Source organism: Heloderma suspectum, chromosome 3, assembly GCF_057233095.1.
Source record: "Heloderma suspectum isolate Gila_16-S chromosome 3, 16-S_ref, whole genome shotgun sequence".
NCBI classification, from domain to species: Eukaryota; Metazoa; Chordata; class Lepidosauria; order Squamata; family Helodermatidae; genus Heloderma; species Heloderma suspectum.
This window is the reverse complement of record NC_139460.1, coordinates 57,673,921-57,745,033: the sequence shown is the minus strand read 5'-3', so window position 1 is coordinate 57,745,033 and position 71,113 is coordinate 57,673,921. Positions and strand designations below refer to the sequence as shown.

Here is a 71,113-nt window from a genome sequence, read left to right as displayed (position 1 = left end):
GGACGGGGCGCGCGGACCTCCTTGCCAGTGAACCTTACATCACCAGGTGGAAATATATATATTTTTTTAAAAAGAAGGAACAGTAAAACAAGTAGTCCGCCAATTATACCTTTCTGTTATAAAGGCATGTCTAGAACGGCTCATAGGGATGTGATGTTAGAAAACGAAAGACAGGGGTGGCCATTGGAAACATAGAATCATAGAATAGTAGGGTTGGAAGGGGCCTGCAAGGCCATCGAGTCCAACCCCCTGCTCAATGCAGGAATCCAAGTCAGAGCATCCCTGACAGATGGCTGTCCAGCCTCGTCTTGAAGGCCTCCAGTGTGGGAGAGCCCACCACCTCCCCAGGTAATTGGTTCCATTGTCGTATTGCTCTGACACTCAGGAAGTTTTTCCTGATGTTCAGCCGGAATCTGGCTGCCTGTAACTTGAGCCCATTATTCCGTGTCCTGCACTCTGGGATGATCGAGAAGAGATCCTGGCCTTCCTCTCTGTGACAACCTTTCAAGTACTTGAAGAGCGCTATCATATCTCCCCTCAGTCTTCTCTTCTCAAGGCTAAACATGCCCAGTTCTTTCAGTCTCTCTTCATAGGGCTTTGTTTCCAGTCCCCTGATCATCTTTGTTGCCCTCCTCTGAACCCTCTCCAGTTTGTCTGCATCCTTCTTAAAGTGTGGTGCCTAGAACTGGACACAGTACTCCAGATGAGGCCTAACCAGTGCTGAGTAGAGGGGAACTAGTACTTCCCGGGAAACGACCATCTGAACATTTAAAGTAAAGCAAAAAGAGTGATATGAACCATCTCGTTGCATTTCAATTCCTGTGGTCCATTCCAATTCCTTTCAGGAGCCATGCCTTGCTTTATTGATAGGCAGGAGGCATAGCTCAGTGGCAGAACACCTGCTTTGCATGCATAAGGTCCCAGGTTCAATCTCCAGGTAGGGCGAGGAAATACTCCTGCCTGAAGCCCTGGAGAGATGCCGCCAGTCAGTGTTGACAACACTGGCCTAGATGGGCCACTGGCCTGACTCGGTCTAAGGCAGCTGCCTATGTTCCTAGTGGGCTTCCTTTGCTGTCGCTCAATAGGAAGGAGCTGCAGCTCAGTGGTAGAGCACAGGATTTGCACGCAGAAGGTCCTAGGTTCAATCCTTGGTTTCTCCAGGTAGAGCTAGGAAGGAACCCTGCCTGAAACCCTGGAGAGCTGCAGTGTTGACACAGTAATAAGGCAGCTTGCTATATTCCTGTTGTTGTTCAGTCGTTAAGTCGTGTTTGTGACCCCATGGACCATAGCACGCCAGGCCTTCCTGTCCTGCGCTCTCTCCCGGAGTGTGCTCAAGTCCATATTCATTGCATCGGTGATGCTATCTAGCCATCTCACCCTCTGCCGTCTCCTTCTCCTTTTGCCTTCAGTCTTTCCCAGCATCAGGGTCTTTTCCAGGGAGTTTTCTTTTTGCATTAGGTGGCCAAAATATTGGAGCTTCAGCTTCATTATCTGTCCTTCCAATGAGCACTCAGGGTTGATTTTCTTTAGGATGGACTGATTTGACCTCTTTGCAGTCCAGGGGACTCGTAAGAGTCTTCTCCAGCACCACAGTTTGAAAGCATCAATTCTTCGGTGCTCAGCCTTCCTTATAGTCCAGCTCTCACAGCCATACATTACTACTGGGAAAGCATCGGTGATGCTATTGCATTATTTCTACTGAAACGTCCGACAGCTGCCATTGTTTCTGATGGACACCCTTGTTCAAGTGTCTGTCCTTTTGAGGTTACAGTCCTACACTCACTTACCTGGGAATAAGCCCAGGTAAGCTTGCTTTCAAGTAGACATGCATAGGTTGCACTGTTAATTTATTTGAAACCTTGCTTTGAAAAGGAGAAGAAAAGAAAGAAAAATGTAAAGATCAATCCAGTGTACAAATACTGGATCAAATTGGTTCTAGTCTACAAAAGCTTCCACCACCAAAAAAAGAAAAAAAAAGTTTGCTCTAAGGTGCCAAAGGACCCTATGTGTGTATTTGTATCTTTATATACAGATAGCTTCTTCTCATAGTGAGAATCTTATGTTTCTTCAGTATTCAGCTAACAGTCTCAGCATTTGTTATTTGTTAGCCAAGAATTGTTTCCACAGAAAAGTACAGGAATATTCACAATATTACTAAAGTTACAACTCTGCACATATTGTTTTTAATTGTTTATTTTTATTAGCTGCCTCATAACAAATTCTGTAGGTGACATATTTGGGAATAAAGCCCAGTAGTGTGGAATTTACTCCTTAGCAAGGGTAGTATTTTGTAGCCAAAAGGATCTTCTGAAAGTTGGCATCCTATTATTTCCTTTTGTCATGCTACTTTTACAGGAAAAAGTGAAGGTCTTAAGTTGTAATAAAACACTCCTATTTCCCACATTTTTCTAAGAGTTGCCTATATGTGTATTGTAGAGATGTTTAATTTTTAAAGGGGTGAAAAATCATTGGGGGAAAATTGTTTTTGAATTTTTACTTTATTTTACCATAATACATAATTATAAAAACAAATCAGAGATGACACAACCATGAAGAAACCATTTCTTTTTCTTTTTTAATCCTTCTTCAATAATCTCATTTCAGCTTCCCTAGTTATTTTTAAAGCTTTAATAACACGTGTTTACTTCTTTTCTGCAAAGTAGCTCAGATTGTGGCAGGATAAATAAAGCCACATACTAAATGTAAACCCTTTGAAATATTTTTAGGGTGCAATCCTAAGTAAATAGGTGGCCTCCTCCGATCTAGGAGGCGACTGCCTATCCAAAGCAAGACAGGAGAGGCACGGGGGAATCGTTCCCTCTGTTCCCTCTCCTGCCTTGCTCTTTTTTGCTAGACAGCCATTTTTGACTGTCTAGCAGTGGGGCGGCTGGCCAGGAGAGGAAGCTGCCGTATATCACATAGGATGTGTCGTACATGCAGCTCTGCCCTGGAACGCCCCTCCAATCCCACCCCTTTTCAGTCACTCCGTGTTCGTCTCCCGAGTGTGGAGGACACTGACAGGGCTTCTCCGCACTGCCTCCGAGGCAGCGTGGACGAGGGGGAAGGCGGGCTCTGAGTTTGGTTCCTGGAATAGACCATATCCTATGGCCCGCTAGCGGGCCACAGGGTTGCTCTCTTAGTGTCTGTGGCTGCAAGTCTGCTTTGAATCAAATACTGAACTGCTACACTCTGTTTCATCTCCCTTTTCCTTTTTTTTAAAAAAAATACTTTTTATTCTATTTTTTATCTTTATAAATGAAATAAACAGTACCAGCAACCTGGTCATTATCTACAGTTTCCAACAATACAGTATTCTTAGGAGGACACAGCAATAACGAAAAAGAAAGAACAGAAGAAGGAAAAGGAAGAAGAAAGCAAGAAAGGAAAAGAAAAAATATTAAAACGTTACTAAAAGGATTCAATTTAAACTCCATTACATACAAACTTCAAATATCATTCTACTTAAAAGTTATACCTATATCATTGCAAATATTACAATTCAGAACAGCATAGATAATCAACCTTACATTTCAGTATCATATTATCAGTCTTCTAGCAAGCATTTCCAATAACCATATATTGCCCTTCAGTTAACATATAATAGTAAAGCTTAACAATTTAGCCAGCCAAAAATATTACTAATCAAAGTCTCATAATAATGATAGTAATAATAATAGAAAAAAGGAAGGAAATTAAAAAAGATAAGAAATAATAACAAATCACTAATATATTTTATACTATCTATATTTTAGATAGTATTTCTAAATATATGAATGTGTACATATCTATACACACACAAACAGGAATTTTATTATACAGTATATCATATATAATATAAAAAAGAGGAAGTAAGAAAAAGAGAAAAAAATGGGGGGGGGGGAATATATGTAAATAGTCCTCTGCATTGGCATACCGTCCGGACCTTGTAGCCCAAACAAATCTGAAGAACAATAATAGTTGAAAGGTTCCCAGCTCATGAGGCTGGGGAAGATGTCTCCCATGCTTTACTTTGAACACCAGCTAGCCAAGCCTCTGCCATATCATGATTTAAAAACTTTTTCATCTGGCCTTCAAAAAGAATGCAAAATATAGCAGGGTATTTGATATGATATTGCAGATTCATTTGTTTTGCCTGATTTCTCGCCCTTGGTAAATTGCCTTTTTTTGTCAGCGATTTCTTTAGTGTAAAATAACTTTGTCTTGTGTTGGCCCCCCCAAAAGTTCTCCCACTTCTCTTGCCAAGTGCAAAATATGATTTTTTGTAGAGACTCTTGCAAATTGAACTATAACAGTATAGGCAGTCCCTTTGGTGCTACGAACTGGACTTGGAATATGGTATGAATGCTCAGTATCCAGTAAATAATCAGATGGCAGAGCGAGTAGCTCATGCAGAAATTTATCCAGGAATTTAGACAGATCTATATCATCAGGTAGAGCTTTGATACCAAGGATACGCAGGTTTGCTCTACGAGTATATGCCTCCAGTTGGGAAATTATTATGAGAGGCATGCATAGCCATCTCTTGCACAGACACCTGGTTTTGGAGAGCATTAACCTTCAATTCCAACTTTTGCAAAGAGCTATTAATTAAATCCACAGCCCCTTGAAGGTTAGTAATAGAATCTTGGATTGTATCCAGCCTCTTAGCCTGTTCTGCTAATTGAAAAGAAAGTTTTTATCAAAGCCAGCAACTCCTCTACATCTCTGGCATCTCTAGAAACCTTTGCCAAGGGAGGGGTTGGGGGAATTGGTGGTGGTCCCGCAACTTTTTTCTTTCCCCTTGATACTACCATCCTCTTCTTCCGTAAAGAAAGCAAGTAAGTATAATTACAAACAAACAGTCACTTCAACAGATTTTGCAGGTCCTCAGATATTGTTGGTATTTTCAATTCATAAATACTAAACTAAAATTGGAGCTTGTCAGCCCTGAAGTCTCCTAATTACATAGGAGTTTCAAAACAGCTTTGAGTAGATGACGCTCTGGAAAACTGACCTTAGAGTCCAGCCCTTCTGCTGCTCCGCAAAAGGAGTTGTTCTTCCAAGATCTTATCCAGAGGATACTTTAGCTTCCCCTTTTAATTCCAGGGGAAGATGAAAAGGTTTTTCAACCTTTTAAAAGCTGTTTGAGGAGGCAACCTGCGGAGCCTCCGCAGGACACTTGCCAGGGCAACATGGCTCCGACCAGAAGTCTTTCATCTCCCTTTTCCTGATGCATGTAATAAAATAGACTAGCAAAACTATCCTGAACGGCTATACTCTACTGCATCTTCGTCTCCAAACAGGAGACAGTACAATTACTGCAGTAGTATGACCGCAACATACTGCAGACTCAGTCATGCAACATATAAAAAATCAAGCTAATTTCCACAATTTATACAGGTTGCAGAATTCAGTTATTCTTGTCACAGGATTGAATGACTTTGGCACAGCACCTGGATTATTTTTTGTTTAGCACAGAGGACATCTCTGATTAAGGGCCAACCTACCCATTATACTAGGATAGCTATAAGTGATTTCCCAGCTTTTTTTTAACACATTGCAGCTGCTAATTTGAGTAACGAATACAATGTGAACACTTAGGTATTTAACCTTCATACCCCCCCCCCCTTTATGATCAAATCATCACTCCAAGCTGTTATTTGCTAAGTGGTTTGGGTTTTTTAAATACATTTTTCAAACTACACCTGCATAATGCCTATAGTTTTTTGCTCTCTCATACAGCAATTTCAATTGGAAAAATGGTGCAGGTAGAAGGGCTATATGGGTAAAGTCCAACATAAATCCTACTTAGAGTAGACCCATTGAAATGAATGGGTCTACTCTAAGTAGGACTTACATTGGACTTTACCCTATGCCTCCAGCCTCTGTGATGCTTTCTCAATTAAATTAGTAGCCTCTATAGCGACATTATATATCTGGAAATAACCATGTATATAAATCACATGAGGTAACTTTTGTTGGCCCTCAGAAACACTGGGTAGGGCTGTGGATCAGTAGCAGAGCACATGTTTTCCAAGAAGAAGGTCCCAGGTTCAATCCACACCATTTCCAGGTAGGGCTGGAAAAAGTCCTGCCTGAAACCCTGGAGAGGTGCTGCCCATCATTGTTGACAGCACCGGGCTAGATGGACCAGTGGTCTAACTCAGTATAAGGCAGCTTCCTATGTTCTTCTTTCTTGTCATCCTTATCCCTCCATCACATTTTCAGAGATAATTTATAGTCTTTGCTGCCACTGGGTCAACATTTGAAGTACATAAGTTCCTCTAGTCAGAAAGACATGATGGCCCCAGTCCAGCTAAAGTAAATTCTGATTGACAGTGCAAACTTATGCATCTCTACTCAGAAGTAGTCATGACTCTACTATTGAGTGTAATGGGACAACTCCCATGTATCTTTGTACAGGACTAGTTGCACCCTAAATCCCCTTAAAAGCAAGGAGACATAAATCCATCGCAACTAACTTGTTCTACTGGAATTTAGTTACAACTAACTTTAGGTGAAGTAGAGCCCATATTTTAGTTCCCTGCCAACCAATTTTATTAATGATAAAGTAGCCCTCAGGTTTCAGAACACGCGTGCGCGCACGTGTGTGTGTGTAGGACAAAAATGGGCAGAAGGTAGCTCTCGATGTATAGTAGATTTCTAAGGGCATAATCCTATGCAGGTTTAGACAGGGAAAAGTCCTACAACTCCCAGCATTCCCCAGCCAGGCTGAGCCAGCATGGGAGTTGTAGAACTTTTTTCCTGTCTAAACCTGCATAGCATTGTGCTTAAATGATTTGTAATAGATCAACAACCCCTTCATGGATCATTGCCTTGTTGTGGCGAAGGGGCTTGCGTAACTCAGTGAAGCCATAAGCTATGCCGTGCAGGGCCACCCAAGACGGACAGGTCATGGCAGAGAGTTCTGACAAAATGTGGTCCACTGGAGAAGGAAATGGCAACCCACTCCAGTATTCTTGCCAAGAAAACCCCATGGAACGTATCACAAGGCTAAAAGAGATGACGCCGGAAGATGAGCCCCTCAGGTCGGAAGGTGTCCAATATGCTACTGGGGAAGAGCAGAGGGTATTTCCAAGTAGTGCCAGAAAGAGTGAAGCGGCTGGGCCAAACCTGAAAGGACACTCAGCTGTGGATGTGTCTGGCGGTGAAAAGAAAATCCGATGCTGTAAAGAACAATATTGTTTAGGAACCTGGAATGTCAGATCAATGAATCAAGGTAAGCTGGAGGTGGTCAAACATGAGATGGCAAGATTGAACATCGACATCTTGGGAATCAGCGAACTAAAATGGACAGGCATGGGCGAATTTAATTCAGGTGACCATCATATCTACTATTGTGGCCAAGAATCCCTGAGAAGAAATGGAGTAGCACTCATAGTCAACAAAAGGGTGGGAAAAGCAGTACTGGGGTACAATCTTAAAAATGATAGAATGATCTCAGTACGAATCCAAGGCAAACCATTCAACATCACAGTAATTCAAGTCTATGCCCCAACCATTGAGGCCGAAGAAGCTGAGGTTGATCGGTTCTATGAAGACCTACAACACCTTCTAGAACTAACACCAAAAAAAGATGTCCTCTTCATCATAGGGGATTGGAATGCTAAAGTAGGAAGTCAAGAAATCACTGGGATAACAGGCAGGCATGGCCTTGGTGTACAAAATGAAGCAGGACAAAAGCTAATAGAGTTTTGCCAAGACAACATGCTGATCATAGCAAACACTCTTTTCCAACAGCACAAGAGGCGACTCTACACATGGACGTCACCAGATGGTCAATATCGAAATCAGATTGATTATGTCCTTTGCAGCCAAAGATGGAGAAGCTCCATACAGTCAGTAAAAACAAGACCCAGAGCTGACTGTGGCTCAGATCATGAGCTGCTTGCAAAATTTCGGCTTAAATTGAAGAACGTCGGGAAAACCATTAAACTGTTCAGGTATGACCTAAATCATATCCCTGATGAATATACAGTGGAGGTGAGGAATAGATTTCAGGGATTAGACCTGATAGACAGAGTGCCTGAGGAACTATGGACGGAGGTCCGTAACGTTCAGGAGGCAGCAACGAAATCCGTCCCAAAGAAAAAGAAATGCAAGAAAGCCAAGTGGCTGTCTGATGAGGCTTTACAAGTAGCTGAGGAAAGAAGGGAAGCGAAAAGCAAGGGAGAAAGGGGAAGATATACCCAACTGAATGCAGAGTTCCAGAGAATAGCAAGGAGAGACAAGAAGGCCTTCTTAAATGAACAATGCAAAGAAATTGAGGAAAACAACAGAATGGGAAAGACTAGAGATCTCTTCAAGAAAATCAGAGATCTCAAAGGAACGTTTTGTGCAAAGACGGGCATGATAAAGGACAAAGAAGGCAGGGACCTAACAGAAGCAGATGAGATTAAGAAGAGGTGGCAAGAATACACAGAAGAACTATACAGGAAAGATCTGAATGTCCCTGATAGCCATGATAGTGCGCTCACTGAACTTGAGCCGGACATCCTAGAGAGTGAAGTCAAGTGGGCCTTAGCAAGCAGTAGTAACAACAAAGCTAGCGGAGATGACAGTATTCCAGCCGAGCTATTTAAAATCCTAAAAGATGATGCTGTTAAAGTGCTGCATTCAATATGCCAACAAATCTGGAACACTCAACAGTGGCCAGTAGACTGGAAAAGGTCAGTTTACATTCCAATTCCAAAGAAGAGCAACGCCAAAGAGTGTTCAAACTACCGCACAATTGCGCTCATTTCACATGCCAGCAAGGTGATGCTCAAAATCCTACAAGCTAGGCTTCAGCAGTATGCGAACCGAGAACTACCGGAAGTACAAGCTGGGTTTCGAAGAGGCAGATGAACTAGAGATCAAATTGCCAACATTCGCTGCATCATGGAGAAAGCAAGAGAATTCCAGAAAAACGTCTATTTCTGCTTCATTGACTATGCTAAAGCCTTTGATTGTCTGGATCACAACAAACTGTGGCAAATTCTTAAAGTGATGGGAGTACCAGACAACCTTACCTGTCTCCTGAGAAACCTGTACGAGGGTCAAGAAGCAACAGTAAGAACCAGACATGGAACAACCGATTGGTTCAAAATTGGGAAAGGAGTACGACAAGGCTGCATATTGTCACCCTGCTTATTTAACTTATATGCAGAGTACATCATGAGAAATGCCGGGTTGGATGAATCACAGGTCGGAATTAAGATTGCTGGGAGAATTATCAACAACCTCCGATATGCAGACGATACCACCCTAATGGCAGAAAGCGAAGAGGATCTCAAGAGCCTCTTGTTGAGGGTGAAAGAGGAGAGTGCAAAAGCTGGTTTGAAACTCAACATTAAAAAAACGAAGATCATGTCATCTGGCCCTATCACTTCCTGGCATATAGAAGGGGAAGAAATGGAAGCAGTGACAGATTTTACTTTCTTGGGCTCCAAGATCACCGCAGACGGTGACTGTAGCCATGAAATTAAAAGACGCTTGCTCCTTGGGAGGAAAGCTATGGCAAACCTAGACAGCATAGTAAGAAGCAGAGACATCACCTTGCCGACAAAGTTCCGTATAATCAAAGCTATGGTTTTCCCAGTAGTAATGTATGGCTGTGAGAGCTGGACTATAAGGAAGGCTGAGCGCCGAAGAATTGATGCTTTCGAACTGTGGTGCTGGAGAAGACTCTTACGAGTCCCCTGGACTGCAAGGAGGTCAAATCAGTCCATCCTAAAGGAAATCAACCCTGAGTGCTCATTGGAAGGACAGATACTGAAGCTGAAGCTCCAATATTTTGGCCACCTAATGCGAAGAGAAAACTCCCTGGAAAAGACCCTGATGCTGGGAAAGACTGAAGGCAAAAGGAGAAGGGGACGGCAGGGGATGAGATGGCTAGATAGCATCACGGATGCAATGAATATGAACTTGAGCACGCTCCGGGAGAGAGCGCAGGACAGGAATGCCTGGCGTGCTATGGTCCATGGGGTCACGAAGAGTCGGACACGACTGAACGACTGAACAACAACAACAACAACAACAATAGATCAACAAGGACTTTAGACCCTCTTTTTTTTTTTTTTACAACAGCAGCATCAAAATGATGGATGCCTATTTATTTATTTTATTAAATTTCTTAATCACCCATCTGGCCGGTCACCCGGCCACTCTGTGCGATATACAACAGTACAATTTATTTGGATATTTGGTTTGTTCTTATTGAAGTTTAATATAATCCTTTTTTCTCCCTTCTTTTGCTATCCTCCCCTTTTCCCTCCCTCAAAATACTGTAATGTTGGAAACTGAAGATTCTGATTATGTGGTTGGTATTGTTTATTTCGGAGTTAAAATCGCTGGAAGAAACATTAACAATCTCAGATATGCAGATGATACCACTTTGATGGCTGAAAGCGAGGAGGAGCTGAGGAACCTCATGACGAAGGTGAAAGAACAAAGTGCAAAAGCTGGGTTGCAGTTAAACCTCAGAAAAACCAAGATTATGGCAACCAGCTTGATTGATAACTGGCAAATAGAGGGAGAAAACGTGGAGGCAGTGACAGACTTTGTCTTTCTAGGCGCAAAGATTACTGCAGATGCTGACTGCAGCCAGGAAATCAGAAGACGTTTACTTCTTGGGAGGAGAGCAATGACAAATCTTGATAAAATAGTTAAGAGCAGAGACATCACACTGACAACAAAGGTTCGCATAGTGAAAGCAATGGTATTCCCCGTAGTAACCTATGGCTGCGAGAGCTGGACCATAAGGAAGGCTGAGCGAAGGAAAATAGATGCTTTTGAACTGTGGTGCTGGAGGAAAATTCTGAGAGTGCCTTGGACTGCAAGAAGATCAAACCAGGCCATCCTCCAGGAAATAAAGCCAGACTGCTCACTTGAGGGAATGATATTAAAGGCAAAACTGAAGTACTTTGGCCACATAATGAGAAGACAGGATACCCTGGAGAAGATGCTGATGGTAGGGAAAGTGGAAGGCAAAAGGAAGAGGGGCCGACCAAGGGCAAGATGGATGGATGATATTCTGGAGGTGATGGACTCAACCTTGGGGGAGCTGGGGGTGGCGACAGCCGACAGGAAGCTCTGGCGTGGGCTGGTCCATGAAGTCATGAAGAGTCGGAAGCGACTGACTGAATAAACAACAACAAAATTGTTAAATAAATAACTAACCCAATGCAAATGCCTGCCTGAACAACCAAGTTTTCAATGTGTGGCGGAAGCTCATTAAAGAGGGGGCATGGCTGAGTTCCCTAGGAAGGGAGTTCCACAGAGTGGGGGCCACAACAGAGAAGGCCCTCTCACTCATCCTCACCAGCCTAGCTGTCCTGGCTGATGGGACAGAGCGAAGGCCATCTGAGGCTGATCTTGTTGAGCGGCCTGTCTGGTGTTGCTGGAGGCACTCCTTGAGATAGGCTGAGCCGGAACTGTATAGGGTTTTTAAGTCAAAACCAACACCTTGAATTTGGCCTGGAAAACAACTGGTAGCCAGTGCAACTCCTTCAGCACCGGAATTATGTGATCACGCCGGTGGCTGCCTTTAAGCCTCCATCCTAAATTATACTGCTGAAATTGACAGTGCTTAGGGTAAAAAGGAGTGGAGTTTTGTGTGAAAGAGCTGTGAGCTCCACTCAGTTCTGGTACTCAAAACAAATTCCTGTGCTCAGAATTCTTCAGTTGTTCTGCACCTGTCTCTGGTTAATGGATCTCAGGGGTTCTGGTAAAAAGCAAAGTAGATCCTGCAAGTCTGAAGTCTGCCCAGCCCTGGTGTAGAAGTGAATGTTCTCTGTCTTTAATCTGTTTCCTCTTGGGATTAGAAAATCATAACCACCAAGTGATCCATTTCTTAAATGAAGCCCTATGGCACTGACACACATAATGACTGAAGTATTGCCCATTCACTGTAATTTGGGAGTGCTGGATTTGAAGAAAAAAAATAGTGTCAGGGTTAGAGCTTTGCACATGAAATTGTACTGCAAACCTCTCAATTAGATGCCTCCTGTGGTATTTGCCTGGCCTTTGTAAGGAAGCTATTGCTTCATTAAACTCATGGAAGCACTCAGAAAATTCATAGCTTTTATATATAATCCCTATTGTATTCTAGGATGCCTGGAGAATTCTCCAATGGCTTTACCTCATGCTCATAACCTTTGAGATATTACCTTTTTCATCATTAGATGTATTACATGGTTTCATAGTCACCTCCAGAAAATCTCTCACATTCCTAATTCAGTAACCTGATCACAGAAGGTCATTTTTCAACTAAGTGATAGACATGGTGCTTTGGAAGGAAGCCCAGTCTCTGCAGACTGAAGGGTACGTGTGCTTTGCCAAAACATCTAAGGGGTTTGTTTTCACTGAGGCATGAATGATTGCCATGTTCACTGTACAGATAAGGGAAGATGCTTCTTTCAGAGCTGGATCCTGTGGCAGTGCTGTAACACTGGGAGTTAAGACTGGATTCACATGGCCAATTTTCACCCACTCCAATGGGATCACCTTGAAACAGAGTTGTATGGGGGAGGCAGTGGAGCTCTGCAGTTACCATGCTACTGTACCTTGTGTATTCCACCACCTTTTCAAAAACTCACACACTGGGGCTGTTCACACAACATGCTAAACCACACTCAGCAGTTGAGTGTGGGTTGCTGAGCCATGGATTAGTGTGTTGTCTGAACCCAGGACATTTTCTGCAGGATGGCTTGTTAACCACCCTGAACGACCCAACAACAAACCATGGGTTCTCGAGGTGGCTTGTTTGAGAAAATAAGCCACACTGCATGGTTAACAAGCCACCCTGCAGAAAATGTCCTGGGTTCAGACAACACACTAACTCACAGTTCAACCAACAACCCATAGTTCAACAACAACTCACACTCAACTGCTGAATGTGGTTTAGCGTGTTGTGTGAACCCAGTCATAGTGGGAGAGATTAACTGACTCCGAATGAATCAATTAAGGTTTGTTTCACATATTACAGATAACAAAGCTGGAGAAACCCATTAATTTTTATTACACTTTGGGAATCTACCTCTTAAGTCCTTATGTAAACTAGGCCAATGGTGATTTTAATCTAAAAGCCAATGAGCTTCATGGCAAATAAAGTAGCATCACTGGCTACATTGTTGTTACTGTGATGGACTAAGATCTGAAAGGGTTGTTTTATAAGTCCTACACTGTTGCTGAGTGTGCATATAGTCAAACCAATGAGAGGAAGAGCTCTGATGTAGAATGAAGCTGGTTCCAAATAAGAATGCACTCAATTAAACCTCCTTTAAAAAGGTACCTCAGAAGGAATAAGAGGTTCTGTCAAGAGAAAACTGGAATGGGAAGTGTGTGTGCGTGTGTGTGTGTGTAGCGGGGGGTATGAGTGTGCAAGTGCGGACAATGTCGGGCATGCAGTAGGATGTCAGCTGTTGTTCAGATGAAATCTCACCCACCAGGCACCAAAAAGAATCCCCTGTGTCTAACGGCATGTTATTTAAGTTCTACTGAGTCAGCCTGTTTATGTCTCTCCAAGTTCCACACAACTTCCTCCTTCTGTACCAGCTGTCAGTACATCAGTGGAATAAATTATTACATTATGATTTTCTTAATGTCATAGTCTCGATGACGTATTCTTAACGTGGGTCCCCACATTTACATTTGTACTGATTTCTATACATACTCATCAAATGTAACACAAGAAAGGTCTGCTGGAGGTAGGGATTGAGTAAGATAGCAAATGTCATATATACAACAGGCTGAATTACACTGCGATAAGAAAAGCTGAAGAACAATTTAGCTTAAGGCACCCATATCTTTTAACTGAAACCTGTTCTAATGTGCAGCCAACACAGTAATAACTATAAAAAACATGGCACTGTTACAATGACCCTCTGTAACTAAATATGTGGGCAGCAAACTTGAGCACAGCTACCTGTGTTCAAGAACTTGCAAGTAATTAAAATGTCATCCCAACCAGTTTTTGGCCACAGTCTCACCATTGAAAAGGATGGGATTTAAGTTCATCCTGACTAACTTGTTCTGTTGAATTTCAGTGGGATTTAGTCCCAAACTACATATTACACGTGAATACGTCTAATAGATCCTTACAGCTGGTTCTAGAACATTAAAAATCCACTTGGAAGACAAATTTAAGCAGGGAAATGGTCTGCAGGGAGATGATTAAATGCTTTCTGCTTCTGAGAGCTTCTTTACATGAGTGATTTATTGCATGCTCGTGATTAGCCACTTACAGAAGTTTGTGGGTCCTTTAGACGACGTTGTCAACTTCCAGGATGCCTCGCATGCTTTTCCTCGTTTATCCCACTTTGAAAAGGCACAGGGAGAATCCAATATATTGGCAATGCCGCCTAGTGGCTATATAATAAAACATATAGAAAATGCACCTCCCCTATCTCCCACCTGCCTCCGCGGTGCCACCTTCTCAAGATTCATTCATGCCACGCCGCATCCTGCGTGGGGCAATGGCACGTGTGCCAACCCATCCTTTGTGCCATGCGGTGAGCTCCCTTCTCCTGGTGGTGGGGAGGACCCACACTGTCCCTCCCAATCCCTCCCCCCTGCGAAAGCATGTATCTGCCCTGTATGAAGGAGCCGATGTTAACCCCACAAAGAATCTGGAAGCAGAAGCCCTGGTAATGATGAGGGATTTTAGCCTGGTGTGAAGAAGATCTGTGTGTCTCCGCTGGCTTTGCACTTGAATGGTTTTGCCTCTAAAAGAGCTGATAGGCTACCATTACTTTTATTAGGATGGCCACTTAGTCATTGCCCAAAAAGAGGACATGCGTAACCGAAAAAGGGGACAAAAGAGGACATAGATTTGCTTAGAAAAGAGGTGAGTAAGGAGGTACATGAGAGAGGCGTACAAAATTATGCATGGTGTAGAGAAAATGGATAGGGAGACATTTTTCTCCCTCTTTCGTAATACTAGAACCCAGGGTCATTCCATGAAGCTGATTAGTGGGAAATTCAGGACAGATAAAAAGAAGTACTTCACGCAGCACACAGTCAAACTATGGAATTCACTATCACAGGATGCAGTGATGGCCACCAATTCGGATGGCTTTAAAAGGGGATTGGACAAATTCCTGGAGGAGAAGTCTGTCAGTGGCTACTAGTCCTGATGGCTATATGCTACCTCTAGGATCAGAGGCAGTACGCCTGTGTACACCAGTTGCTGGGGAACATGGGTGGGAGGGTGCTGTTGTACTCATGCCCTGCTTGTGAGTTGCAGTTGATAGCTGGTTGGCCACTGTGTGAACTGAATGCTGGACTAGATGGACCCTTGGTCTGATCCAGCATGGCTCGTATGTTCTTATAACTTTTGCATATGTTAATTTATATATATAGGTGTCAGTTTAGAAATAATTACTGTAATTTAAATAGAAATAGAATATATCTGATCATAGTGGGGAAGTGGCCTCTGTGCCTGCGCATTCAGCCGTTGCCCAGGTACTAACTGTAGATGGGCAACTTCAGGGCCCCGCTGCCCCCCCCCCTTCTTATGGTTCTGTATCTTTACACCAAACTTGGACCAGCCAGCCCTTCAAATAAAGACTGTCTTCAGTCTTCTTTATTTACCTCTGCAAAGTAGGACACATGGCCACCCTAAATGTATATGGGATGCATAGTTTAGGCTTAAGCCGTGACTAGCTATATCTACATTGGCACCATTAGCTTTAGTGAAATAGTTTTACAAGTTCTCTCAGCATTACAACACGCATCTATATAAATGGATGGGGCCTTGAGGCAAGGGATAGGTTTACTATGTTGTTGCACTTACACACACACATCCTCAATGCACTGTGTCATGAAATACAACAAATGCTCACATGCCACTTCGGTCGCTAGAATGTATGGAACCAACACAGCGCATGTCAACTCCGTTTATCGGCTGTGCTGATCCACTCTGGCACTTTGCTTTTAGTGCCACGGAGGTCGATCAGAGGACAGCTGAAATGCCTGGAGCAGGAGCCAGGATCCGTTAATCCACAGCCAATCCATAACTATGCAGTTCGAAAATCAGAGCTTCTGCACGACCTGCTTTGCAGGACCCAAAGTGTGGCTTTAGAAGAAATGTTGGCTGGGATGCAACAGGGCTTGGCGAGACATACAGTCCACAAACAAAGCTAGCCCAACGCTGGAGCATTGCTTTCCCTTCCCAAGTCATCCCATTTTTCAGGAAGATACTTTTATAGCCCACACACAAAATGCTGCCAGATGCAGGAAGGGAAGCTGTGCGCCACTGAAACATAGGAAGCTGCCATAGACTGAGTCATTCCATTGGTCCATGTATCTTAGGAGCGTCTACAGCGGGGTGCAGAACTTCTTTCAGCCTGAAATTCCATTTCAGAGCAGCCCTCAGGGACCGCATTCCAGTGGTGGCTGTGGCCAAAGGCCAAAGGGGTGGGGTCAAAGAACCCAGCATTTTTTAGCTTAACGTTCTTAATACTAGGAACTGAGCCCTAGGAGAGGCATTTCAACCTTTTAGAATGGGGAACAAAACTGCAAAAAAGTCAGGAAACCTCCACATGATTGGGGGAAAGGAATGTGGCCATCTGGGGAACCCTGGAAGGCTGGATTTGGGCCCCCGGCCTGAGGTTCTGCTTGGTCTACACTAGCCTTCCACAACTAGATGTCCTTCAGATGTGTTGGACTGCAAGTCCCATCATTCTCAGTCATAATTGCACCATACTGGCCAAGCCTGATGGGAGTTGTAGTCCACTCCATTTGGAGGATGCCAGTTTGGGAAAAACTGGTTGACACTGGCTGGCAGTGGCTCTTCAGGATTTTAGACAGATGTCTTTTCTAGTCCTATTTGGAGATGCCAGGGAGTGAAACGGGCATTTGCAGGTGCTCTGCCACTAGACCATGGCCCTTTCCCAATATTCCATGCTGCTACCCTCTGCCAAGCTGCCAGTTAGGGATGTACGAAAGGGACTTACCTTGTCCCGCAGCTTGCTTCGCGGTGGGGGGGAGGCACTTCACTTCTCCCCCCGAAGTTCAGGCGAGGGGGCGGAGGTGCCCCGCCTCGCCCAGCCGAAATTCAGGCTGGGGAGAAGCGCCCGTCTCCCCGGCCGCGAAAGAAAAAGTGGGGAAAAAAAACCGTGATAGGCTACGCAACGATTAACGTAACCTATCACGGCTAGATTTCCAAAGTCAGCCGTGATAGGCTACGTTAATCGTCACGTAGCCTATCACGGGTGACTTTGGGAAAAAAAAAAGCGCGTACGCAAATGGCGGTGGCACACGGGCGCCGCCATTTGTGTTCCTTATTTTGGCACGTCTAGTCTACGTAAAGATTTACGTAGACTACGGCGAAAATAAGGGAACGCTATTTGCGTTGCCCTTATTTTTGCCGTAGTCTACGTAAATCTTTACGTAGACTAGACGTGCCAAAATAAGGAACACAAATGGTGGCGCCCATGGGCCGCCACCATTTGCGTATGCGTTTTTTTTCCCCCAAAGTCACCCGTGATAGGCTACGTGACGATTTACGTAGCCTATCACGGCTGACTTTGGAAATCTAGCCGTGATAGGCTACGTAAATCGTCACGTAGCCTATCACGTGTGTGTGTGTGTGTGTTTACTTTTTTATTTTGTAATGGTGGCGGTGGCAGCCGGTCGGGAGACCGGCCGCCGCCCCCGCCCCCGACGAACCGCTGCCGAACCGCCACCGGGACCCGCCACCGAGAGGGACATTCGGCCACGGTAAGTCCCATCCTGGGGGGGGGGCGGCGGAGAATTTCCCCAACACGTTCGGGGGGGCGAATGCCTCGGCGCTCAGCCTCCCGAAGATTCGTGGAGAAATTCTCTGCCATCCCTACAGTGGCAGTATCATTCTGCCCTCATACATACAATTATACATACAATATCATACTGCCCTTATACAAATCTATGGTACCTATCCACTTAGAATATTGTGCACAGTTCCACTCACCACACCTTAAAAATTATATTGGAGAGTTGAAGAAAGTGCAGAAAAGGGCAACTACCATGATCAAGGGTCTGGAGCTCCCCTGTGAGGAAAGGTTACAGCAGCTGTTTGGATTTAGTGGAAATATTATAACAGGCTTCCACTTCTGTTGAAAGAAGAAGTGGGGAGAGCAATCCTATGCCCACCAGACAGTGTCTGGGTGGGTGGGGGCAGGCATAGGATAGTTTGGTTTCCTGGCTCCGGGCTTGGAGACAGGAAACTGTGCTCTTGCTCCCTCCCCATCCCCGTCATAGCCAGTACAGAGAGAACTGTGCTGGCTACCTCTCTGTTTGGAAAACCGAGTGCGGAGATGGGGAAAAGGCAGCTTTCCCCGGGGCGGGGCAGATATTGGGGCAGCTGTGTTACATCATACCCTATGGCTGTCCCAGCCTTCCCTCCCCCTCTGAGACACCACTGCTGCTCTGAGTTTGGAGGCTGCTGACTATCTGGATAGGGTTGCACATTAAGGGTTTAATCTTGAATACTGTGTTTTTTGCCTGATTTGGAATGTATTTTTACACTGTAGAAATAAGTTCTACAGCCATACTTTTGGTTGAATTGTGTAGAATGTAATTCTAAATTGTGTCAGTTATGTACCATTCAACCAGTATAATTGATTGTAGAGCTTCTAAGCAACCCTCTTGACTCCCTGCAAATAAACCCTTTGGGATCCATGCAAGGGGAAGAGCAATCAGTACTTAGTCATCAGGGGAAAATATACCTCAGCTGAAGACCAAGATGGTATTTTAATTCCATGGTCCTTCTCTTGGGAGTTTCTATCATGAAAGCATTGTAAATGTTTGGTTGTAGCGACAAATGATTTCCAGCCCATGGATTGGATCAGATCAAGGGTTTTTTGACCAGTCTCCTATTTCTAACAGTGGCCAGACAGGTGCTTCTGGGAAGTGCACAGCAGAGCATGAAAGAAACTGCTTTATATCATTGTTTGTGCTGCCAAAATGCTTTGTGACTTTTTACAAGGAACCTGTGGACACCATAGTTTTGTGAGGGCATAACAAAGGGGTGCAGAATCCCAGGTCTCAGGGCCACATCTGGCCCCCTGGGGATCCCACCCATATGGCCCCACCACTGTTCCCCAGACCATTGATGGTTTAGTGTTTTCCTGGCGTTATTGCAGTTTTTCCCCATTCTAAGAAGTTGAAATGCCTTTCCTAAGGCTCTCTTCCTGGCAGCAAGAGCTTGAAGCTAAAATATACTGGAATTTTAAAAAATATTTTGGTCCCAGCCCTTTTATCTGATCACCCCCCCCCCCCAGTGGACCCCTGAGAGCTTACACTGTAAAGTATTTTCTTGCAGAGATTCCCATCTCCATAACATAGCTTCAGTTTCCAGAGGTCTTGGGGAGGGAAACCCTGACAGTTAAAACTGAATTAATTTTGTAGCATAGTGCTTGAATTATGTGTGGGGAAGTAGAGGGGCATTTAATGAAATTCTCTTGACTCCCCTAAAGCATGTCCCACCCCTGGTAGCTTTCTAAAAACAGTTGCTAACAATGAGCCATCACAAAATATAGGGGGACTGGCCTCCCTCTTAGGGTGGCTATGTGCCCTACTTTACAGCGGACAGTCATCTGTTTGATGGGCTGTCAGAGGACAGTCCTTTATTTATTCATTCATTTATTTATTACATTTCTATACCGCCCAATAGCCGAAGCTCTGTGGATGGTTCACAACAATTAAAACCATAAAATACAGTATAAAATACATTATAAAAAATAAAAGTATACAACTACAATATAAAATGAAGTAGAAACCAGAATAGAACATAGCAGCAATGCAGAGATTTAAAGTACAATAACAGATTTAAAACAGAAGTAAAATACTGAAATGCCTGGGAAAACAAAAAGGGTCTTCATTTGGCGCTGGAAAGGTAAACTTAGCAATCATGATATTTGGAAACCATTCAGCAACAGTTTTATTTGTATTCTAATGTCAGAGAAGATATGGATATGGTCCATATTTGGCCTAAATACATACAGATTTTTTTTTATAAAGAAAACCTTTAAAAAGAATAAACCCAGATCACCTACTCAACTGACTTAGCTATGTTTACCTATATCTGCTATTTTTTTTTAAACTATATTGTATATTAGCAAATTTAGCTGCTGTTTATACTCTGGGTTCTGCCTATATATTACATATGAAACATTTTCCTAGCAAGAGTATATTTAAAACTATAGAGCCACCTTCTGGTGCCAAGTGGCTACCACACAATTGTATTTATTGTTTATTTACAATATTTCTAGACCACCTTTCAAATATACACAAGGCAGTTTATACAAATAAAATAAAATAAAAGTATAAAATAAAACCTATTTAAATAGCATAAGACAATAATTTAAAAGTACATGAAAGCAACATTAAAAAATCTCCAACTAATGCCTCTGATGAAGTGGACTTTAGCTCATGAAAACTTATGCCATAATAAATTTGTTAGACTTTAAAGCACCATGAGACTCTTTGTTATTTTTGCTACAATATACTAACACGCCTGCCTCTCTGGAAACTGGTAGAAAGAATCATTATGATATTTTCCATAGCATGGGGCTTGGGGAAAGTCACTGTTGTCTGATGAGACAAGCTAAGAGACATATAGAGATCTGGAAACAATTTGGCAATAATTTTGTTTGTATTCTGATGTCAGAATTTTTCAGGCATACTGTCATTATATTGCTAAGCCTTTGGGTGACCCCTCCCCCCACTATATACTGAATCCAGATAAAGCAGAGTTGATGGGTAAAACATGCATAGCCCTGGTTTACATTTTACTTTCTGTGGCTCAACAACTGCCATCCCAAGGTTCATTTCATGCTGCTCGTGTATTTTCTTCCCACATAGAGTTAAATCCATGAGGAGGGTCTACTTGTGAGGAGAAAGACCCAGTTGTAGCCTATGAAGAAGCAGCAGCAGACCCAACTCCAGCTGGTGAATCAGGGACAGCAAGTATATAAGCTCTCAGTCTTTCCCCACACCTTTGCTGGAATAACACCTCTCATTGAGCTCCAAACATCCTTGAGAATACAGAAGTTGGCCATCTAGTAAAAATACTGCGATAAAGATAGGGAAAAATATACTCTTGAGAGTAACTATGAAAATAATATGCATCGCCATGCCTTCTAAGACAGGAAGCTTTTATGTTTGCATGACAGATGTACACTGTTAATTCCCTATTGATGACACAACTCAGGTTGAGTACATGTAACTCACAATATGTTTGGTTTCACAATGTCAGTTGGCTTCAGAGGGTAAATTGCCCTGGGTAAGTGTACTTAGGAGTACGGCGTTCCTAGCCTTAACTCAAGGCTAAACGCTGTACATTGGAATATGGGTCACCGCCAGTGAACTCCTGTTGTAAAAGCCATGCAATCAAAGAGCTAAGAACACTTCAGGCCTGCTGCAGATTTTCTAGTTCACCGCAGGATGTGTGCATTCTACTAGATTCTTGCATAGAGGTGTATTTAATTGGAGGTGGAGGTGGCTTGAAAGATGGTGGTCTGTTTATACTAAAATGAAAAAGGAAATAAAACACACATAATAAAATAGCGGAAAAGGTAGACAAAAGTAAGAAGCGAGTAATCGTTCTGCAGACATCATTCTTCACATAGAGAGGTCCACCATGCCAGTGACTTATCTCACAGGAAGGACCATGTACAGCACCCTGAGCAACTTGGTGGAAGGGCAGGAATAAAAGTCAATACTGTTACTGCATCTCCATTAATAATTGGTATCATGTACTTTTTCATATATTATTCATGATTTATACCAATTATTCTCCATTAATACAAAATGCTTTTTCCATTAAGCATGCATTCGAATGATCACTTATTTATTTATTTATTACATTTATATCTCACTTTTTTCCTCCTTAAGGAACCCAAGGTGGTGTACATAATCCTCCTCCTCCACTCCATTTTATCCTCACAACAACAACCCTGTGAGGCTGAGAGTCTGTGACTGGCCCAAAGTCACCCAGTGAGCTTCCATGGCCAAGTGGGGACTAGAACCTGGATCTCCCAGCTCCCATTCCAACACTCTAGCCACTACACCACATTGGTTGATGAGGACAACCAGCGGCCACTTTCTTGCCAGCAGTTATGTACACGTGACTCCACTGACTTCGATAAGTCTACAGTGTGCAGTAAATGTGCACCACTGCTGCCAATTACTTTAGCTTGTTACTTGGTTAAGGGCACAATCCTATGTATGTTTAGACAGAAAGAAGTCCTGCAACTCCTCGCATTCCCCGCCAGCCACGTTTCTGTCTAAACGTGCATAGGATTGCACCCTAACTGTATTATAGTTATGGATATAGAATTCTGTTTTAAAATACATGTTTCTGTCCAGTTTTCATGGTTTTGTATATATTACAGAACGTAGTTTTTTCCACAGATTTTGGTCTTTCATTGTTATTGGGGGGGGGGAATTGGGGGGTTTTTTTTTGCAAGGACTTTGGCAACAGAAAGATAAGAGCCTGGAATGTGAAGACTGGCAATTTGGGAAGATTAGAAAGCTTTTGTGTGCATAATGTGGGGGATACCATCCTGAGCTCTGGTGAACTCATCCAATTTTTCTCCATGTTTGTGAGAGGACACTGGCCCCAGTACAAAAACATGTATATATATATTCTCTCCCTCCCTCTCCACACACATTGATTGATTGACAGGCCACCTATTAGGGTTATGCCTTCCACAGTGGCTCACAACACATTAAAACACAAAATTCATAGCATATTACAAACCATAAAATTACAATGTAAAACATAGGGGCACAAGCCTATAGGTTGCACCCTCGTGAGATGGAAACTTCTGAACTTGGTGGGAGGAGTGATGGAGGGGATTTTCACCTCTCTGTGCTTCTGTTGTTTCGTTGTTCCTCTAGACAGGCCTCTGAGCCCATCTAAAGGGGGCGTGCTGGTGGGGGCATAGGATTTTTTGTAATCTGGACTCTCTCCTCCCTGTCCACCAGAATGCCCCCTTACAGAACAATCCAAGGCTGCTTTTGCAACTTTGGAAAGTACCCAGAGGGGGTTTTTCTGCAGCAGGGAAAGGGATTGGACACTGGAGTCCCCCTTCTGAGTTTGTAGAAGCGCCTATGGACTCTGACAAGTCCTGGGACTCTGAGAGCTCCCTGGGATGCTCTCCGGAGACCATAGGATTGCTCTCTGACACATCTAAAGATCTAATAGCAGCAGCAGCTAGCCTTATCAGCAGAATAAAACAGTCTGAGGATCACTCAAAAGTGGAATGGAATTAAGTAGTCTTTCAGATTATGTTAAAAACCAATGTATTGAACTATTTGGTACTGAGCTACATAAAATAATCAGTGGAGGCTGGTGGCTCTGGTTTTGGTGTGGCTGTGAATCTACTCTGGGCTTCAGTCAGAACCCACCAGAACTCTAAAGCAGCAATCCATGGTGCCTAACCTTATCCCCATAATAAATTCAGCGCTCCTTTAGAGTTCTGGCTTGTTCTGACTGAAACTCAAGAGTCAGGGCCAGCCCAAGACATTTTGCTGCCTGAAGCAAAGTGCAAGATGGTGCCCCCTCCCATTCCATGTACGAAAGCCGACTGGACGGGCAGATGAATTTCTGTTCAACACTAACAATGGGACAATGTTCTCCACTGAACTTGAAGGCGGCAGGCTAACTTAGGGGGCACCGAGTAGGCTGCATGGCACACAGTTCTCTCCTTGAACACCTTGCTGCCTTCTAGCATCTGCCGCCTGAAGGGACTGCCTCACCCTGCCTAATGGTAGGACTGGCCCTGCTTAGAGTGGATGCACAACCCCACCAGAATTAGAGCCACCAGCCTCCACTGAAAGTAATGTAAAATTGATGACACTGACCCCAAACCTGCTACAGTCATGAACAATCACTGGGGTGCCCCAATGTGAATGGGCTTTCCTATGCACTGCAAGAGACAGATCCAGCCAATTCAATGAGACTTGGGTGCATCTTCCTTGCTAGATCGGAATGACTGTGCATTCTCAAGTTTCTGCCTGTATTTTCAATTAACCTGACAGTCTACTTTATATGAAATGTGAAAACATCATTATATTTGACAAGAGTTGGAACTGCTTAAATGATACCTCATATTTAAGTATGTATGTGTACATACAATACTCTAGATGTCAACAGGATGCCAGCAGGGAAAGTAATTTTGTTGTCATATGCCATGTTCAATAGGATGCGGGTTTCGGAGGATGTCTGAGAAAATTAGCCTGGGGTTTATCCAGCATGACTCATTTTGTCTTCCAGTTTTTCATTGGAATGTGATCCCCTGCACTACACAAATTGCTACAAATACACTTAAGCCCCACTCAGGGCCAGCCCTACCATTAGGCAAAATGAGGCGATAGCCTCAGGCAACAGGTGTTTGAGGGCAACAGGGGCAATCTCCCGGCAGTTCCTACTGGACTCCCTAACTGTTCCCCTTCACTGGAAGACAGAACTGTGTATGCTACACATCCTGTCGTGGGCCCCCTAAACAAACCTCCTGCCTCAGATGTGGTGGAGGGCACTATCCCATCACCAGTGTTGGATCAAGATTCAACTGCCAGCCCAGCCAGCTTATGTATATACATGGAATGTTGCAAAGCAACATCTTGTATGGATGTTGCAAAGCAAGAGCCAGGACGTAGCACCAGAAATACCAGGTGAATCCCTCTATAGAAGCCAGCATCACAAGTTGGGCAATAGTACTATTTCAAATGCAATTGCACAGATCCAGTAGCATACAGTCAGGGCCAGAAATATTGGAACAAGGTCAGGATAACTGTTTTGGCAGTTGGCCTCTGTACACCACCACATTGAAGTTGAAAGGAAACACACCCAGACGGGAGCGAAGTCAGGACTTTCAGCTGTAATTCAAGGGGTTTGACAGAAGTGGGGCACTAACCATTCAGGAAGTACAGCCAGTGGCATACACACATATCCATCGTTGGTGGCTCATAAGTAATGGAACAAACCAACATAATTTCAAACTTAAGGATCACCTTTAATACCTGGATGAAAATCCTTTGCAGTCAATGACTGCCTGAAGTCTGGAACCCATGGACATGACCCAATGCTGAGTTTCCTCCCTCGAGATGCTTTGCCAGGCCTTTACTGCAGCTGCCTTCAGCTGCTGCTTGTTTGTGGGTCTTTCTGACTTCAGTCTTGTCTTCAGTAAGTGAAAAGCATGCTCTATTGGGTTGAGATCAGGTGACTGACTTGGCCATTGAAGAACATCCCACTTCTTTGCCTTGAGAAACTCTTGGGTAGCTTTTGCTGTATGTTTTGGGTCATTATCCATCTGCAATATGAAGCGGCGTCCTATCAGTTTGGCAGCATTCCGCTGAATCTGAGAAGAAAGTATAGCCCTATACACTTCAGAATTCATCTTGCTGCTTTTATCAGCAGTCAGGTCATCAATAAACACCAATGACCCGGTTCCATTGGCAGCCATACATGCCCATGCCTTAACACTGCTTCCACCATGTTTGACAAATGATGTGGTATGCTTTGGATCATGAGCTGTTCCTTTCCTTCTCCATACTTTTCTCTTCCCATCATTCTGATGGGAATGATAAGCACAAGTTAATCTTGGTTTCATCAGTCCAAAGAATCTTATTCCAGAACTGGGCAGGCTTTTTTAGGTGTTTGCTGGCAAAGGCGAATCTGGCCTGTCTGTTCTTGAGCGTTACCAGTGGTTTGCACCTTGTTGTGAAGCCTCTGTATTTACTTTCATAAAGCCATCTCTTGACTGTAGGTGTTGACAATGACATGCCTACCTCCACAAGAGCATTCTTGACCTGGCTAGATGTTGTGAAAGGGTTCCTCTTCACCATGAGCAGAATTCTGCCGTCATCCACTTTAGTTGTCTTCCATGGTCCTCCAGGCCTTTTGCTGTTGCTGAGCTTGCCAGTTAATTCCTTCTTTTTCAGGATGTTCCAAACTGTTGTGTTGGCCACTCCCAATGTTTTTGCTATCTCTCTGATGGATTTATTTTGTTTCCTCAGCCTAACGATGGCCTCCTTCACTTGCATGGACACCTCTTTGGACCTCATGTTGGGAGTTCCAGTGAACATCTACCAAAAGCAAATGTAACACCCCCAGGCCTTTTATCTGCTTGATTGGTCATGGGGCACCCAGGAAACAGGCCACACCTGGCCATGCAGCTGCTTGTCAGCCATTCCTTCCATTACTTATGAGCCACCAACGATGGGTGTGTGTGTATGCCACTGGCTGTACTTCCTGAATGGTTCGTGCCCCACTTTTGTCAAACCCCTTGAATTACAGCTGAAAGTCCTGACTTCACTCCTGTCTGGGTGTGTTTCCTTTCAACTTCAATGTGGTGGTGTACAGACGCCAACTGCCAAAACAGTTATCCTTGTTCCAATATTTCTGGCCCTGACTGTATCTAGTAGCAACTCCCATACATAACATCCTAAAGTCAGCCTAATGTGGTACAATTCTAGGCAGTAGCGCTTCAGACTGGTGCAAATGAGAAGTCATATTTTCAATGCTCCCCCAAGCACTGTGCTAGGGATGTTCAAGACATTATTCCAGCAGAGACTGGTGGCTCCGATGTCAGTGGGGCAGTGAATCCACTCCAGGTTTCAGTTGGAACCAGTCAGAACTCTAAAGGTGCTATCCAAGGTCCTTCACACCTTGGATAGCTCCTTTAGAGTTCTGACTGGTTCTGACTGAAACCTGGAGCGGAATCGCTGCACCATTGACATTGGAGCCACCAACCTCCACTGGTTGGAAACAAATCCCATTGCTTTCAGTGGGTCTTACTTCACAGTAAGACCCACTTAAGTATACTTAGGGCAGTATCCAGTGCTGCCACTGTGCTAGTGGGAACAGTTACTAGCACTGTGAGAAGCTAGCACTGGCTAATGCAACCAGAAACTAGCCGAAACTACTGCTCTGCTGGCTTGTCCCATTTGGAAGTGGTGCTTTCGGCTTGTTTCCCAGGTTGCACTGTAGCCGTGTTCAGGCATTCACCTGAGTGTGTCAGGGCTTAAAGTGGGTAGAGAGTTGGGGTGGAGCATGCTATGTCTTTAGGCATGCTGGCGCCACCCGCTCAGTTCAGACCTTGCTGTGTTGAATTAGCAAGGTCTGAAAGGGAGTTCTACTCGTGTTGGTTTGAATGAGAGTAGAACTCCCTTTCAGACTTTGCTGATTCAACATGGTAAGGTTGGACTGATGGGGTGGGGCCAGTGCACCTGGAGATGTATGGGTGGGGCCAACATGCACGGTCCTGACCCTCCACCCACTTTAAGCCCTCAAGGGTTCAGGCGAACACCTAAACAGGACTTATGAAGCACTCGCTTCCCATTGTTCTAGTTTCCTTATGTAGCGGCCGCCATTTGCATCTCTGCCTTTTGCCGTGATAGGCTATGTACTTACGTAGCCTATCACGGACTAATGCAAGGTCGCAAATGGTGGCCGCTACGACAGCCGCCATTTGCAGTCTCAGCAGCCTGGCAACGGCTGGAAGTCTGGCTGCGGCTGGCCCTGGCCAGCGGCTCTGCGGCTTTGCCGTGGAGTGGACCTGGCTGGGGAGGATTCTGGGGGGAGGGATGGATCACCTCCCCCCCGCAGTGGACCCATGCAGTGGACTGGTAAGTGGGATTTGTACATCCCTACCCACCAGCATAACATGACTGGCACAGTTGGACTGCCAGCATTGGATACCGCTGTTAGTGTTAGAATGTAAAATGCTCTGCGGGGCATGTACTTACATTTCCTTTTGATATTGACACCATTTTCTGACTCCCAAAATGATTAAGAATGTGCAGAAGAGAAGCAGGGTTGCTACAATCCCAGGCCAAGGGAAGGGCTTATGTTTTGGATTAGTTGCTGTACCTGAGGAAAACACAGAGATTTCCAGTTATCATAATTCATAAAACAATACACCAACTTCAAACTGTTCTCCTTTCCACATTTCTGGACCAAGGGGAGATTCAGACAATACTTTTTGTCTACATGTGAACTCTCCATGGTAGTCATACACAAGGAGAAACAAACTGACCCTGTTCAGATGCACATTGGGGCAGGGTGGTTAGCCTAACCACGGTGCAGGGTGGTTAGCACTAACCACTGCAAGAGCGCCTGCCACAGGTGCAACTAACCATCGCCCACAGCCTGGTTAGCCAAACCACTCTCTAACCACCCTCCCTCCTGCAGTCCTCCAACTGCTCCATCACGCATCCCAGCAGCCTCAGCGGCTCACACAGCTATTACAGGAGTGGTGCTGCTGACGGCTGTTGGTGGCCATTTTCTTCTTTCTTTCTGATTCCATTACAGAAACAAGCAAAAAATAAATAAAAATGGTGGAAAATTGTGCCAAAATCACCATATCGCTAAAATGCGCATTTATGCATATGTGCATTTGTGCAAAATCACCGTATATCGCCAACATGCGCATTATCCCCGTATATTGCTGAAATGTGCATTTGTTCATACGACACGCTAAGCCACCATGATTAGCTCAAAAATCCTAACCATCATGGCTTAGTGTGATGTCTGAACAGGCTTATTGTGGGAAGGAGCTGATCAGAGTAGACAGCAGTTCTTGTTCACAGTAGCTGGAAAAAGAGTAGCTATGCTTATGGAAATAGGTACCTACCAACCAGATCTGTGTCTGGTTGATTCACACAGTATATTTCTCAAAATGGATCTATGCCTGAGGAAAGATCGGGGCTGTTTGTACAGTTATTGTGTGACCTAGTCCTAGGTTGCACATCAATCCAAATGTCAATCCATGTAGCATTTGAAAGTTCAGGCCCTCTTGGAGGACTGCAGAGATTGCAATTGGACAGAGATGTATAGAGCCTGATAGGCAAAACCAGCATCTTATAGTGCACTAAGCAGGCAATGGAAAGCAAACCTGACCCAGCAACTAACCCCATTCAGGATATGGGCAGCCACATCCTGCATAGCTTCAGCCTTTGAGGTCCGATTGCACGTAGAGCACATATCTAAGTCAGCAGAAGCAACTGAGAGTAGCTCTTCAAGCTCTTCTTTCCCTGTTGTTTTACCTGATGCCTCCTCTTTTGCTTAGCTGTGCTGTGTTGCTCACCTGTGCCTTTGGTGCTATCCTCTTTCATTTCCCTGTATTTCCTAATTTCTGCCCACACAGGAATTCTCAGATTGGTCCCAGAGGAATATATAATGCAATGGAAAGGGTGAACAAAGGCAAACATATGGTGCAATCCTATGCATGTTTAGACAGAAAAAAAAGCCTAAAACTCCCAGCATGCCCCAGCCAGCATGGCTGCCTGGAGCATGCTGGGACTTGTAGGACTTTTTTCTGTCTAAATATGCATAGGACTGCACCCTTAAATAGTTTCCCATGACTACCCAGTGGTTATAAAATATATCGTGGAATAAACAGAGACATATGCAAAATAGTGATGATTACCGGCTTGTAAAACAAAAGAGGCAAAGATATGAAGATTTTTCTCTGGAGCACATATCACGGAGCACATATCATGGCATAGAGGTCACTTGAGGATGTTTAATTTAAGTCAAAATAATGTTTCTGATACTGAAGAAAATTATGTTTTATCTACTACTGAAGAAAAAAGTACCTCCCCCACCCCAATATACAAAATATTATATCATTAGAACAATGGGCCAGTAGAATCACTTGTCCCCTTATCCAGAAAGGACAATTTGTGCACAGATCTCTCTCTCTCTCTGTCTCTGTCTCTGTCTCTCTCTCTCTCTCTCACACACACACACATGAGTACTGCAGATAGAAAAACCCGTAAGCAGCATCCACCATTCCTGCATCAGGCACGTAGTACTAAATACGTTAGCATGAGGGTGTTCAAATTATTCATGGTGTGGAGAAAGTGGGTAGGGAGATATTTTTCTCCCTCTCTCATAATACTAGAACCTGGGAAGCTGATTGGTGGGAGATTCAGGACAGATAAAAGGAAGTACTTCTTCACACAGCACACAGTTAAACTATGGAATTCACTCCCAGTGATGCAGGATGCAGTGATGGCCACCACTTCGGATGGCTTTAAAGAGGGGTTAGACAAATTCCTGGAGGAAAAGGCTATCAACGGCTACTAGTCCTGATGGCTATGTGTTACCTCCAGTATCAGAGGCAGTATGCCTATGTACACCAGTTGCTGGGGAACATGGGCGGGAGGGTGCTGTTGCCCTCATGTCCTGCTTGTGGGTTTCCTGTGGGCTGCTGGTTGGCCACTATGTGAACAGAATGCTGGACTAGATGGAGCCTTGGTCTGATCCAGCATGGCTCTTCATATGTTCTTAAATGAACGTAAGAAGAGCTATGCTCTTCCCCACATGCATCCAATGTGTGAGGAGCAGGCAGGAGGACAGCTTGTTGGCCCAGCCCCGATATTGTGCACTCCACTGGCACCACCCTCTGATGTCCAGTGTGACATTTGAAAGGGTAGTCCATGCAGCTACAGTTGTATGCCTGTAATCTCAGATTGTGCATAGAGTCAAGAGCCCAGCATGAACAGCTATACACACATAGCCACCAATTTCAAAGACTGAGCTGACATTGAATGTAGGGTCACAGGACCCATCATATTGGGGGTGGGGTCACCATACAGGCTGCTCCCCACCCCTCCACACACTGGGTATATGCATAGAGAGGGTCATTCGATTTGACAGTGTTGATCATGGGGGTTTTGCAGGGGGAACCTGATTAAATGCCCCCTCCCTCAACCTTACCTCCTGCCCTCACCAAAGAGATCAGTGTGGTCAAACCTAGCAGTGCCAGCCATATTTTCAGAAAGTGTATGGAAAGACTTCTAGATCAGGGCTAAAATGAAATGGTTACATGAAAGAGAAACAATGAGAAAGAGAAAGAGATTTGAAAGAGAAACAATGACTTACCAGGTCCAGTATTATTAAACCACCCCTTTCTAGTAGGTGAATTATCACGGCTAGTCACTGTGGTTAGTTCAGCCATTCTTTTGGTGGATAGGTTTCCTTAAAAACACACACACAATACATTATACGGACTTGATTTTAGTATTCTGATTTTTTCATAGCATCATGATATTTGTGACATTTGCACCATGTATATCCACTTTGAAAAGTGCTGAAGGTGGCTAACAATCAAAACAAAACAAAATTAAAATCGATCACACAAAAACAGCCACATTACACTGGATCATATTCTAGGTTCAAAAACATTTGATTTAAGGCACAGTCACTGGGGCACCCATAAAAATGGAAATTACAAGTTAAATAGTCTAGAAAAGCCCTGAGTGATCCTCCATTGGCTTTCCTTACCTGTTAGCTATTCAGAATAGCTTTGGCTTCCTATGGGTATTCTGTGCCCTGGCTTCATTTGCCAGAATCAATGGGAACTGAACATGGGGCCTTGTGTTAGCGAACCTCTTAGCTGTAGCCCCTATCATGAACAGACTGCTGCTAAGATTGGAAGAAAATGATTCCTTTCATTTTAGAGGAGAGAAAATTAATGTCATAAAGAACAGAAAAGAATAAAATAGTATAAGATTTTTTTTTAATAATCATCATCAACATATAGATAATAGTCCTTCCTACTTTATAAGTGAAAGATCATATTTATTTATTTTTTTAAAAAAGCAGGCATGACTTGATGGTGGTATAGTTCATGGTACATCTACCATTTTCCAAATGCTCATTCCATTTCCAAAATAATTCTAATTCAAGACGTGCTGAACCCTTACGATGTGGTGGTGTTGAACCTTCATAGAGGGGGGTGAGATGGACAGAGGTTTGGGGGGTTGCTGTAGTCGAATCCTTCAGTTCTGTGTAAAGACAAACAATTTGCCATTAGTTCACATGAGAGTACTGTTATAGAAAATGTTGTTTCATCTTCTTTGAACAGAACTGTAAAATCATAGACATAGGCTTTACTTAAACTTGACCGATAATACGAATAAAATTAACTCCACTCAGTCACGTGGTCAGCAAAAACATGAGAAGTACTTTAAAGATGCAGTATGGAAAAATATTTTTGGTAAAGACTGAGCTAGTTCACAACTGCATATTCATCAGCTGATGACTGCAACATCATAGGATTATTGCATATGTAAATGGACCATCATGGGTATAACACCATAGAGAAGACTTTCATATTACCTAGACCAACTCAAATGCAATAGCTTTCAATGGAGGCAGGGCACCCTTTCAGCTGTCAGCCATCAAATGTACATCATCAAATGTGCAGTAAACAAGTGCGGAGAAACCAAATGATGAACGTGCATGTGGCAACTGGGTTTCAGGATTGAGTCGCTTCTGCTAAACTCCTGGCTAGATCTACTGCTTTATAGTGGTACTGAAGTGCACTGATAACTGTTGGGGCACATTACATATTCGATATATGGCTTTTGTAGTGATATTTTCTGCTTTTTATTCCACCTTATCCAATATACCGCAACAAATGTCATTGTGTGTCCTACGAGGTATAAATGCGCAAGAGGGATATAGCGTTACCATGATGGGATTGTAATGATATAACACAAAGTGTAGATCTGGCTTCTGTCAGTAGAAGTCCCATTCTGATAGCTCACTACTGTGTAACAGGTGGATAACTTCGTGTGTCAGCTGGATCTGGAAAATGCTTTTAGGATGCTTTGCTGCTGAATTTTCCACAGTTCCACTCCCACTGTCCCTTTCCTTCTTGCCAGTTCATTCCTTCTGCACCTTCACAAACATTTCAAGTCACTTTGCAATGCAAGTTCATCCATTCCTGAAGACTTGCTTGCTAGGGAATGGCTCAGAGGTAGACTGCGTGCAGCTTTTGAACTTGCAACTCTTTAGGTCAGGGGTGCCCTGAATTCTCCCCACCAATTTCTCTGTTGCTTGTACTCTCCAGTCTCTCTCTCTCTCTCTCTCTCTCTCTCCCACACAGATCCTCATATATGTAGATCTCATACAGACCTTGCTAGCAGCAAGGAAAGCTTAATCTGAATCAGAATCACTGATGTGTGAGTGCATGTGTGTGTAAGTATATGTACATGCATGTACATGTCTGTGTGCTTGTGTGTATGTGTGTACAAATGCCTGACCCCTGAGCCAACATCACATGCGGCCCTTGGAGTCAAAAAGGTTGTGCTCCCCTGCTCTAGATGCAATCTTTGGTTTCTCCAGTCCAAAAGATCCTGTGTTGCAGGACTAGCAAAGACAATGCTGGACTCATTGTACCAATGGTGTGACTCAATATAGGGCAGATTGTGTCTTCATTGTAGGATCAGACCATACATCTGTAATGATGTAGTCATCACCCTGGGAATTTGAGTAGATACATGGAGTTTTAATGGGGTGTGTGTGTGTGTGTGTGTGTGAGAGAGAGAGAGAGAGAGAGAGAGATTAGTCTCATGTGGACTGGAAATGCTAGAATATATTCAGCTTTTCTGTTATGCTTACAAACAGAAGTTTGTATGTGAAATGAAAATATCCTATTTTATCCTAGTCCCCAAATTGAAATATCCTTTTTTTCTCAGAACAATTTATTTAAAAAATTAAATTCTGGGCAGTTGTTTTGCTGGAGTGCATAACCTTGATGGTGTTCACCCAGTTTCATCTCTAGATGTCGAAAGGGCAGATGAGTTCTCCAGCTACAGTGGTACAGCAAGGAGCTCTCTGCCTCAAAAAATATATAATGTAAACATTAAATAGTAAGGTTTGGAAAGTCATCCAACTGTTAATAACAAGGGGCAATTTGAATGTTGATCATTTACAGTGACAGCATAGGAACCAGCAAATGTGATGCTTGTGCAATCACACAGTCCAAACAACACCAATGGATTCATTTACATTTCCTCAGCATTAACCATTTTCAGAGCTTGGAAAATATGTTTCCCTCTATCAGGGTTTGAGGCTGACAGAGGCAAAGGGGGAAAAGATCAGGTTAACAGGCCTGTTTGGGGGCGGGGGAAGGTACCCCCAAGAGGAGTAGTTTCATTTCCCTGGCTAAGTTTCATTTTCATTTCCCCAGTTAAGTTTCATTTCTTCAGATATGAAGCAGTACTTTTCAGTTTTGAGGGAAGAGAGCATATAAAGAAAGCCAATAGGGGTCAGGGTCAGAGAGACCAGAACATGAAGAGAGAGCAGGAAGAAGCAGCCTAGAGGAGTCTAAGTACAAGTAGGGTAAAGGAACTTGCTTTTTGCAACTTTTATTTTCTTTTAAGGCCTTTTGTATCACTGAGCTCTATTGTGTAAATACCTTTAGTTATGATTTGCTTGCTTTACCAGTAAACTGTTGGGGTTAAACTTTGTGTCTAAAGTGTGAATCACCCCACATTTACAGCCTAAACCTCATGTTACTGGAAAGGGAAAGGTAAAAGAAGGAAGGTGGGATTCTTAAGGAGGCAAGAGATCCTTATGGAGTTGTCAGGGGATCCAGGTAATAAGGGAACCCTGACACCCTCACAATAGAAGTGCTTGCAACAACTCTGTAACCACTTTGTGTCTCCCCCACCCCCCAGTTTGGAAAGGCCCTAACAATATTCACTATCTGCAAATCTTCATGAAACTGTAGGAAGGCAACTATCAGTTGCTTAATTAAGTGCACAACTGTATGTGTGTTTAGACAGAAAAAAGTCCTACAACTCCCAGCATGCCCCAGCCACCATCCTGGCTAGGGCATGCTGGGAGTTGTAGGACTTTTTTCTGTCTAAACATGCACAGGATTGAGCCTTAAGGTGATAACAACAAACTGTCCGACTTTCTTCTTTGGTAGCTTAAGCAAAGGATTCATTTGTATTTTTCTACTTTCTGGTAAATCTAAGCAATAATTTTTCATTGACTTGGGGAATTGCAAGATCCCCCCCACACACACATACACACAGACTCCAAACAGTTTTTAAAGCATTTATAACTTACTCTGTAGTACTGTGGAGTAACTGGAGAGTTTAGCAATGGTGTTATCTTGCAGGTTTTTAGTAGAATGCCTGGATTCTGTGGAAGAAAATGTGTCTTTAAAGTCCTTGGTAAAAGTGTCACAGCAATGCTTTGCTGAGCAGATGTCCTCAGGAGAGGCAAAATTAATGTGCAGAGTTCATTTCAAACCTGCAACATCGTAAGGGGAACAAGGAAGAGCATTTGGATAAATTAACCAATTTAAATCCTAAGAGCAGAGTACTTCTGAGAAATGTCCCACTGTCTTTTTGCCTCCAGATCACTACCCTTAGTAGGGGTTGTACATAAGTAGCAAGGCAAGTACCATCCCCAATTTCTCTTACCTGCTCACAGCTGGGTTTGCTCTTCTTTAGCGTCTACTTTCTCATTCATTACCCTTCTTCCTTAGTCCTCTGCCTCTCTTCACCACTTCATCTGCCCCCTCTCCCACTTCTTCCTTCTTGTATTCTACGTGCCTCGGCTCCCAGCTTCTTTTTCCTTGGCCTTGTTTTTCTCAATACCTCCTAGCTGGTGGTGTAGTGGGACGAGGGTTTGCAGGGATACAGCACAGTGACTTTTTTTTATTAGCAGGGATGCTGTTGTTATCTGCCGCCTCCCCTCCATTCCCTGTTCCCTATAGCTGCAATCCTCAGAGTAGCCAGGGGAAACAACATCGACCTGATTCACATGTGACAACAAGCCACCGTGGCTTAATTTCCTCGTGGGGCTTGTCATCGTGGCACTAGCTGCCATTTTAAAAACGCAAGCTGTGGCAGGGGCATTCTGTGACTTCTTGTTATGTGCGAACCTAGCCAGGATGGGTTGCTGGGTTGGTTAACAAACCACCCAGAACACACGGCCTGTTTTAGGCTTCTGGGTGGTTTGTTAACCACCCCAACAACCCACCTTGGCTGGGTTTGCGCAGAACGACAAGCTCCAGTGTGCCCTTCACTGCAGCTTGCACTTTAAAAAAGTTGGCTAGTGTGCAACAATTAACCCTTGATTGATTGTCATTAGGTGCGAACTGGCCCAAAATATGTTGTAATGGAAAATATTTTGTGGTGGCTTAGCCTTGAATGGGCAGTTAAGACCCATTAGCTTTACAAAAGACCTGATCCTGGTGGAGATGAAAACTACTAGAACTGGATTGTTTGATATGGATCAGCACAGCTGCTTACATTTTTGGTCCGGGGGGGGGGGGTGCCTATGAGGACTAGACATCACAATTTACCACTACACCACTGTTCCTAGCTCAATTTTACCATGTTTTGAAGGAAGTGAGACAGCACCTTTCCCTTATGAAATCTTTTTCCAATCCTTTAGTTGCTCTACAACTAAAAAATGAATGGAGGCAAAATGTCAAATATTTCAAAACTTTGTCTGATGTTCAAGCCCAGGCAAATAAAAAAAGCAGTTTCTTTACTGATTCAAACGTCTTATTGCCAACATTTCTATGGGAGCAAGTAAATCATCCTTGACAGCTATCTGGATCAGAAATCAGCTCTTTGACATCAGCTGTAAGCTTGAGAAGAAGAGACACACAGCGATTAACACTCCGCGTCAAAGTGTCTCTTAGTGCTATGCACACAAAGGATTTTCTTATAGAAGCTAAGCACTGAACAGCTGTCTCTTGAATTATCACTGGGTAAAGTTGAGTGGAAAACATTTACAGTGAAAAGAAAATGGCAAAGGGTATTATTACTTTGGCCAGGGGAATTTTTAGACAAAAAGAGCAGCAAAACCACTGTGCAACCAATATGACATTTTATGAACCTTGGCTATGATCCAGAGCTTCATAGGTGATCCACTGTGAATTCACAACACCCGAGCAAATTGAATGCCCTGTCTAATCCAATACTGGCAATATTCCACAAACAGTGCAGATATTCATGTTGAGCTGTGGCAGTCATTCAAGTGCCTAAGGAAGGACTTGCACATGTGGATATAACATTTCTGCCAACTCAAGAAGAGTTGGGGGCATTATAAGAGCCATTAAGATCAGGGGGCATTATAAGAGCCAAACTACACATTATGCTAGTCACATAGCTGAGGCTTGTCTTTCTGTTTTTCTTTTTTCTTTTACTTTAAAGACATTTCTACATGAGGCTTTTATTGGATGCTCATGACTGATCACTCATGGACGTTTGTGGGTCCTTCACGTGATGTAGTCAACCTCCAGGACATCTCCCATGCTTTTACTCCTTTATCTCTCTTTCAAAGAGATCAGAGATAAGCTGTAATAGACCTTCATGGCGCCATATTGACAGTGTGAAATGCTGCCATCATGCTATAATTCAGCCATTAGATGGCGCTGTTTCATTGAACATGTAGATCATTGCCAAGAAAGGAAGTTTTCCATTCCAAATCACATGTTCGCCATCTAAAGTTGCCCACTATAAACCTGGAAAGACTCCAGAAGAAAGCCCCGGTAAGGATGTGGTTTTTTTGTTTAATGTAGAGAAGCCCTTAGTGTAAGCACACATAACCATGATTTGGATCAGGACCACCACACTCCAGGATAGGGGTGTTACCTCCCCCCCAACATTTCCCCCTGAAATCCCTCTCCCCACCCCCACCCCCACCCCAAAGTCTCCACTGATGTGAACTTGATAAGAGATCTTACTTGAAATGGGTTGGGTATGTTTTCAGGTTCATTTTTTTTTTAAAGTACACACACAGAGCATATTGAGATCTCCCTGGTGTCAATGATCACATTCTGAGCGACATTAATGAAGGAGCTTTAGAAATGTTGTTAAAAGGTTAGCTTGAAAACAACACAGAAAGTGAAACGCAGCACAAAGAAACAAGCCTCGAATAGCTGAACCTGAACTAAAAAAGAAAAGAAGAGCAGATTGGTCTCCTTTGTCAGGTATTAACCCCATCATTATGATATGCTGTCTCTGTCCTACAAGGAAATCTGAGCCAGCTCAAGACAAATGTTCAGGAAACAGCTGACTGTGTACTCCGTCTGGACCACTGCCGCTCCTAATGTAATTTCACTTGTGTGCAATGACTCCCAGGGGAGATGGATTTGGGGAATATTTTAAGCATCATTTCCAATTGCATTTCCTTTTGGCTACAACACTTCAATCATGAACTCACATCCTTGCCAGTGTGTTCATGTCTTTTGTCTGTTTATTTTATATTGTGGGCTTAAATGTGTGTATTAGAGGGTTGGTAACACTGGCAAAATCTGCTGCTAAGAGAAGAAGGCCAGCCTTTTCCCAAGTCTGGGAGCTGTCCAGAAGGGGAAACAAAGAGAAAATGAAGGAGGGAAAATGAAATAAGCTGGGGAGGGGGTAAAAAACCGAATAAGCCTTAAAATGCAATAGAACTTGCTGCAGCCATCACCATGGGCTATTCTGTGGCTTGGACAAAAAGCTCTAGGATGACATAAACCCACTCCAGGGCAGCTTCCTTTCCTTCCTGGAACAGCCAAGCTGACCATATAAAGAGCAGAGTGGGTAATATAAGAAAATAGGAGAAGGTGGCAAAGTAAGACAATGGTAGTGGTGGAGATGATGACAACACTGGACTGGATAAGACCCCCTTCCTTATATACACAGTCCTGGTGGATAGGAGCTATCTGTGAGAGATCCCTTGCACATGGGCTCCAAGAACGTAACACCATGCTTGATACTTCTTCAGTTTCTGGGGGTGGGAAGAAGATATTCATCAGACTTTGAGTCATCAAAGGGAGACATTTTTCTGCCTCTCTCAAAATACTAGAACCTGGAGTCATCCTATGAAGCTGATTGGTGGGAAATTCAGGACAGATAAAAGGAAGTACTTCTTCACACAGCACATAGTTAAACTATGGAACTCGCTACCACAGGATGTAGTGATGGCCACCAATTTGGATGGCTTTAAAAGGGGGTTAGACAAATTCCTGGAGGAAAAGGCTATCTGCTACCTCCAGTACCAGAGGCAGTGAGCCCATGTACACCAGTTGCTGGGGAACATGGGTGGGAGGGTGCTGTTGCTCTCATGCCCTGCTTGTGGGTTCCTGGTCGACAGCTGGTTGGCCACTCTGTGAACAGAATGCTGGACTAGATGGAAGAAGAGCCATCCAGCATGGCTCTTCTTATGTTCTTAAACTGTAACATAGAAAGTTGCCTCAGGGGATCCTGAGGCTCGGGGGCCAAATCAAGCCCTCTGAGGTTCCCCAAAAGGCCCCATCCCCTTGGCCCTGCCATCTTTCCCATAACCAGCAACTGTTTGGTGGTTTCCCAGCTTTTGTGCAGTTCTTCCCCCATTCTAAAAGGTTGAAATGCCTCTCCTAAGGCGTAATTAGGAGCCTTATGCTACAATTTGCTGTGTGTGTGTGTGTTGTATTTTTGGCCCCATCCCTTTGCCTTTGGTCCCACCTACCACTGGAATTTGCCCCAGAGAGCTTCTTCTAAATGGAATTCAGACCAAGATTAGAGTATGATTAGGGTTTGGCTGCATTTTTGATGATGACTTGTAAAGGAATTTCTTAGAAAAGCAAAGAAAATGTTTCATATGAATAAACTGAACTCACTTTCTCTGGGGGAATCCGAAACTGAAGGAACTTGACTGATGGATGTTAGGGATTCTGAAGTCTGCAATCCTGTTGAAATTAAAATAACCATTGCCTTAAATGTAGCATGTGAATATCCAGTAATAGCTTAAGAACAGCATAGTAGTAAACTGGCAGACTGATCTGATTCTTGGTCTACCAACAGAATGCCACAAAACGTGGCCTTAATTATTATCACACCTAATTGGTGTTGCCCCCTCCATTTTTCCTGATTGGAATGGAGTAACCACAGTGTAGAGCTTTAACTTTCTGGTTTTTATTTAGGGAAGAAAGCATCATATGGCCATTGGAGTTGACAGAATGCTCTGTCATCACCACATTCTCTTTCAATGTTGGTATTAATGTGTTCCCCCCCACCCCAGGTTTTGAGAAAAGTACAGAAAAACAATTCTATAGAAATAAATAAGCAGATACAGAACTTACTTTCTGCAGAGGAATCCGAAACGGCAGTAACTTGACTAATGGATTCTGAGAATGCCAAAGATGTAGTCAGATACCCTGTTGACAATAACCATTGCTGTAGTGGGCGAACTATCCAGAAACAACTTACGAACATCATCATAATATCTGTCAGTCTGATTTGATTCTTGGTGTGCTGCCAACCAACACAATGTCACGAAACATGACTTCTCATCAGTACTGCAGTGACATCACAGGTTAATATGACAATGCAAATGTTTAAGATGAGAATACGGTGAAAAACATGCAGAAGCACTTTGTTGTTCTAAGCAACATAGATAGAAATATGCAGTGAAGTATCATATCGCCTTTAATTAATATTGTGAAAATATTAAACACATTGAAATAAAAATCAGACAGATAGGATGGCTTTTCTTGTATTTATGGGACACTCAGAGAGCAGGATAATTCACATGGACCAAAGGGAAACTGAGATATTATTTTGGTAAGAGGCAGCAGGTTTTGTTTCACCATTAGAATGGTGCCTAGGCTCCAAGGAATTGTATGGGGGATACAGATACAATAATCTCCCGTTTGTAAACCTGTCATGTTTCCCCACTGCTTCTTCCATTGTTTTTCTTGCCACAAGAAATCTGGAAAGGCAGAATAATGACACAATGTCTTTTGACTGGTAGCACCAGCAGCTGTCTGTCGGGAAGCATCCATAGTTATAGTTTCCTCCCTGGACTAAATATGCATTTATCTGTGCACTAGCCAGTGGGTTGTAATACAAAATATCATTGGTAGATAGCTGTAGAAGTCAGCATGAACTACAGTTGGAAGCCTGGTCAGTCCATCCTGACTGTCTTTATTGCATATTGTCTAATGGGTGATTGATTTGCCTGCCTTCTCCAGAGCCCACTGGGTGGACATGGAACGTCACAATGAGATAGATCCAGGCTAAGTTTGTTGAACCTAACTTAACATTAGTCCCATGCTTTTTAAGTTAAGTCATCACGACTAACTTGTCCCATTGATTTCAGTGTGACCTAAGTTCAGCTCACTTAGTCTGGATCCAACCCAATGTGATGGGGACAAGTCATATTGTAAACAATTTCTTTATCGGCCAGGTGGAAATTGTTCATCATGGGCAAGAGTGTTTTCAGCAGGATCACTGCTGGTGATTGTAAAGTATACTCTAGTAAGGTATGCTCCACCTCCAAGGCTAAGAGGTTCCAGAGAGGTTGTGAATTAAATGACTGGATGAGGTTTGCAAGGAATTAAATACATGCTTCTTTTGTTTTAAGAGATTAGATTAAGATATGAGTCCCAGTCTGGGCTTATCAAGACTATTGAGGCCCTACATGAAGCTGTGTGCCTAGTTTTAGTTTTCTGCACCATACAGATCAGATTCATGTTAAAGCTGCCTCAAACTCAGTGGAGGCTGGGGGTTTCAGTCAGAACCAGCCAGAACTCTAAAGGAGCTCTCCAAGATGCTGAACCTATTTTGGGGCTAGGGTTCAGCACCCTGAATAGTTCCTTTGGGGTACTGGCTGGTTTTGACTAAAACCTAGAATGGATTTGCAGCCCCAGCAAAATCAGAGTCACCAGCCCCCACTGCTCAAACTGGATGCAGATAAGATCTCTTTAAGGTGTAGATCTGGCAGATGCCGGTAGAAAAGGAATACATTGCCTGCTGAATATGCATTGGTGCCCAGTCTATACCAGCATGTTCAAATACTTCCTTAACACAACTGAACTCATACCTCAAAAACATGTGTGTAGTTGTTAATGGAATGATGTGTTGTTGTTGTTTTTCCATATTGCAGACTTCATATTGTCAAAGTGTGTTGAATAAGGAAAGGAAAAGGAAAGGTTCCTCCTGTGCAAGCACCGGGTCATTACTAACCCCTAGAGGGATGCCGCTTACGCTGGCATTTTCATGGCAGACTACAGCGGGGTGGTTCGCCTTCCCCAGTCGTGACTACCTTTCCCCGAGCAAGCTGGGTGCTCATTTTACCGACCTCGGAAGGATGGAGGGCTGAGTCGACCTGAGCCAGCTACCCGAGACCCGGCTTCCACTGGGATCGAACTCAGGTCATGGGGAGAGTTTCAGTTGCAATACTGCCGCCTACCACTCTGCACCACACGAGGCTCTTCCATGTTGAATAAGACCAAGGTCATATGGATGACGCATCCTTTGGATTTCAGATAGCCAACTTACCACCATAAGAAGAAACTATTTCTTCAGATGAGATATTCCGTGTTTCATTTCCAGGGAAAGGATAGACAGACATGCATTTGAAAGCCTGATGGATAGATGACTGAGTTGTACTCTGTACTGTTAACAGTGATCTCATCTCATGAAAACCTCCTGCAACTTTTGTATCTTCATTTGCAATGAATATTCCTTTGCGGAGAAGAAAAAACATATAAAGGACATCTGTCTTTTTGCCATATCCTTTCCTATAAGAATAGCCATGCAAAAAAAACCAAAAAACCTTCCCTGAAAATGAGAGCCATATAAAACTTCCTATGCTCTTAGTTTAATAATAAATATAATATAATCAAATGTATTATTTATAAAGTGCCTTAACTGCTGCAGTAATTGCATTAAAAGGACACAAATGTTTTATTTATCTCTATTACTTAAATAAATAAATAAATAAATAAATAAATATTTTAAAAACCACACAAATGCTTATAATCTAAAAGAGACAACACAATAACAGGAGGGAAAAAAACAAAGACATTCCAGGTGCAATCCTATGCATGTTTAGACAGAAATATGCATACAACTCACAGCAGGCCTCCAGATGTTGTTGGACTACAACTCTTGTCATTCCTGACCATTGGCCATTCTGGATAGGGCTGATGGGAGTTGAAGTCCAATAACATTTGCAGGGCCATTGGTTCCCTACATCTGTTGTGAACGTCCCAGAGAGCTTTGGCTATTGGGTGATATGAAATGTAATAAAATAAATAAATACTCTACAACACAGAGTGTATTTACTGGTTACTCACTCTTTTCCCCTTAACCTGTTCAGGATAAAAATGGCTGAATCTCCCATAAATTCTCAAATTCTCCCACCCACAACTATAGTACTATGTTCTCATCTTATAGCCAGATATTTTGAGTGCCATTTTATAGCCACCTTGAGTGCCATTTCCTGGGAGAAACGTGCGGTATTAATTAAATAAAGGCACAATCCTATGCATGTTTAGACAAAAAAAAGTCCTACAACTCCCAGCATTCCCCAGCATGGCTGGCTGGGGAATGCAGAGAGCTGTAGGGCTTTTTTCTGTCTAAACATGGCTGGTTGGGGAATGCTGGGAGTTGTAGGACTTTTCCCTGTCTAAACATGGCTAGTTGGGGAGTTGTAGGGTTTTTTGTTGGTCTAAAAATGCATAGGATTGCACCCTTAGTAAATTTTATAGGTGTATATTTGAAATGCCGTTTGGACAACATTTGCAATACCTTCATATTTGTCCTTCAGAATCTCTCCATCCATGAACCACAGAAGGTTTGGCTTGGGAAATGCCTTCCTTACCACACAGATAAAATTAGCCTATTAGAAAATAAAAGGAAATCAACTCAATTGCTTTTTGAGGGGTTATTTTTAAAGCTTAGTGGTGGCTTGACTCTAAGGCTGCAATCCTTGAACTCAGTAAGACTTACTTTTGGATTAAAAAAGATTTCGGATTGGGCTGTAACCTTGAGAACAATAGTGCAATGCTAATTATTCAGAATTAGGGTGGCTGGGTGACCTGTTTTACAGAGGACAGCCCAAGTCCAGTTTAAAGATAAAGAATCATAAGAAGGGAAAGCGGGGCCTTGAAGTTGCCCATCAGCAGCTGGACAGCAGACTGAGCAGGCACACAGGTCACCTGGCCACCGTCTTCTCCACTATGGTGCGATGCATTGTGTTTTTATTTATATTTTAATAATTATTTTTAAATATCCATCTATACATCAAAATTAGCATGTGCAATTTTTAATGCAAAGCTATCCTCTTCTTTTGGTGATGCATTTTCTCTTTTTTACGGCGATGTGTAAGCAGCTACCCATTCAGAATGTTTCTTTTATTAATGATAATTATATTCACCCATGTAATTCTAGTTTTATGTTTGATTCATTCAGTCCTTGAGGCTCTTAAGTGGAGAAGAAAGCATGGGTCACTGGGGGCCAATCTAAATATTCCTTTAATTTACACTCATATTGAGAGCTTTGGCTATTGGGTGGTATAGAAATGTAATAAATGAATGAATGAATGAATGAATGAATAAATAAAGGCATGCCTGGCCCCAATTCAGATTGGAATCATGGCACTTCAGGAGAGAATGATTTAAGCTTTTCTACCCCCACCCCCACCCCATTACAGGGACATTAAAAACAGACAGAATTTCCATTGGAGTCAATGGAAACTTCTTTCTTTTCTTTTTTTAACCTGAGTCTGGGTTCAGATAAAGTATTGGGTAATGGACAAGTAAGTATGTAGCTAATCTCATCTGCTTATAATTTCCCACTAAATGCAGTGAAACTTCCATTGTTCTGGAAATAAATAATGCCTAGAAATCATTATCGACTAAGAACACAAAACAGAAAACACAGGCAAAGACAATTCTATGTCACATAAAAGGTGAAGTCCACATCCATTGGCTCTTCTCGTATTGCTGGTGAACAAACAAGAGGGTTTGGAAAACAATCCTGCTTGCAGGAAAGTAGGAAAAACATAGCTCCACAATAAGGTTTAGTTTGGTGCCAGCTTCCTTCAACTCATTCCTCAATATGCAAATATTCCTTGAAGCCTTTGGCACAACCTCCTAGTTCCTGTGCCCCACTGTAAGGAGGCCTGTAAGGGCTGGCTGGGGAATGTTGGGAGTTGGAGAACTTATGCCTGGCTAAACATGCATATGATTGCACCCTAAATAAGCCAAATATGTATACCTGACGGTCAAACTACATGTTAAAGATGAAACTAGCAGCTACATCTCCCCCCCCCACTCATTTTTTTTTTTTTTTTTACAGTGCGGGTTCTGGTTTTTATTGGACCCCTGACGTGGGGAAAGGTGGTTTAATCCCCCCCCATCTGTGATTTCCCAGCCCCTGATTATTTCTCTCTCACATACGCAGTTATGAAGCATAGGGTGACCTTTTTTTTCCAACCCCAGAAGCTGCATGTGGTGGGTGGGGTGGGAATTATCGATAAAATTACAGCTGGGTAAAAAAGGATTAAACTTTCCGTTTCTATGCAGATGGGTGGGTGTCCCAATAAAGCCAGGACCTGTCCAACTGTACAAAGGAGGAAGAAAAAAAAAGATGTAGCTGCTGCCTACAGCTTTAAGGCAACCCTGAAATAATCTCATATTTACTGTATTTACCCCAGTTTCCAGCCCCTTTTCTGTTGTTTCCTCTATGTCACATTTTACATTGTAAGCCCCTCAGGATAACCTGTCCTCTTGTACTTGTAAAGACCAGAAATACCAATGGTGCTTATATAAATGAATTCATGCATGCATGCATACATACATAGTGTGTATGTGTATATGTGTATGTGTGTGTGTATATATATGTATATGAATGCTTCAAGGTAAATCAATAAAATGTTTAAAAAAACACTCAGGTTTTGATCCTATGCCCCATAATCATCCTGAATGCTTTCTACATGAGTGATGAAACACCAAAAACATTAGCACTGAAATAGTTCGTAGAATGAAGGAAATAATGATCTTAGCAGTGGCTTTGTCTGACATGTAGTTTGTTTAATAGTATGGAGGATGTGGTTTGGTCCCCTGCTGACGGTATTTAAGATGAGAATACAGCCAGTAGCTCACAAGAGCCCTATTCTTGGTGCATATAGAGCAAAATGCTAAACTGCCTAGACAGATATGAGCTATTAAGAAAGTTGTCACCTTAATAGACATATTTATGCCTGTGCACTATTTAATTAACTGAGGGTTTAAACTTAATGTGCTATCTGAGGTACAAAATAGAGATATGGACTTAGAATTTCCAGCAATTTTGGGTAGTTCAGATATCTGAACCATCATTTTTACAGCCCCCTGGTGACCATATAAATAATGTTTTTATGTTTCTCTGTGGGTAGAAAAACTGAGGGGAAGAAGAGAAGGAGAGAGAAAAAAAAGATAGACAAGAGATATGAATAACAATATATGTGATACAAATGACTCCTCCCTAGATGACCAAAGTAGGCATTTACAATATGGATCCCTATTTTTGAGCACAGCTAACTTAAGACAATGTTTCCATCATATTCTTTTATCAGAATTTGGCCAAATAAAGTCAAGAATTTGTGCGAAGAATTTATTTTAGTCTGGGGAAGTATTGAATTTAGAGGCCTAATTAAAAAGGGCAACTACTGAGTATAGCCCATTTCTATCAGGAACAGAACAAGAATTCATAAGATGATCTTTCAGGAATTATTCTGAGTTTTTGTTGCATATCAAAGCTTCCTTCACTAGAAACAATTGTTATTCAGTCGTTAAGTCATGTCCGACTCTTCGTGACCCCATGGACCATAGCACGCCAGGCCTTCCTGTCCTCCGCTCTCTCCCGGAGCGTGCTCAAGTTCATATCCATTGCATCGGTGATGCTATCTAGCCATCTCATCCTCTGCCGCCCCCTTCTCCTTTTGCCTTCAATCTTTCCCAGCATCAGGGTCTTTTCCAGGGAGTTTTCTCTTCGCATTAGGTGGCCAAAATATTTGAGCTTCAGCTTCAGTATCTGTCCTTCCAATGAGCAGTCAGGGTTGATTTCCTTTAGAATTGACTGATTTGACCTCCTTGCAGTCCAGAGGACTCGTAAGAGTCTTCTCCAGCACCACAGTTCGAAAGCATCAATTCTTCGGCGCTCAGCCTTCCTTATAGTCCAGCTCTCATAGCCATACATTACTACTGGGAAAAACATAGCTTTGATAATACAGACCTTTGTAGGCAAAGTCATGTCTCTGCTTCTTACTATGCTGTCTAGGTTTGCCATAGCTTTCCTCCCAAGGAGCAAGCGTCTTTTAATTTCATGGCTACAGTCACCGGCTGTGGTGATCTTGGCGCCCAAGAAAATAAAATCTGTCACAGCTTCCATTTCTTCCCCTTCTATATGCCAGGAAGTGATGGGGCCAGATGCCATGATCTTTGTTTTTTTAATGTTGAGTTTCAAACCAGCTTTTGCACTCTCCACTTTCACCCTCAACTCAGCTCTTTAGATCCTCTTCGCTTTCTGCCATTAGGATGGTATCGTCTGTGTATCTGAGGTTGTTGATAATTCTCCCAGCAATCTTAATTCCGACCTGTGATTCATCCAACCCGGTGTTTCTCATGATGTACTCTGCATATAAGTTAAATAAGCAGGGCAACAATATGCAGCCTTGTCGTACTCCTTTCCCAATTTTGAACCAATCGGGTGTTCCATGTCTGGTTCTTACTGTTGTTTCTTGACCCTCGTACAGGTTTCTCAGGAGACAGGTAAGGTGGTCTGGTACAAATAATCAGAATACCAGTTGAAGGCCACATATTTACCAGAAGAAAATTCTGGCTGGGCGATTCGAAGCTTTCAAAAAACAAAACAAAAAATATGCCCAATTCAGTTGCATGTGGTGTTGCTGTTTGTCCCTGACCAAAGAGTATTTTTCCCCATTTGATCAGATGACTGTAGAGAGAGAACTGTGCACAAACTCACACATTCATACATGTAAGTTCACTCACCTCTCCTTGGAAACTTGTAAGGGGGGCAACTGAAATTTCTGGTTTCACTTGAGCACCAAAAGAAAACACATGTAATTAATTGGATAGCACTACTAGTTCTCATACTACAAGTTCTTGGACAACAGTCATTGGTCTGTTTTACAAAACATTTGCAAAGATAAGCCTATGGTCATAATGACAGTGCACAGATGAAGTTCACTTCTCAAGAGCAGTCCTAGTGATATCGGGATTCTTTCAATAGTTTAGTATCCCCTACTTACTAGGTACTCTCCTGGAAAATACCAAACATATTTTGTGGTACTCAGTCATACTTCCCAGTCCCTACTGGGTACTGTTACCTTATAGGGCTAGGTGAACCTTCCCCAAACTGGTGCCCTCTAGGTGTTTTGGACTAAAACTGTCAGAATTTCTGAACATTGGCCATGCTAGCTAGGGTTGATGTGTGTTGAAGACCAAATTATCTGGAGGGTACCAGGTTGGGAAAAGCTAGGCTAGGTTTTGCCTAGTTTCACTAGTGCCAGAATGTGAGGGCCAGTTCACAGAGTGTCTGGGAGGGTTATTTTCTATCTGTAGTGACTTTGTGTAAGACCATATTGGACATGCAGTTGATGAAGCTCACCTCAGAGCACCTCATCTCAGGTCCAGATGCCAATTTGGTACAGAGAATTCCAACCCATGCATGGAGGATACTGAAACTATTAAAACAATCTGGATAGCATAAACCAATGTCCCTGTTTTTGAAGAGAATGAGAAGAATCCCTGGTACATATGGAGATCATCAGATTCTTCACAGGATTTTGGATTCTGTCAAATGTGGCCAGGATTGTGACGCTGCGAAACTGAGCCAAGAAAGAGTAGCATTTTCTGAAGCTTTCAAAGGCAGACAATCCTTTCACTCACACCATTGGTCGGACTTTGTTCTACTGACTCCCTCCCCTCCAGTAGAAAATCTATTTAGGGCACAAGCTGGCTGGGGAATGCTGGGAGTTGTAAGCCTTTTCTCTGTCTAAACATGCATAGGTTTGCGCCCTTATACAGTTAAGACTCAGCAGATTGCAGTGCAGTCACTCACTCAGTATACCAAGAACAATGGTAAAGGGAATCTTCTGTGGATATGTAAACTCAAAAGCCATTTCTGTGTTAGTTATACAAAGAAGGACATCTCTGCTTCGCATCATGTCACCTATTTTGTTTAATTTTTGACAGTGCATGACAAGTATTTTCCCCCGCTGACAAATCCATTCCTAAAAAAGCTCCACTGCATTTTATGAACTGGGTTCACAAATAAGTCCTTAGCTCCTGAAGTAGTATGCTGGGTAATAGATATTCTCTTCTTGACGTCCATTCATTTTAACAGCATTAAAATGGCATCTTTAAAGATCCAATAAAGATATTGTTCCAGTGGTCAGACATCCGACAATTGAGGCATGCTGCCCCCCCCCCACCCCCAGTGAATTACATTCAGAAAGGTTTACTTCCAAGTATATAGCAGTATTTATTACCAGCTATCAAAGGAGCCCACCTTCTGTGTTTTTGAATGAGTCACTATTTTGGATACGCTTTCTTGGAAGGAGACTAATCCTGAGCAGTAACTCATGCAGAGATGAAATGGGCAACTTCATCTAAGGTAAGGTCATTATCTACTGGCTTTGAGCAAAGGGCCTAAATATTTTTCCAGAATAAAACAGGAAAAAGTAGTGCTTTCACAAGTACCTTGAGCTCAATAGGTTGGATCCAGACTTACTCAAGTCCCATTGATTTTAATGGGTCTGCTGTAAGTATAATTACAGGCTCCTTTACACTGAGTTTTTATCCTATGATTGAGATTGCTCCTTCATGGAAGTTTGCGGGCTCTTTGCGGGCCATGAACCCCCAGGGCATCTCCTGCACTAAATGCCCTCTGTTCTGTTTTCAAATAGATCGCAGATAATGAGCTATCAAATTACCCCAGTTGTGTTCCACTTGAGTTCCCTCCGTGAAAAGAGGAATAGTGGCAAGAAGAGGAGCGAGATTAATGAAAGATAATGGGGGACTCAGATAAGGGAAGAAGGAGAGGGAAGGGGGTGGGGGGAAAAGGAAGCATGTGAAAAGGGAGTCTGTTGTGATCCTGCATTTAAAACAGAAGCAGAAAGCCCCATTTTAAATGCAGGATTCTAGGCTGATGTAGAGATGCCCTAACTCTGGATGTAACCCAGTGGCTGCAACTTTAGTCAACCTGATTCTTTGACACCTCAAATGCACATATTATATTGCCATAATTTTTCAGTAAAGGCAACTGACTTACTCCAGCCAGGCACATTAAATGCAATGGGGTTTATTTCTGAGTAGACATGTACAGGAGTCAGTGCAAAGCCTTTCAACTCAAATATGGTATATATTACTCAGTATGTATGTATTACTGAGACCTGGGTGGGGGAAATGGGAGGGGCACTCTCTCCCAGCTGTGCCCTCCTGGGTACTCAGTGCAGCACCAACACCACTCGAGGGTTGGGGAGGGGGGGTTGCTGTGGTCTATAGGAATTCAATCTCCCTCTCTAGGCTTCCTGCTGATTCGAGTGCAGATCCTGAGTGTTTGTACTTTGTGTTGGGTACCCGGGACAGATTAAGGATTCTGTTGGTGTACCGCTCACTCCACTGCCCATCAGACTCCCTGCCTGAGCTGATGGAGGTGGTCTCAGACTTGGTGTTGAGGACCCCTAGGATGATGGTCCTGGGGGATCTCAACTTCTATGCCAAGGCCGCTGTATCCGGGGTGGCTCAGGACTTCATGGCTGCCATGACAACCATGGGGCTGTCCCAACATGTCATTGGCCCAACGCATATAAAAGGACACACACTTCATCTCGTTTTCTCGACTGGGCAGGACGATGGTGATCTGAAAGTGGAGAAATTAACATCTGTCCCTTTGTCATGGTCAGGTCACTTCCTGCTGAGGTTTAGACCCCTGGCAGCCTTCCCCCTCTGCAAGGGTGGGGGACCTATTAAAATGGTCCGCCCCTGGAGGCTAATGGATTCCAATGGATTCCAAAGGGCTCTGGGGGATTTTCCTGCTGGTATGGCTGGTGCTCCTGTCGAAGCCCAGGTCGCTCTGTGGAATGCAGAGATGACTTGGGCGGTTGACATGATTGCGCCCAAGCGCCCTCTCCCTCTGAGCAGAGGCTGGCCAGCTCCTTGGTATACACCGGAGCTGAGGACAATGAAGCAAGAGGGGAGATGGCTAGAACACAGGTGGAGGAAAAATCATGCTGAGTCTGACCGAACACAGGTAAGAGCCCACTATCAAGCCTACTCTGTGGCGGTGAGGGTGGCAAAGAGACAGTTCTTTTCCACCAGCAATGCATCTTCTCAGTGTCGTCCAGTGGAGATTTTCCAAGTGGTTTGCAGCCTGTTACATCCTGGGCCAGGGAAAGAGATGGTGGAACCCTCGGTGGCACGCTGTGATAAGTTTGCAAGGCACTTTGAAGATAAAGTCGCTCAGATTCGTCATGAATTGGACACCATGATTAATGCAGTTCCATTGGTAGAGGCGTTCAGAGCACCGTCTGGTCCAGTTTTATTGGATGAGTTTCAGTTACTGAGGCCTGAGGATGAGGACAAGGTGCTTGGCCAAGTCCAATCGACCACTTGTGTTCTTGACCCTTGCCCTTCATGGCTTATTAAATCAAACAAGGAGGGGATGTCTGGCTGGGTCCAGGAGGTTGTAAATTCCTCCTTGAGAGAGGGAGTGGTGCCTGCCACTTTAAAAGAGGCGGTAATTAGACCACTCCTGAAAAAGCCTAACCTGGACCCAGAGGATGTTAACAATTATAGGCCAGTGGCCAACATCCCCTTCCTGGGCAAGGTGCTTGAGCGGGTGGTTGCAGGACAGCTCCAGACACCCTTTAAGGAAACGGATTATCTAGATCCATTTCAGTTGGGCTTCAGGCCTGATTTTGGAACGGAAACTGCCGTGGTCACCCTATGACCAAGATGACCTCTGCCGGGAGAGGGACAGGGGGAGTGCGACCTTGTTGATTCTCCTGGCCCTCTCAGCGGCTTTTGATACCATCGACCATGGTATCCTTCTGGATAGGTTGTCTGGGTTGGGAGTTAGAGGCACTGCATTGCAGTGGTTCTGCTCCTACTTGGATGGCTGATTCCAGAAGGTGGTGCTGGGGGATTATTGCTCTGTCCCATGACAATTGTGCCATGGGGTTCCACAGGGCTCTATTTTATCCCCTATGCTGTTTAACATCTACATGAAACCGCTGGGGGAGGTTATCTGGAGGTGTGGGCTGAGGTGCCATCAATATGCGGATGACACCCAGCTCTATCTCTCTTTCTCATCAAAACCAGGTGAGGCAGTGGCTGTTCTGAATCAGTGCCTGGGCACAGTAATGGACTAGATGAGGACCAATAAACTGAAACTCAATCCAGACAAGACGGAGGTACTGTTAGTGGGTGGTTCGTCTGCCCGGCTAGGTGATATTCAACCTGTTCTGGAGGGGGTTGCACTCCCCCTAAAGGATCACGTTCATAGTTTGGGGGTGCTCTTGGATCCTGAACTGTCACTTGAGGCACAGGTGAACTCAGTGGCATGGAGCACTTTTTATCAACTTAGGCTGGTATACCAACTATGCCCTTATCTGGAAAGAGATAGCCTAGCTACAGTTATCCATGCTCTGATAACTTCTCGTCTGGATTACTGCAGTGCGTTATACGTGGGACTGCCTTTGAAAACGGTCTGGAAACTTCAGCTGGTCCAAAATAGGGCAGCAAGATTGTTAACAGGGACTGGCCTGCGAGCTCATATTACGCCAGAACTTTTCCAGCTGCGCTGGCTGCCAATCCATTTCCGGGCCTAGGGATGGACGAAAGTCCCTTACCTGGTCCCACAGCTTGCTTCGCGGTGGGGGGGAGGCGCCCCATCCCTCCCCGCCGAAATTCTGGCCGTGGGGGAGGCGCCCCGTCCCTCCGGCTGAAATTATGGCCGGGGGGGAGGCACCACGTCCCTCCGGCCGCGAATCTCGTCTCCTGCCAGGACGCAAATGGTGGCGGCCGTAGCCGCCGCCGTTTGCGTCCCTGCAGTCAGCCATGATAGGCTACGTAAATGTTTACGTAGCCTATCACGGCTGACTTTGGGAGAAAAAAAACAGCGCGTATGCAAATGGCGGCGCCCATGGGCGCTGCCATTTGCATACGTGCTTTTTTGTTTTCCCCCCAAAGTCAGCCGTGATAGGCTACGTAAACATTTACGTAGCCTATCACGGTGTTTTTTTGAAAATCTAGCCGTGATAGGCTACGTAAATCTTTACTTGGAAATGGCGGTGGCGGCAGCCAGTCGTAAGACCGGCCGCCGCCCCCAAACCGCCGCCAAACCGCCGCCGCACCGCCACCGGGAACCGCTGCCGCCAGGGACATTTGACAAAGGTAAGTCCCATCCCGGGGGGGGGGGGTGGCGGGGGGGTGGCGGACCGTTTCTCCACCAATTTCGGGGGGCCGAATGCATTGGCATTCGGCCTCCCAGAGATTCATGGAGAAATTCTCCAACATCCCTATCCGGGCCCGATTCAAAGTGCTGGTATTAACATTCAAAGCCCTTAACAGCTTGGGGCCAGGTTATCTGAAGGATCGCCTTCTCCCATATGTGCCTGCCCAGACCTTAAGATCATCATCAGCGGCCCTTCTCTGTGAGCCCCTGCCAAAGGAAGTGAGGCGGGTGGCTACTAGGAGGAGGGCTTTTTCTGCTGTGGCACCCCGGCTCTGGAATGAGCTCCCTGGTGAGGTTCGCCTGGCACCTACATTGTATTCCTTTCTGCGCCAGGTGATGACCTTTTTATTTTCCCAGGCATTTTAGCATTTTAGCATTCTAGACTTTTAGCTTTGCTGTTTTAAATCTGTATTTTAAACTCCTGCACTGCTGCTAGGTTTTATTGTGGCTGTATTGTTATATTGTGGTTTTAATGTTCTATATATTTTAAATTGTTTTATTGTGTGCTGTTTGGTTTTAATTTTTGTGAACCGCCCAGAGAGCTTCGGCTATTGGGCAGTATAGAAATAAATAATATATATATACATACATACATCATAAATTCCTAAGGCTTGCTGGGGAATGCTGGGAGTTGTAGGACTTCTTTTCAATCTAGACAGCGGCTAGATGGCCATAGGATTTTTCATTTTCTGGGAACTGAGTTCAGAAAACCGCCTCCCTGCCCATGCCCCACTGCCTCATAGGCAGCTGGGTTCATCCCTGGCTCCGCGCTCGGAAGAGCAGCAGAACGGGGGGAAAGGGAGTTCCTGGGGCATTCCTGGGGGTGGGAAGGGGAGGGGATGGTGGAAGTGCCATTACAATGCTTCCTATGTGCCATCTGCCCACCCCCCGCTCTGAGGCACCCTGGCTGGATAGCTGAAATTGGCTGTCTAGCCACAAGGTGCAAGGTGGCTGGAGCATGGAGGAGAAGATCTTTTCCACTGTCCGCCCACCCTGCATTGGATAGCTGGTCCTCTCTGAATTTGGGGGCGGCCAACTATCCCCATAGGATTACGCACTAAATCTATCATTAGAACCATATCTGCATCTAAAGGCACACACTTAACTATATGTAGCCCACCCATATGTATCCATATGAAGAGTTCAATGAGTAGATTATCTGCTTCATAAGGCTAAGGCTTCACATTTGCTTCTTCTTTTTTTTTTAATAAAAAACTCTTTTCATATGATGAGTCCATTTAGACTCCAGCACAGCTGGAGGAGGAGCAGTGTATCTTACCCACAGCATTTATTAGTTGGTTATATTTATTAGTCACTTTATAAAATACAATTCTCTAAAGAACCAGATAAAACAACATTAAGGGCGCAATCCTATGGGGATAGGTGGCCACCTCTGAACTCGGAGGCGATCGCCTTCCCAATGCACAGTGGAAGGAGCGCGGAGGGGATTGTTCTCTCCGCACTTCAGCTGCCCTGCATTTACGGCTAGACAGCCGATTTTGGCTGTCTAGCCATGGGACCTTGCAGCGCGGGAAGCGGCAGCCAGATGACACGTAGGATGTGTTGTGCCAGCATTTCCGACTTCCCTGCCCTGACATGCCCCCAGGAAAGACCTGTTTTTGCTGCTCTGCAGTCCTCTTCCAAGCACAGAGCATGCATGGGGCCGTTCTGTGCTGCTTACAAGGCAGCGTGGGAAGGCGTGGAGGTTGGTTCTCAGGGAACTGACCTCGGAGTATAGGCTCTGAGGTCTGTTCCCAGAAACTGACCTATCCTATGGCCATCTAGCTGCTGACCAGTGGCCATAGGATTGCTCCGTTAAAGAATAAAAAACAACAATTAACCATAATACCCAAATCCAGCATAAAAGAGTAAAACAAAAACCAGCATAAGTAAAAGTCAATGAATCATGTTAAGAGCTAAAATCAACTCACTAAAGATAAATCCATAATCAAACCATAAAAAAATAATGTGAATATGTTAAAAGGGCCTGGGAGAATAAAGATGTTTTATCCTTGCACTGAACAGGAATTAACCCTGCAATTCTATACATTTCTACTCAGAAGTAAGCCCCATTGCATTCAGTAGGACTCACTCCTAGGTAAATGTATATATGATTGCAGCCTAAAATGGGTGCTTGGTGAGTCTCTCTTGGTAGAGCAAAAGTTTATGCAGATGACTTGAAAAGTGGTACATTTTCCTTTGGAGCACCAATGTGGATGAATGCAAGCTGGAATTTGACTGCATTTTGGAGGAGCCAGGTCACTATCCTCTGTATTTAAGCCACTAAAGAAGACTATAGGGGTCATGACTGCCAATTTGAATTCATAATGTTTACACTTCAGAGTGATTTGTACCACTCTTGATTGGCAACAGGTTTAGAAAATTTGTTTTCATACCTCAGCTCTTCAAGGGAAATATATATATTTTTAAAACCCACAGTTACTCAGTCTTATTTGTTTGTTTACAAATACTTTAGTGTCCTTTGATTTAAAAAACATCTTTTGTATAGGCGTGTGACATTTAAATATTGTACTAATTTTACACTCCAGCTTCTCTGTTTTTCTCCACTTGTCTTTTGTGGGTAGGGATTACTTCTCTCTTCCTTTTGTATTGATTGGTAAGATCATTCATGAGAATTGGAAAGTTCTGAAAGCACATAACGTTCACCCAGCCCCCTTCATGCATAATCTATGTGAAGGTCTCTCCATGTGCAATTCTGGCTTGAACCCTGACATATGGCTTCCTGAGCCTGCCTCCACCACCCACAAATTGAACATGGAATCTGCTTATGGGAAGCCTGCCCATGTATGTCCTCTGAGCACTTAGGAAATTCAAGTTGCTCTTATAAATAATGTTTTAAGGAGCCTACTTCATGCTTTATAATATTAATTAACTTTCCCCATTACTAGTAATACAAGCATTGTTCCTTCTCACCAAATACTTTGACTTCAGTGGTGCTCTTCAGGATTCTTCCAGAGTGGTAGGCAACAGAACAGACAAACTTCTTGCCATCATCAAGAACTGATACAGGTGAAATAATTAATGTGTTCTCTGAACTCATCTGGATTCTTTCCCTGACTACAGTAGGACTGGTTATATACCCATGAAGGTTGTAGGGCTGTTTGCTTATGAGTATCTCTTCATTTCCATTTTCTTTCTGCTGAAAATGAGAGTTATGCCAGTAAACAATTAACATTTAGCAGCCTAATGAGTATTTCCTCCTTTCCCCCATTTTGAATCAACACAACAGAAGATAATAGTGTTACCCATTGTCGGCATAAAAGCAGTTACATTTGTATGGGTGAACCACAGCTACTGAACTAATTCAATCTCTTCCCCTCTCCCTAACACAAAACAAGGCTGACTTGCATGGAGATGTGACAAGCTGAGTATGGAGGAACAGAGCTGTCCTCCATCTTTTATATTTAATTGGTTGTAGGATATTATGGGGTTAATTTTGGGTGTGTGTGCTAGTCAGTTTCAGCTCAAAGGTTAATAGTTTAGAAATCAAAAGTTTAGATTATAGAAGTCAGGAGATTCACTTAGAGAGCATGAGGTTCAACAGGAGGTCAAAGGAAGAAAAAAGTTTTAACTTGGGAAATAGGAAATTAGTTGGCAGAAATTAACAAAGAACTATCTTCCTGACTAGTTAGAGTTAGGGAGAGAAAAAATAGTTTTAGGGCACAATCCTATACATGTTTCGACAGAAAAGGCCTACAACTCCTTTTCTCTGTCTAAACATGCAGAGGATTGCACCCTTAGAAGATAAAATCCAGGGCAGAGAAGCAGAAAGGAGGCAGGAAAGAAGTCCAGAACCCTAGAAAAAAGAAATAGTCAAGGCTGCTAATACTGGAGAACTGATTGAGAGAGCTGGTCCAGTGGTAGTACGATATTGCTTGGATAAAGTATCGCTTGAATATTTTTCTTCAGCAAAATTTAAACTTTCTTATTTTAAACTTTGTGGTCTGTTTTGGCGGTGGGGGGGGGGACCTACCTCATGCCTAATAGCTAACCCCCACACTAGGTAAAGGAGTTACCTGAGACCCAGAGAGTTTTAAGGTTGGTTTGGTGGAGGCAGCCAGAGTAATAAGTATTTCCACTTGGTGGCAGCAGAGGAAGGCCACAGGAAGGGAAGACTGAAAAGGAGAGTTTGGCCCATTATTTTGCCTGTTTTCCCTTCCACTCTCAGAAATAAGGCATTGCTGGTCTGTGACTCCAGGTTTTTCCCACTGGAGCTCTCCAATAGTCTTGTCCCCTTCATGTTCTGTCTTAAGACCTGTTATGTGATCATTGGCTTAGGCAGCCATAGAACCAAGTGACACATTATGTTAAATGGGTCATCACCTATAAATGCGTCATCACCTATAATTTATCAGGTGGGTGCGATCAGGGCTGGCATTGCAAAGCCAGTGAAGGTCTTTAAAAAAAATGTTTCCCTTGTGATGAAAAGCCCAGTTCTCTAAAGCTGCTATTTGTGCCAACAGTCACTTCTCTCCTGCAGAAATAGCAACTTGGGAGGGGATTTTTTTGGGACCATCATATGTGAGAAAAGAGCGAACTCTCCCCCTGACATTCCTGATCCCCTGTTGCAGCTGCAATTTTAGAGGAAAAAAATACTCGACATATTAACAGTGATAACCTATACATGTCTATTCAGAAGCAAGCCGTATTTAGTTTAATAGGACTTGCTCCCAGGTGAGTGATCATAAGATTGCAGCCTCACTGGAATCACACAAGCAGGCAAAAAGCCAGCAGAAATGATATAATGAAAAGTCTTATGTTTAACAAAATATGGTGGGTAAATAATGCACTTATCTGCACTGATCTAATGGCTCCTGGGATGTGCTCACTGTGTATATCAGTTTATTATGTGAGGCTAAGGAAAACAAAACTCACACTGATCGCTATAACACTAAACATCATTATGATGGGTGTGGTTGTCCATGCAATCTCATGCCATGAAAAGCCATCAATTTTCCAAGTTGCTAATGTAACTGCTTCTATATTTCACCTTTTTTCCACTGCAGACTATCTCAGTGGACTGTGTCCAGATTGGGATATATGAACGCAGGCTTCTCATTGTCAAGTCAGTGTATATGCTGAACTGCACATAATCTTGATGTACTCAGTATCATTATTGCACGTACTCCTCTCCAGTGATCTGACATGTGTGGGAGGGCTACATTGCTATTTCATTTTTTTTTTACTCTAAGTTCTGGCAGCAATTTGCATCCTGAAACTGAAACTAGAGCTATCCCCTTTCACCAACTCATGTTTTGGATCTTAAGTCTCACCCTTCAAGCCAAATGTTTTTATTTGTGCGAGAAGATATAGCAGTGCCTTTTCTTACAAGTGTCTGACAAAATGTTACTTACCAGGAGCCATTTCAAAGCAGCGTTTTCCAAAGGCACACCTTTAAAGCATGGAATTTCCAGTGTCTGGTTTAGAAATGTTTCTACCACAGAACTCTTGTCATCTTCCATTATGTAGGGGAAAGAAAGAAAGAAAGAAAGAAAGAAAGAAAGAAAGAAAGAAAGAAAGAAAAGTTTAAAATCACAGCATGCAATACATTTCAAACTAGGATTTCCCTGCTTTGCTGGTTTAGATCAAGCTGACTGTATTCTACAGGTACTGTATACCCAGCATTTTAATTTTAATTCTGAATATATAGAGTGGACTATGTGAGAGAAAGTTATCCAAATGGGAAAGAATATAAGGAGATGTCTGGTTCTGTGCTTTATTGAGATGTCAATATCTGAAATGTTTATCCAAATAAATATATAAATGAATAAATCTTCTGTCCAGTGGCATCTAAAGGACTTAACTCCATCCCCTGCACAGCAGCCACCAAAATGGAAGCAGCGCACCTTCCTGCTTTCGGGGGGGGGGGCATGGGGGTGGAGGCAGAAGACCTTGATCTGTGTCCAAAGGATCAGAGTAGAATGGCCATTTGCACATCCCCCCCCGAAAAAGAATCACAAAAAAGAGGATAAAAGAGGGCGCTGATTTGCATAGAATTTGCATGTTCTAACTGAGATATATAGATTGGCATTTAGAAAGAATTGTGGAAATAGAACACCATAGCTGGGAAGGCTACCATTTTTTAAAATTTAATTTAATTTGTATGCCGCCTTTCCAGAAAATGTGCCCAAGCAGCTCACAACACTAGAGCAATATAAAAACAAGAATGCATACCAAAAAAATGCAACCTGCAAACAGCTACTCCCAAAGTACGGAGTGCAGGAAATAGCAACCAGATTTCTTACGGCCTGCAGCAGTTGAACTCTCCCATGCCCCACTTTCTCATTCTGGTGCAGTTCTCAAGCCTCCAGCAGAGACAAGGGTGGCGGTGGTGCTCAGTCTCTTCCCCTCTGCGCTGGATGATTCTAAGGACCAGGTGACCTGTGTGCATGCTCAGTTCACTGTCCACATGCCAACTGTTGATGGGCAACTTCAAGGCCCCTGCTGGCTCTCCCTTCTTAGGGTTCTTTATCTGTGCATTGGACTTGGACTAAATAGCTTTTCAAACAGAGGATTGCCCAATGAAAGCCCTTCAAACAGAGGACTGTTCTCTGTAAAGTAGGACAGCTGGCCACCCTAGATCACAGGGCTGGCATCAAGGGTAGGCATGGTTGGGCACCTGCCAAGGGCCCAGGCCCCTAGCAGGGGCCCACTGACAAGATATCCCTGGGTTTGCTCTACCTCTTCACGCCATTGCAACCTGCTTGTTCACCTGCCTCTCACTCTGGCCCAGACAACAGTGGTAGTAGTGAGAAGTAGGAGCAGTGATTGCCACTGCCTATGTACTCACTGCTTGTCAAGCAAGCAAGTGGCAGCAATGATTAGAAAGAGGATGAGCAGCAAGAGCAGCAGGTGACCATGGGGGTGAGAAGGTGGAATCATTGAGGGAGGGAGCCCGTTGAAGGTGTTTGGCCCAAGGGTCCCCCAAACGCTGGAGCCAACACGGCTTGATCAGAGTGACCCTTCCTCTTTTCGTTCTGATACAGCATTGCATCAGAACGGCCTTGTTCCATGTTAAACCCTAGTTTTTGTGCTACGGGAATGAGCCTGGATAAACCTCAGGCTTGCACGCTCCTGCCCTCTGCTCTTCCTCCTTTGGCGTGGGTGCCTAGAACAGAACAGAAGCATTTGCTTCCTGTTTTAAACTAACTATGGTCTGCTGTCATGTCTAAGGCTTGCCCAAGCTGGTTTCTATAGTGCCAAACTATGGCTTAGCATTTCCTCTGGACAACAGGGTGGATGCCTGTTGAGAAAAGCAGGCCAATAATCCAGTAAACAAGTAAACATCCCAAGCAGACAATGGCAGAAGAATACAGACCAGATGGTTTAAATGAAGGTCAGGAAGAATTTGGTTAAATAGCTGAATACTTCACAGTTCTCCGAGTGGCTCTCTGCATCTCCCAATGCTGCATCAACAGTTTTATTTTGTCATCCTTCCTTTGATCCGGTTCTACAGTAACACTCATTCCCTCTGCTTTGGTCCTTCATGTCTGCCAGTTATCACTCCCCAGTGATTTGGGGTGGATCACTTCCCTCCAGATGGACTTGTTTTACTTTCATGTGGAGTTATGTTTTCTTCATGACTAATATCCCTCATCCTCTAACTTGGTTTCAGAGTGTGTTCTACCCCAGTTGGATGAAAAGATGAATCTTCAACGTGTGTGTGTGTGTGTGTGTGTGTGTGTGTGTGGTGGGGGATGGGGTGGGGTGGGTGTTTGCTAATGATTTTTTTGTACTCTCTAAGTCCTGTTCTCTGCAGCAGAGAATAGGGCTTAGTACCCTTATATGGCAGAGAGGACAAATCAAATAAATGGGCTGTGAACCGTAGTTATCCGCCTTTTGTCCTGTTTCAATGGCAGTGATAACGCTGGCACTGAGGTCACACTTCAGAAAGAAGCAAAGAGCAAAGCTTGAAAGAGATAAACTTAGCAGTACCAGGAGGAAGTATATCTTAAACATTCCCATCAGTTCCACTAGAACTCCAGATGCCCTCCAGCTGCAATTCCCATAATCACGGACCATTGGCCATGCTGGCTGGGGCTGATGGGAGCTGTAGTCGAAAACATATGGAGGACATCAGGTTTCCTACCCCTGTACTAGTTGCTCTACCCATTTCACCAGCATCATTTTTATGTTCCTGGATTTGTTAACTACCAAGCTGCCTCCAGGCAGCACACAAAATAGAAGGAAATCCTGAACTAAGAGTGATTAATGGTGCATATTACAATTATAATTACAATGGTATTCATCAACCCAGATTAGTTTTATTCCAGAGTCTGTGGCTGTTGCACTGGAATGGAGGGATGTACAGAAAGGGCCAGGAAAAAGTTGTATGCCTCCTGTGGAGGGCAGGATTTGGACCCCAGGAGGGCTGACTTGGCCCATGGGTCTAAAGTTCCCCACCATTGGTTTCAACTCTGGACCAAATGGTCTTATAACCTCTTTAGTTGGCATTGCATATTATTTCACTTGCTTCAAAATGTGGTAAGCCAACTCAGCTGCCTTTAGGGGCAATCCTGCTCATATTGCTGAGTGGGACATCTGCTCCAAAGTCCCGTTCTATGTCACCACTGCCTATTTCTAATCTATTTCTCTCCCTGTTGTTCCTGTTCAGAATGGGATCAGAATGGGGAACATCTGCAATTCTTACGTGATGTAAACTGAAGCTCATCACTTGCAACAATCCCCCACCCCACCCCCCAGTTGCAACAGGAGCACAGCCAGCCATACAAGCGTAAATCTGGAGTTATAGTGAATGTGGTTGGGGTATATTGATCAGTCATTTAAAAAGTGTTCACTAGTACTTACCACTTTTCTTAATAATAAGGTTGATTTCTGAGCTGCTTGTTCCAGTTGGAAATGCAGTGAAGCTGCACTCATACAAGCCAGACAGTTCAACACTAACGTTCCTCAGCTGTAGAATCCACTGGGCGCATTCTTCTTGGTTTGCTGTTGAATTGCTGTGGCTGGTGGTCCGCTTGAAGTCTGCCAGGCAATGGGAGAAGCCATTCCTGAAGCTTACAGAATAGTTGTAAGCCACTTCAGGATATTCTGTACCATACCGAGGGTTATAAACAGCTAGTGTTCTTGGTGGACCATTGTCAGCCTTTGACCACTGAGTTTGCGTTATATGGATTTCCTTTCCTTTCAGGATGCTGCACATTAGATTCACATCATCACCAGGCAAAGCATAGACAATCTTCTCATTCTTAATTATGATTTCAGACTGGGCTACAAGCAAAAAAGAAAAAACAAACAAACGCACATTGTCATTCTTACATATTCTAGGGATTGCTCTATCCCCCTATATTTATTATTTCTAATTCAAACAGAATGAGGAATTTAAGATGTATTAAATATTTTAGCTCCAGCCAAAGAACGTTAGTTGTGTATAAGATACATTGAAATCAAGTTAGTTGGGATTAACTTTTCCTGTTGATTTCAGTGGGAATGAAAAGTCACTTTCTTTCATTTTAGAAGTATGTTTAGTATTTGTGGATGAACATGTCTCATAATGTGATGTTTTTGTCTCTCTCTCCCTCCCCCACCATTATATTAATCATGGATTTCTGCATTGTGTATGTATCATTTTAAGAATGCTTTTTGCAGGGGAAGTGGTGTGTAAATTTAATAAATAACAATAATAACAACAATAATAGTATATTTAGAAGTATTCTAGTATCCCCCATGGAGAAGACTCTTATGAGTCCCCTGGACTGCAAGGAGGTCAAATCAATCCATCCTAAAGGAAATCAACCCTGAGTGCTCATTGGAAGGACAGATACTGAAGCTGAAGCTCAAATATTTTGGCCACCTAATGCGAAGAGAAAACTCTCTGGAAAAGACCCTGATGCTGGGAAAGACTGAGGGCAAAAGGAGAAGGGGACGGCAGAGGATGAGATGGCTAGATAGCATCACTGATGCAATGAATATGGACTTGAGCACACTCCGGGAGAGAGCGCAGGACAGGAAGGCCTGGCGTGCTATGGTCCATGGGGTCACGAAGAGTCGGACATGACTGAACAACTGAACAACAACAAGTATCCCCCATGTTTCACCAAAGTAAGAACGAGGAAAATGATGGTATTATACTCTTATTTAGGGAAATGTATGAAAACAAGATCTGCCATCATCCACCTAATCTGATCTTAATCTAGTAAATACAACCCCTTCCCAATCCAGTAAAGAATATAACGTTCACTACAAAGTCAGGATCTAAAGGCTTGCTTCTTGTGATGTAAACATGGAAACGTTCCCTTGTTGTATCATCCCCTAAATATATTCTAGCAATTGTCCCTCAACTAGAGCTAAGTATCCCTCCCTACTCATGGCCCCCAACCCTCAGTCCAAAATGCAAAGCAAAGAATTTGGTAAAATATAGGAAAAAGAAAGTGAAGACCATTTTGCATGCACAATTAACAATATGCTAATGACACACATTATTTTCTGTATCACTGTGGGCTCGTTTTCATTATCGCCAATGTTTTTTGTCAGCCTGGGCTAACTTTTCTCTGCACTGCCATTGGCTCAAGAAGTCATGTAAAATCCAAACCCTGTTGCCAAGTTCATTCTGAGGTCAATGTGGTCAGCTTTTTATACTCAGTCGAGGTTCTTTACCAGGGGTAGCATCCAATGTAGGGATAGGCGAACCCCCCAATGTCTGGTCTGGGGGGGGATCCACCACAGGAAATCCGGGCCATTGGGGCCCTACAGATTTCCCTGGAGCTCAGGTGCATCGCTGGATTTTGGGTGGTGACTCTCCGGCTTTATAAAAGGTGAGATAGGCTAATGGCAGCTTCCATTAGCTTATCATGGGAAAATTACATCTGTAATTTGTGTATGTAAACCATTTGTGGCCCTAAACCACTTACTTCTATCTAAATTGTGGCCGTTTATGGCTGCAATTTAGGTAGAAGTGAGTGCTTTAGGGCTGCAAATGGCATAGAATATGCCAATTATGGGCACATTTTTCCCATTATAGGGTAATAGCCTCACTGGAGTCCTCAGTGGATTTTGTCAGCATCCCTAATCCAATGTTAGTCCTACATAGAGTAGACTCATTGAAATGAATGAGACATAACTTAAGTCTCATTCATTTCAGTGGATCTATTCTATGTAGGACTAACATTGCGTACTACTCCAGGGTTCCTGATCACACTGACAGTTCTGCTTCACGTTCAAGTGATCAAACTAGAACTCCCTATCTGTCAGGAGTGCCCTAGCTGCCTCTTGCAGTCCCCTCCAATAGCCAACTCAGGACACAGACAAGAAGGATTCTTTCTGAGGCTTTATTCCTTTATTACTTTATGACTCTTTCAGATACTAATCACTAGCAACTAAGCAAGGAACAGCACTGGGGAAAGATAGCAGAGTAGCCTAAGCTCCAGGTAAGGCAGTTGGTCCCCGTTTGAAGGGGAACCACGGGAAGACTCTGAACTTATGGGCTATGGAGAGATCCTCCCTCTTTCCCTTGGGTCCTTGGGATGCGACCGTTGTTTGAGCGCCAAACGAGTGCAACGCCTCCTTTCGGCGCCCTCCATCTGTCGTCGCTTCCTGCATCTGTGCCAAGCGTCCAGCAAGCCCCCCTCCAGCGCTCTCTCACTGCTAGGGTCATGATCTATCCCAGGAATGCTGGCAGGAGGAATCTCTGCCAGCTGCTGTGCTTGTGCGAGATGAGCAAGCTCCTCTCCCACGGATTGCTGTTCCTCCTCAGAATCAGAACTGCTCTGGGGCTCTATGGGCTCAGTTTCCACCCTGACACTTTCAGACCTTGCCAGCTCAGCATGGCAGGGCCTGAACTGAGGGAGGCGGGACCAACAAGCCTGGAGACATAGGGGACTGGGCCAGCATGCATGGGCCAGGGCAAGTGCACATTTTAAGCCCTCATGCATTCAGGAAAATGCCTGAGCAGGGCTCCAACTGCAGCCTCTTGAAGCATTTGCAATTGAAGTAGATGGAGGGCTTCTAGGACTAACAATCAGAAGACACTGTGCAGCTATTCCAGAATAGAATCTTCCTGAACAGATTTTTTTTCTGGCAAGAAAAAAGATGGATGAAGTGGTAGGAAAACATAGGATGGCTACAAACTGAAGACGGCAGGTTTCTTCATATGGAGCTTTTATCCTGCTATTGAGATTGCTCACTCATGGAAGTTTGCGGGTCATTTTCAACCTTCAGGGCACATCCAGAGTTATTTCCCGGTTATTCCATATTAAAAAAGATCTGGAGAAAATGAGGTATCAAAATATATTCGATTGTTGCACCATTAAAACAACCAGTAGATGGCACTGTTTCATTGACTTCTATGGAACCTTGAAAATGAAAAACTTCCCCTCTCAGCAATCACGTAGTTGCTCTCTGGGAGCCTGCTTTATACGTGGAAAGGCTCCACAATGGTAGGAATGCAGATTTTTTCTTTAATGGAAAGGTAGCCGACATGATATGATAGCACTCTTCAAGTACTTGAAAGGTTGTCACAGAGAAGAAGGCCAGGATCTCTTCTTGATCATCCCAGAGTGCAGGACACGGAATAATGGGCTCAAGTTACAGGAAGCCAGATTCCGGCTGAACATCAGGAAAAACTTCCTGACTGTAAGAGCAATACGACAATGGAACCAATTACCTGGGGAGGTGGTGGGCTCTCCCACACTGGAGGCCTTTAAGACGAGGCTGGACAGCCATTTGTCAGGGATGCTCTGACTTGGATTCCTGCATTGAGCAGGGGGTTGGACTCGATGGCCTTGTAGGCCCCTTCCAACCCTACTATTCTATGATTCTATGATTCTATGAATGCCATGAATGAGGAAGTGTGGTTGCACAGTAAAAGCCTCTTCAGAAAGCACCATCTGTATAAAAAATTATTTTGGGGTTTGCTCACAGCATGCCTGGCAGGAACTGCCATGTTTTACATGAACCCTTAGGCATGTGGCAGCATGAGGGAAACAGCTTGGGGGCACGCGCGCACGCACACACACACACACACACACACACATATCCCAATTTATTTTAAGCATTTAGATACCACTTTCAGGTATCTAAATGCTTGACATTGGTTAATGCTTGACAAAGCAATGACTTTTTTAAAAAAAGCATCAATAAAAACAAATACAATAAAACAAAGACAGCAAAAGGAGAACTTTTAAAAAGCCAGATAAACCCAAAAGGATTACAGTGATGACACTAGGTGACCCTCCCTGGGGAATGAGTTATAAGGGAAGAACAGAAAAGGCCTCATCCTGGGTCACTTCAGATGATGCAGCAGCCCATAAGCTAGGGCCTAAAATCTAGATAGGAAAGGAAAGGTTCCTCCTGTGTAAGCACCGAGTCATTGCTGACCCCTAGAGGGACGCCGCTTTCGCTGGTGTATTCATGGCAGACTATAGCGGGGTGGTTTGCCATTGCCTTCCCCAGTCGTGACTACCTTTCCCCCAGCAAGCTGGGTGCTCATTTTACCGACCTCGGGAGGATGGAGGGCTGAGTCGACCTGAGCCGGCTACCTGGGACCGAGCTTCCGCTGGGATCGAACTCAGGTCGTGGGGAGAGTTTCAGTTGCAATACTGCCGCCTACCACTCTGTGCCACACGAGGCTAGATATCCTGGCTTCAAATCTTTGTGTGAATACAGGGCCAGCCCATCCATGAAGCAAGGTGAGGTGCCCACGTGAGGTGGCGGAGCAAGAGAAGCAGTGAACTGTGCCACTCCCCCGCCCCCAGGAGGGCCTACCACTGCCGCTGCCCAGCCACATCTTGCGTGTGCTCTAGAGAGCCCTGCCAGCTCCTCTCCTATCATAGCATTTGCCTCAGTGAGAGAGCAGTCAGCAGGGTTCTCTGGAGCAGCTGCCTGCCCTTCAATTCTCTTGTCGAGAGCCACCAGAGAAGTGGCTGCAGGGCTCTCGCAAGACTAGGGAAGCTGCTTATTCCATCTGCACAGATCTTGATACAGCTGGTGTCGCAGGAGAGCTAAGGGGGACGGGAGATGCGATGTGGTGGCAGGGGGTTCGATATGGTGGTGGCAGAAGGGGTGCAATGCGGTAGCGGCCATGTTCTTTTCTGCTTCAGGCAGTGAGGGAGCTTGCACCGGGGCTGTGTGAATGATCTTTGAGGGAAAATCTAAAATGAAGAGCAGTAATACTTATTTCTCTAATGAGGAATAAAGAAGAGTATAAACAGGCCAGGGATGTCAACAGAGAGATGTACTTAGTTCAGCATCTCCCATTCAGGAAGCTGCTTTACTTTTGACAGACCTCTACACAGGAAATTCCTCCTGGGAATTATTCTTAAGAGCACACATGAAGATCAAAGTGCAACATCAACAGGGAGTTAGGAATAAATATTTTAATACTTAACTTTTATTAATAGCCCTTTGATCTCAAGACGTGTCGCAGCTCTGTGTGTCTGTAACCTTTCAAGTTGTCATGAGAGGTCTATCATCAGGCCAAAGTTGTTAAGCATGGCTGACTAAAGTTTGACTGTTTGGTCTGTATTTAGGTTTATCATCTCATACAGAGACTCAGCTGCTTACATTATCTGGTAGGGTCAGGTCCACCCATGAGACTTGCTGCATCAACTCACAAGTGTTTAGGGAGAATCAACAGTTAGAACTACTGCGATGTCACAAAGATTTTGCTTGTATTGACTTCGGGCACATCCCGCTAGGAAGTTCTTCTGCTCAAGCCCCACTGAAATCCACTTGGAGGTGGGGCAGGGGGCGGCGGGAAGGCTAAGTAAAATCACTACAACAATTTAGTATCATGATTCTACAATTAATATTCTTTATAAAATGTTACATTCTGTATGGTTCAGGGCAAAGCCTAAATTCTTGGAAGTGCCAAACAAACAACCCAGTCTTTAAAAATGAACTTCTAACTTTATTATTTTATTCTTAATAATGAACGTTAAGAATCTTGAATTCCATAGTTATTAGAAAGCTCCCTTTGGAAATGAATCTGTTTGTTTCCTTGTAAGAACCATAAAAATTGCTGGCTAGAATGAACCAAAGGTCTGTCTAGTCCAACCTTCCCCAACCTGGTGCCCTCCAGATGTTTTCGACTATAACTCCCACCAGCCTGACTATAGGCTGTGCTGGCTGGGGATGATGGGAGTTATAGTCCAACACATCTGGAGGGCACCAAGTTGGGATTTAATCCAGCACTATGTATCCAAGTGTGACCACCTAGAAGTCCCCAAGAAATAGAACATTGTATTTAACACTTGGAAGAGCCAATCATGACTACGCTGCCTTTGGTTCTGACATTCAGCTCAAACATACAGCAGCTTTACCAACATAGCAGGAGTATCTCTGTTGGAAGAAAACTAACTTACCACTGATGAAGTGTGTCAGGATGAACAAATGATGTGCAAGAAATAGCCTTTGTATCGCCATCTTCACTGATGAGAAAGGATTTTAATAAAATAAAATAAAATAAACACCACCATATGGTTGGGTTTTTCTCAAAGAAGTTCCAATGTTCTGTCCCCTGCAGTCAGATATGCAACAGAAGGATTCTTCTCTTCACATAGTGGGTAATACTTCTCATACTTTCTTTTTCACTGGGAGGAAATGTATGCTTACAGGAAACCAATGTCTGTAGCTGTTGTTTTTTGTTTTTGTTTTAATATACATATGCAGTTTGCCGTAAGGGGGAAAAAAAAATACTGCACAGGACAAGAAAGCTTGCCTCTAGTGTCAAGCTATGGCAGTCACATTTAGCCTGAGTTTTCAGTTCTAAGTTAAATGTTTTACAGCATTACATGACAAGTGATGGTAGAACATCAGTTCCTGAGAAAACACATGCTAGTTAGTAATATATGCATGATCATGTGTGCGGTTATAGTAACTAACTATCTGTGCATCTTCCTCTTTATAATCAGACATCAGAATCTAGAGCTAGGGGCACAATGTAGTGGCTAAGATCACAACCTATAAAGACCCTGGGTTCAAATCTTGCCTCAAGATACGAATCCACTAGGCAGCCTTCTAGGCAGGCACTCTCTTTCAGGCTCCCTTTCCCCGTATGCAATACAAAGTGATTATTACTCACAATGCCTAGTTAAACTATTCACTACCACCAGATGTGCTGATGGCTACCAACTTAGATTGCTTTAGAAGGGGGTTAGGCAAATTTATGGAGGATAAGGCTATCAATGGCTACTAGTCATGATGGTCATATGTTTCCTCCAGGATCAGAGGGGAACAACAGCAGGAGAGAGCAGTTGTCCTCATGTCCTGCTTATGACCTTCCCATAGACATCTGGTTAGCCACTGCAGAAACTTGGACTAGAGAAGTCTTTGGTCTGATCTAGCAGGGTTCTTCTTATGTTCTTATGTTCTGGACCATGATGTGGTCAAAGGGTCAAAGCCTTATAGGATTGTTGTAAGGAATACTGATGCATGTGAAGTGCTTTGAATAGTGCAAGGCCTTATATGAAATGCTTAGCATGATTAGCTTTTGGATAATAATGAAATCTCCCCAAGGCCAAGCTAGATGTTAAGCATGCAATGGGCAGTTGCATGATTGTTTTTTCTTTAGTAAATAGCAGCCATGGTGGGGAGGAATGGGTGGTGGTGGGGAGTCGATCCAGACTGGGATCATGGTGTGCACAAAGGGTTCAATCCTCTCTCCTTCTGTTATGGCCCCTGTCCAGATCTGCCCTCTGCAACTGCTATTTACTAAACAAACAAAAAATCATTCAACTGTAAGGTGGCCACTTGTGAATCACCCCAAAAGAGGAAATGCATAACCAAAAAAGAGGGCCGCAATTTGCATAAACTTTGTATATGCTAATTTATATGTATAGATGCACATTTAAAAATAATCATTAGAATTTAAATAGAAATACAGATCTCACTATACAGTGGAAGAGTGTGATCAGGTGACCTGTGTGCCTGCCTGTTCAATCTGCTATCCAGGTGCCAATTTTCAATGGATAACAGTCCTTGCAGTTCTGTATCTTTAAACTGGAGTTGGATAGGGCAGCCCTTCAAACAGCGGATGCCCTCAAGACAAGTAGAGCATGATCCTCTAAAAGAGGACATGTGGCCACCCTATGCGACTGCCAGTTGGCCATAAGTAGCAGCAAGAACAAAGCACAGTGCTGGATGTTGTTAATTCTCTGTAAATGTTACTATAATGGGTTGGGGATTGAGCAATTCAAATAAGAAAGGATATCACTTCAATTAATCATCTTTCAAAGGCAGATCTACCACATATAAGCAAGATGTCATGGCGTTATTGATCGGAGCCACACACTGTATTATCATCATCATCATCATTATTCTGTACCCAGGTGCTACTCTCTTGGTGCTACTCTTTATAAGGTGAACTATCAAATATGTTTGGTCTCTGTAGGGAAGCAACCGTCGTTCACATGCTCATGCATGTTCTCCGCATTTTCACATCTCTTTTCTTCCCTGCCTCTTATGCACTACTCACTGGAAAAGTCACTGATGCTGGGAAAGACTGAAGGCAAAAGGAGAAGGGGACGGCAGAGGATGAGATGGCTAGATAGCATCACCGATGCAATGAATATGGACTTGAGGACACTCCGGGAGAGAGTGAAGGACAGGAAGGCCTGGCGTGCTATGGTCCATGGGGTCACGAAGAGTCGGACATGACTTAACGACTGAATAACAACACTTATGCACGGGCAAAGAGCACTGAGTATTCCTGCTTCTCTTTCCATGTAGATGCAGTGTCAATAGCAATGCCATTTCAGGAGTTGTCCCCACGCTCTGACCCTGTGTGTGCATACCACAGCAGCCCCTATATCTCTACCCAGCTTGGCTTGTAATTAAAGCAAACAAGCTTGGCTTGTTTGCTAGGCATGCATAACCAAAGGCACACATCCTTTGCTGGGAAAGGTGTGTGTGTGTGCAGTGATGGTTGATATTACTGTAGTTAATATTATGAGGTTTGAAAAGTGAGAGAATCACGTGAAATGGTCTGTTAACACATGCTGCTTTTCCAAACTCTGAATTTGAATGTATCCAAGACTTGGGCCTCTTGTCGTTTGGACTTTGCTGCTTCTTTCCCCATCCTATCAAAATCTGAAATAGTACCTTTGAGTGTGAATTAAATTGAAAG

General features: G+C 43.7%; 1 protein-coding gene across 1 annotated transcript; it reads right to left on the bottom strand.

The window, feature by feature from the left end:
• Nucleotides 1-19,755: 19,755 nt before the first annotated feature.
• CD96 (CD96 molecule) lies at nt 19,756-68,581 on the bottom strand. Its single transcript, XM_084843358.1, has 14 exons — nt 68,352-68,581; nt 61,840-62,262; nt 58,386-58,486; nt 55,945-56,170; nt 47,541-47,587; nt 43,297-43,387; nt 42,043-42,228; nt 39,843-39,917; nt 39,381-39,449; nt 34,844-34,918; nt 31,684-31,764; nt 30,860-30,955; nt 27,718-27,841; nt 19,756-21,491 (listed from the first exon to the last, which is right to left on the bottom strand). The coding sequence occupies exons 1-14, from the start codon at nt 68,410-68,412 to the stop codon at nt 21,374-21,376; spliced, it is 1,773 nt and encodes a 590-aa protein (XP_084699484.1). The 5' UTR covers nt 68,413-68,581; the 3' UTR covers nt 19,756-21,373.
• Between the last annotated feature and the right edge of the window lie 2,532 nt (nt 68,582-71,113).

What these genes read in the sequence shown, in the direction of transcription:
- CD96 (XM_084843358.1), bottom strand. Translation starts at nt 68,412, where the DNA reads ATGGCGATACAAAGGCTATTTCTTGCACATCATTTGTTCATCCTGACA. An exon ending in CACTGAAGTCAAAGTATTTG is followed by an intron (nt 47,588 to 55,944) that starts GTGAGAAGGAAC and finishes TTGGTGCTCAAG; the next exon opens with TGAAACCAGAAATTTCAGTT. An exon ending in TTACAAGTTTCCAAGGAGAG is followed by an intron (nt 43,388 to 47,540) that starts GTGAGTGAACTT and finishes ATTTTCTAATAG; the next exon opens with GCTAATTTTATCTGTGTGGT.